This window comes from Ammodytes marinus, assembly GCF_949987685.1.
Source record: "Ammodytes marinus genome assembly, chromosome: 17".
NCBI classification, from domain to species: Eukaryota; Metazoa; Chordata; class Actinopteri; order Uranoscopiformes; family Ammodytidae; genus Ammodytes; species Ammodytes marinus.
Window position 1 is genome coordinate 23173950 of NC_137221.1, and position 72089 is coordinate 23246038.

General features: G+C 42.0%; 1 protein-coding gene across 1 annotated transcript; it reads left to right on the forward strand.

Moving 5' to 3' along the window:
- Nucleotides 1-8785: 8785 nt before the first annotated feature.
- fam135b (family with sequence similarity 135 member B) lies at nt 8786-47873 on the forward strand (the record flags this gene model as incomplete). Its single annotated transcript, XM_080045454.1, has 19 exons — nt 8786-8862; nt 12379-12458; nt 20950-21089; nt 24452-24522; nt 25298-25471; nt 27633-27759; nt 31564-31723; nt 32649-32698; nt 33239-33394; nt 37642-37715; nt 37817-37971; nt 38646-40515; nt 42283-42449; nt 42798-42889; nt 43020-43117; nt 45174-45325; nt 45994-46104; nt 46801-46914; nt 47668-47873. 19 exons carry the CDS (start codon nt 8786-8788, stop codon nt 47871-47873), a joined length of 4074 nt encoding a protein of 1357 aa, XP_079901580.1.
- Nucleotides 47874-72089: the final 24216 nt, after the last annotated feature.

Sequence of the window (72089 nt, forward strand, 5' to 3'; positions counted from 1 at the left end):
GGGGACATGGGTACGTGCAGAGACTTTTTGATTCAGTGTTTCCTAGTTTTCAGTCAGCAGCCTCTCACCTATCCCACAGAAAAGGCTAAGATCGCTTACATTATGGGGTCACTTAAGGGTAATGCACTAGCGTGGGCTTCAGCATTATGGGACAGTGATTCCCCAGCTAATGACAATTTTGACCTTTTTGTAGCAGAGATGAGGAAAGTGTTTGACCATCCAGTAGAGGGAGGGGACGCCGCCAAGCGGCTTATTTCTTTACGTCAGGGCTCCCGCAGTGTAGCTGAGTTCTCCGTTGAGTTCAGGACCTATGCAGCCAGGTCAGGCTGGAACGACAAGTCACTACGTGGGCTTTTTCTTTCCGGTCTCAGTGAGACAATCAAGGATGAGCTGGCTACTAGGGAGGAAGCTGACACTCTCGATGAAATAATTTCCCTCTCTATCCGGCTGGATAATCGCCTACGCGAGCAGCGTAGGGAGAAGGCGGGCAGCTCCGTGCCTCCGGTTTTCGCTGCTTCCTGTTCCCCACTCTTCCCTAAGACTGCCCTCTCTGCCCCCGTGACGCGTGCTGTCACTGAAGAGGAGCCCATGCAGCTGCGTCGCACACGTCTCACCCAGGCAGAGCGGCTTCATCGGATTAAGACCGGAGTGTGTCTGTACTGTGCGCTGCCCGGGCATCTCATCTCCACCTGTCCGTCACTGCCAAAAGACAGGGCTCGGCAGTGAGGCTCGGGGCCCTGCTGAGCCACGCCCCCTCCGTCCCCGATTCTCACTGTTCTCGCTCACTGCTGGATGCCACTCTCCTGTCCCTCGGGCATTCCTTTCCTGTGTCAGCCCTGGTGGATTCTGGAGCGGATGAGAACTTCATTGATGCGGGCTTCGCGTCTCAGGTTGGCATTAAATTGGAACAATTACCCTCTCCCTTAAATGCTAACGCCTTAGACGGCCGTCACCTGGCCCTTATTACCCACCGTACTAAGCCCCTTGAATTAATTGTTTCTGGCAATCACCACGAGATACTTCAGTTTCATGTCATCCTGTCTCCCCTCACTCCCCTGGTGCTGGGGTACCCCTGGCTCAAGCTTCACAATCCCCAATTTGACTGGTCTTCTGGCAAGGTGGTGAGTTGGAGCACGTTTTGTCATTCCACCTGCTTACAGTCTGCCCTGTCTCCGGCAGTGGGAGATGTTCTCTTGCCCAAGGAACCTCCCGACCTCTCCTTGGTTCCCCAAATTTATCATGACCTGGGAGAGGTATTTAGTAAGTGTCGTGCGCTCACCCTGCCTCCTCATCGCCCCTATGACTGTGCCATTGATCTCCTCCCCGGCGCCCCTTTGCCCAGTAGTCGCCTTTATAACTTGTCCCGTCCTGAGAGGGAGGCCATGGAGAAGTACATTAAGGATTCTCTTTCGGCTGGCCTCATGAGACCCTCCTCTTCTCCTGTTGGTGCAGGTTTCTTTTTTGTGGCCAAAAAGGACAAGTCACTTCGCCCATGCATTGATTTCAGGGGTCTCAATAACATTACTGTGAAGAACAAGTATGCGTTGCCCCTCATCAGTTCCGCATTCGAGCCACTGCAGGGCGCCACAGTCTTCTCCAAATTGGACCTACGTAATGCCTATCATCTGGTGCGCATCCGTGAAGGCGATGAGTGGAAGACGGCCTTTAACACCCCCCTCGGCCATTTTGAGTATCTCGTCATGCCTTTCGGCCTAACTAATGCCCCTGCTGTGTTCCAGAACCTGGTTAACGACGTCCTCCGGGACTTTCTCAACCGCTCAGTTTTTGTCTATTTAGACGACATCCTGATTTTTTCCCGCAATCAGAAGGAACACGTCCAGCATGTCCGGCAAGTTCTTCAACGGCTGTTGGAGAACAAGCTATATGTGAAGGCCGAGAAGTGTGAGTTCAGTGTCACCTCTGTATCCTTCCTGGGGTTCATCATTGAGAGCGGGCAAGTGAGGACCTGCCCCGAGAAGGTCATTGCAGTGACTGACTGGCCCATCCCCGATTCCCGCAAGAAACTGCAGCAGTTTCTGGGGTTTGCCAATTTTTACCGGAGGTTCATCCGTGACTACAGCAGGGTGGCAGCCCCTCTCACTCATCTCACCTCCCCTGCCCGCCCTTTTGCCTGGACGCCTGAAGCGGAGGCTGCCTTCTCTAGGCTTAAGGAGCTTTTTTCGTCTGCCCCCATTCTCATCCAACCGGATCCCTCCAGGCAGTTCATTGTGGAGGTTGATGCATCTGACACTGGGGTGGGGGCGGTCCTGTCCCAGCGCTCGGCCTCTGATGAGAAGATTCACCCCTGCGCTTTTTTCTCTCGCCGGCTGGTTCCTGCTGAGCGGAATTATGATGTGGGTAACAGAGAGCTGCTGGCTGTGAAACTGGCGTTGGAGGAATGGCGGCACTGGCTTGAGGGGTCAGAACAGCCGTTCGTGGTATGGACTGACCACAAGAATTTGTCTTACATCCAGACAGCCAAGCGATTGAATTCCCGCCAGGCCCGGTGGTCCCTGTTTTTTGGGCGTTTCAATTTCTCCCTCACCTACCGGCCCGGTTCCCGTAACGTCAAACCAGACGCCCTCTCCCGCCAGTTTGGCACTGTGGACACACCGGGTCCCCCTGACACCATCCTCTCTCCTTCCTGTCTCAGGGTGGCTGCGGTTACCTGGGAGATAGAGTCCCTCATCCGGGAGGCCCAAATCACTGAACCAGACCCGGGCAACGGCCCTCCTAACCGCCTCTTTGTCCCCAGTTCGGTGCGCTCCCAGGTTCTGGTGTGGGGTCACACATCGCGTTTTGCCTGTCACCCTGGCGTGGGTCGCACCCTGTCACTCCTTAAGAGGTACTTTTGGTGGCCAGCGATGGACGCTGACACCCGGGCTTTCGTGCTGGCCTGCACGGTTTGTGCTCGGGCCAAGTCCTCCCATCAACCCCCTGCCGGCCTGCTTCGCCCGCTTCCTGTTCCTGGTCGGCCCTGGTCTCACATTGGCCTGGATTTCGTCACTGGTCTTCCCCCCTCTAATGGCCATACAGTCATCCTCACAGTTGTGGATAGGTTCTCTAAGGCTGTTCATTTCATTGCCCTCCCAAAGCTCCCCTCTGCCACCGAGACTGCCCAGCTGCTCGTGCAGCATGTGTTCCGCCTCCACGGGATTCCCACGGACCTCGTCTCCGACCGCGGCCCCCAATTCATCTCCCAGGTGTGGAAAGCCTTCTGCCGTGCGCTGGGGGCCTCTGTCAGCCTGTCATCAGGGTACCAGCCGCAGACTAATGGGCAGGCGGAGAGAGCGAATCAGGATCTTGGAACCGCGCTGCGTTGTGTGGCTGCCCGCAACCCCTCTGCCTGGAGCGACCATCTCTCTTGGATCGAGTATGCCCACAACTCCATGTCCTGTGCAGCCACCGGCATGTCCCCGTTTGAATGTTCCCTGGGGTACCAACCGCCCTTGTTTCCGGCTCAGGAGGACGACATCTCCGTTCCCTCAGTACAGCACCATCTCCGCCGCTGCCGCAGGGTGTGGAAGGGCGCGCGCACCGCTCTGCTGCGCTCCGCTGAGCAGAACCGGCGCACGGCTGATCGCCACCGGGCTCCCGCTCCTGCCTATCGGGTGGGTCAGCAGGTGTGGTTGTCCTCCAAGGACCTTCCCTTACAGACTGGCTCTAAGAAGTTAACCCCTCGTTTTGTGGGGCCCTTCCCTATTGTCTCCGTCATCAACCCCTCTGCGGTCACACTCAAGCTGCCCTCAGCCATGCACGTCCACCCAACCTTCCATGTCTCTCGTCTAAAGCCAGTCTCCACCAGCCCTCTCTCCCCCCCGGCCGTTGCCCCCCCTCCTCCCCGGGTGATTGACAACCACCCAGCATACACCGTCCGGCGGTTGCTGGACATTCGGCGTCGGGGCAGAGGGCATCAGTACCTCGTGGATTGGGAGGGTTACGGTCCTGAGGAAAGGAGCTGGGTTTCGCGGGGTCTCATTCTCGACCCCTCCCTCATCCGGGATTTCCATCTGGCTCATCCAGAGAAGCTTAGGCCGCCTGGAGGCGTCCATTGAGGGGAGGGTACTGTTGTGGTCACAGCAGCCCGCTGTGTTTTCCTCGTCTGTATCTGCCACTCCCCCTGTCTGTCTCACTTCACACCTGGTCCTCATCTGCAATCACGCTCACCTGGTCTTCACCTCCAATCAACTCCCCTTCATAACCCGTGGATTCCTTGCTGTCGGCGCCGGATCGTCCAATGCGCTACCGTGGTAACTATAACGTACCTGGCTCCAGTTTAATGTTCCCTCGCTCTCGCTTACTCGTCTCTGGTTTCTTGTTGCCTGTAGCTGTTGACCACAACCTTACTTTTGTTTTTCCTCTGCCTGCAGTATCCGGACCACTCTCTCCAGCTTCCCGGTTTTGGTCTCCCCCTGGCTCCCTCACCCACTACCTGCTTCCCCTCACCATATATATAATAAACCTTTTTTTATATAAATCCTACTTCGTCTCCGTCTGCTCTTGGGTCCAGCATCGTAACCATAACAGCTTGGAACCTAGAGCGAGGCGATACCAAAAAAGCAGCCGCTACCAGGTACCAGGTACCATGAAATTGCGGTGGAAACGCCAAAAATGCGAGTTGAGTCGAGTCGAGTTGAGCTGATACCATGCGGTGGAAAAGCGCCATTAGTGAATTGAGACTCCAAAAGTATGAGAAAAAACACCCTCTCTCTTCCTGAAAAGCTGTGCTTCTCCCCATATGATGTCATAAGGGGAGAAGTCACACCCCCTCATTACCCACCTTACTTAGCACTAACTAAACCTGTTATAGACACACCCCCAGATACCCAATAATCTAACTGGCAGTTATATTGCAACCGCCAATTAGATTCAGGGCCAATCAGAGATTGCGGGGTACTTTAGCAGGTGGGGCTTCAAGAGACAAACTCTAAAAATGGAGCCTTTCAGAGTCTGAAAACTAGATATCAAATAACGGCACAGAATTCGGGCGAATTGCGGACTCCGCCACTTACACTAAAAACTACTCTATAGAAAGTTGTTAGAGAACTTCAATACATTGAAAGGCGATTATATAAGAAAGCAAAACACAGATTATTAATAGCTCTTGAATTCTATGTTCTGCAAGGTTGATGTAAAAAAAGGCTTCACAAAAGCACGAGACATTTACGATGTGTCTTTGAGAAATGTTACTATTAGTAGTCAAGAATGATCTCAAGGCCGATCGCCACAGACAGGCCTTGGAAGTTGAAGAAAAAAAAAGAAATGTGTTGAAAATAAGGTTAACCCCACGTAATCCTAGATATTGTATGGAGTGATGAGCTGTTTCATCATCGTCGACACGATCAATGCCAAACGCCGTCAAAGGAAACACAATGTCTCCTAGTAAGATGAATGGCAGCTGTATGCCTTTGAAGCCGTCAGTGTGGGTTGTTTTAGCCTGTGTCTTGCTGATTTGATTAACCTATTGACGAATATGCAGCAGAGGCTAATTATCTGTGTATTGAGCCATACACTGATTGTTTTGGTGGGAAAAGGAAGCATCTTCAAGTCCCACGTCCCAAGACTGTGAGCCTCCATTGATTCAAGCATACAGTGATTGACATTCTTATTTTTAATCTCAGAGACAGAAGCTAACATAGCTCAGACGTTGGCTTGAATTACGGAAGCAAATGAAGAGGCTTTGGCTATCTTAATCAACGCTGAATAAAATCACAAGCTGTACATACTCCAATGTTACATCAGAAGGCCTATAATTGGCTCATGCCATTCATCTGTGGTCACCGTGACACACACAAAGCCTCAGGCCTATGTGTGTGCCGACGAGTGTGTCAATGTGACACAACATGCAGAGTCAGCAAGAACAGGAAAAATGGTCCTGTCATTTCTTGTCTTTCGGGGGCCATTTGCAGCAGTGGCTATATGTACCACTTTGGAGAAGGCTGCCATGTTTTTCTGGACGGTTCGACTTTTGGCCTCCTTCAATCTGCACATGCTTTACTATGAACAAGGTCATCTCTTTGTTCTCTAGACATGATTTAGACCGCAGAGATTGAGGTTTTATTGGAGATTTACTGGCCCTTTCTTTCTCCAGACTTGGCACGATCCTTTTGATAAATCTTATCCGCATAAGTGAGTTTGAGGACAGTGTCCCCCCTGCCAAGACACCTCTCGACTCAGACTTTCTTTGCACTAATGAAATTCTGGTGTAAGGGACATTGGACCACATTCCTCTGCTCATAGGAAGTGACCAATCAAAACTGACTTCTTAAAGGCACCCTTTACCAAAGTAAAATAACCTAATCCTTCACTCCAGACAACCGAATCAGTACTACAAAGATTGTTGTGCCTGCAAAATTAAAAAAATTGCAGACATAAATAATTGATCCCTCTAATGCACAGCATTGTTTAAAGGAAGGAGGGTTATTGCCATATAGGCTGAAGCGTTCGGTGAGAGTGTGTTATTTCAGTTATTTCCAAAACTGAGTGCACACAAGGCAAAACTGTAAGGAATGGGTACAAGCCTTATTTGTAGTTGCTCTAAATCAGTAGGCAATCGTTAGCATGTGCAGGTAACTAGCTTAACAAACTACAGTAAATAAACTAGTTGTGTGGTTAGAAGTTACAATATGAAATCACCATTCACTACAACACAGCAAATGTCTAGTAGACAGATAGATAGGATAACGTTAGAGGCTCTGTCTCGCCGTATGATGGATTTGAGGAAGATTACACTCCAGCAACTTCCGTGAAGCTATCCAAGATAGCGAGTCCTAGCCTGATGAAGCCAGCCTGATCTAGCGAGCATCACATTTGTTTATCTCCTGCAGATCAGACTGGACTTCCTCCAATCTCCATGGAGAGGTGCCGGGTCAAAAAAAGAACGGACCAATGAGAGCCTGCCTTCAGACCTAAAGTGTGTCCGTTATAGTCGAAGGCAGCTTCTGTTTGGTTCATGTAGTCGTCTGTCTAGCCTTGAATATCTCACAAGCTTATTCTTCGACTTCAATGACTATGAACCAATCAGGGCTGCTTTCCAATAACGGACGGTGCTGGGCTCCTCCCCACATAGATTGACTAAAGTGCAGGCTGATCTGTGGGAGAGAAACAAATGTGAAACTCACCACATCAAGCTGGTCTCACCAGGCTCATTAAGTTAGCCTTCATCCTAAAAGGCTTTCCTCCTATTCCATTTAAAGTGAAGTTATGAGCTAAGCAGCTACACAGTTATATAGGAAATCAAGTGTCTGATCTTAAATGTTTTATTGCCATGCCCTAAATAGCATTACATTGCAATGTAAGAACAATGCTGTTTCTTTTCCCCCATGTCTGCTAAATAGATTTAGTTAGGATGCTGACTTTGTAACATTTGCCTCAATCGATCGTTTTTTTTAAGGAACATTATCACGGTCAGACATCCACCAAAGTGATGATTCCTTTTACAGGATTCTTGGTTTAAATCCATTCAGCTGTTAACATGATTTAAATGTCAGCCAGAGACGATGTTTTCATCTTTAGCTTAATAAGCTACTTAGCAACATCTATTTAAGTCTGCCAGCGATGGTTCAAGTCCAACATAAGAAGCCTGCTTTTGTATACCGCTGTCTGAATTAAGGGTTGTTTCATTGTTTCAGAGATGATATCACATTGACTTTAAATATACATCTGAGTAAAGAAAAAATATCTGGACAGGCATGGCAACAGCAACTAATGGCGCTGTGCTAAGTGAACGGTCAGTTGCTTTTATATGCTTTTCTATATTCTATACTTGATGTGTTTTAATCTTGATGTATTTCATGCCCCTGTAAAGCACTTTTAATGGCCTTGTGTCTGAATTGTGCTATAGAAATAAACTTGTCTTACCTTGCCTCACTAATAGAGTAACAAAAAGGTGTTAATGTTGTCACTTATTGTAAGCCTCTGTAGGAAGATGTTGGTATTCACATGATATCTGCAAACTGTTGCATTTTAGTTGCAGCAAAGTAACTTCTGACAGTACGCCCTATAGTCTCTACTGGCTTAAACTAGCCTGCCTAGATAAATCATCACTGCCCAAAGAAAGTGTTAGCCTACTGTGACGACTCTTTCTGTAATGACACTTGATTATGTGCGTCTTCCATCTATAGTGATGACTATCTGTGTGAGTCTTTTAAAACATTCACTGGGACACTTACCGAATATCGCCCACACGCGAGGGATTATGTTTCAAAGCATTCAATAAAGGGTTATTTGACACACTTTACGGTACACACTGTCAGTGTTTCATCTCCTTCCGGCTGGTGGCAGCTCCGTTTTACTGGGTTTCAGCTTCCACACAAGACTCTCTTTGAACGCTGCAGAGTGTGAAGTCTATTAATGTCTATGTATTGCCCTAATGCTTCCAGACATTGTGTATTTAGAGTAAAATTAGATGGTTAGTGTTGAAAAACGCTGAGCTTTGTTTGCTCCCAATGGAAATCACTTCGCATATGGGTGTGCATAAACTTCAGCGAGCCTGGGATAAGTGCTTCAGTGCTTCAATTCTGAAATACTTTATAATGGTCATTTAACTGCACAGTGATGGCGGAAACTATATTCAGAACCAAGATGTCTGTATTGTTGCAGTCTGTTCTTACACTGGACTGGATGAGTCACATCACCTCAGCAAACAGAGGGAAGAACAGTGTGAGCTTGTTATAGAAATGTCATCATGCCCTCACTTTCTCTGTGTTATTCTTGGTTATTTTGCTTGATACGTCATACTGACTGAGTGTCTTCTCTTTCCACAGGTGATGAGTGGGATTGTATCATGTCTGAAGTACAGGGAACACTGGAGTTTTCTGTAGAGTTGCACAAGTTTCACAATGTGGATCTCTTTCAAAGGGGGTAAGCATTTGTTATCTCTTGCAGAAATCACATTGCCGGAATGTTGTGATATTTGTTCATAATACAGCGGCTTCACAGCCGGCAACCGATCGGCACACTCACAGAAAATATTCACAGGAGCCACATTTTTTTATTTGTACTCAAAGCAGCTGGGCGTTTTTTTTGTTTGTTTATGCTCTTGATTCTATCTCAGCAAAAGATTTAATATAAGTTGAATTAGAAAAATTTTATTTGAAAAAATAAATACATTTTGTAATTCCCTCAGCCTTGACTGGTGGACAACAGCTGTTCAAAATGAGCGTGAACAAAAGGAACTTGTCCCATATTTCACTTCAGATAATCTTTGCCAATGTATTATGCAATCGGAGTAGTTGGAAGTTAATTGCTTTTTTTTTTAAATACATCATCCCACTAACCAATCAAAAACATTATTAAATGGGTGATGTAAAAAGCTACATCAAAATGTGTGAAATTGAAAAGAAGATATTACTCATCCTGGAATGATGAAGGAACAATGCTAATTTATCATGTTAATTAAAGTAATGTATACCCTTACACATCTGTCACTTCTGCTGGACAAAGATTACTCTATAAAACATGCTCACTCAAGTTCACTGATGGTCAACGTTAATATGAGCTGGATGTTGTTAGACAGTACCCATAATGCAATTCAATATGCTAAATTAAGATTCATTTCCATCCACATTTGTAGGACTGACCTCATGATGGTGACAAAATATACAAACAAAGCCTAAAAGTACAGCACACACGTAACACATTTTATATAATTGGCTTTAACATTTGGAAGAAAAAGGAGTGTGAATAAAATCAAAGCTGAAATCCCAAATTTCATAATTTTTCTATGACCATAAAAAATGGGCCATGTTTATCCTGCAACGATGAGGAGAGATTAAGAGCTCTCATCTGGCCGTCCCTTGATCCGCCGAGACGCCAGTTTTATCAAAATGATTTCCCCTCGCTAAAGCTTTATCACGGTAATCCCTTCAGCTGAGTGCACTAATATGTTTGTCTCTGCCCGTTGCCACGTTGCTTCAGATAGCAGCAGAGATCTGGTGTTAACCCTCAAAGACAATCGGTTCCCACTGCAAAGATGTGCAACCGTGGAATAAGAATAGTTTCGTTACAAACATCTCACCAAACAGCCATGTAATTGCTGAAAGAATCACAACTTTTGGAGCAAGCAGCTGTAGCGTACACTTCCAAGGGCCCAGTTCTACACTGATTGCTTTAAAAAAATACAGATTCAATCAGAATTGTATTGGTAATGAAGGTGACACAGTGATAAGTGTGACACATTTAGTTTACTGTAGTAGAGTCCAACATTGCTCCAGATGAATCAAATCAGAAACCCAGGTACATTTTCTTAAAGGTCACATATTATGTTAATTTTTAGATTCAAAATTGCAATTTGGATTTCTACCAGAGACTGTTTTCAAGGTGTATAGTTTCCAAAAGAAATATATATATTTCTCACAGTGCCATTGCTGAATCAGCCTGTGTCTGAAACACTCTGTTTCAAACCTGTCTCTTTAAGCCCCGCCTTCCAAAAAGCCCAGTCAGTGCTCTGATTGGGCCTGATTCTGCTGGTTTCAATCTACCTGCCAGTTTATTTCAGGGGTGAATGTGGGTGTGCTTACCAAGGTAGGTTGGTAATGAGGGGGGTGTGACTTCTCCCCTTATGATGTCATAATTGGAGAGAATGACTCGGGTTTTTGAACACAGATTTTCAGAAAGGTGTAGGTGGAGAAAAGAGAGAGGGTAGTTTATTCTACTGCGGGAGTCTCATGGAGTGACCCATATTAATGCTGATTTTTTTTTTTTTAAATTGCATTTAGCAAAGAACGTAATAGGTGACCATTGATGTAATATATGTCTTCATCCAAACAAATTGTACTCTACTTATTGTCCACGGTCGCTCATCATCTACACACCAAGAACTATGTTTGATTACATCTCTCACATACAGTATACATGATAACATACTACAGTTTATTGAAATTTAAACATTTATGACACACAACTATAAATCCCTGTTGTAAGAGGAAGTGCATTAGTTTCTCACCAGTCAGTTGGCCCCTATTTCATTCGGTAAACAAACATCCCTTATTTATTCATTGACCTTCAAAACCTTTTCCGTGCTCCTATCTGTCGAGCCTCCACCTTTGAGAGCGCTGTCGCGAAAAATACACTGATGTGATGACTGTGTTTCACAGCCAGCCACGCTGCGCTCTCTCATATTGCCGATGTGTCCCCGGAGAGCAGAGATGGGCTTTTACACAAAGCTGCGTTCACTTGAACTGTCAAAGTGACCTTTTTCCAACACATTTTGAATTGCTGCCTATAGTCAAGAATGTCATATAAATGTTCCTCGCGTCAGTAAGACTCTGATGCTGATATTCTATTTTCTTTCTCGATGAATCCAGACACTTTTGAAGCTGTCATAACATCATGTAGCAAACGGGACCAATGCATTTTCATACTTACCTTAGAAAATGTACAATTGCTGTCCCATTCTATCACCAGCGCTCATCTGATACTTTGAACAGAGGTGCATTATTATGTCTTTTCCATTATTAATAGCCCATCACCCTTTTAATAATTTAGCTACATTTGCACAATTCATGGCCGACTTTGTTTAACATGTTCACATGTTAAAGTCTCGTGCATGTCGAGAGCACTTCTGAAGCTTGGAATCCGAATGCATCTGAATGGGCTTGTCAACATTTGTACACACAACCAGAGCATCCTGTATCCCATCTCAACATATTACCATGATGGTTAATTAGAGGTTAGGCCACACGGGCAAAAAGGCAACAGCACTGACCCAGGTCATGTCAACAATGATTTAATATTTGTTAATGATACATTTTCCTAATGTCATGAATAAAGGTCACATAGGTTATTTTAGGTTAAGTAAGGTGTTTGTAGGGAACTGTGACATGCTATATACATCAGATATTGCACTACCTTTTTGTTGTGGCCCTTTTCTACCAATAGTTAACAGTTAAGGGTATTTAAGAAGCCACGGAAGTTACATCAAAGAATATCGAATAGATTTTTCCAAGCGTTTCCAACTCAGCAACTAAGATTTTTTGGCTAAGAAAAATAGCAAAATGCATTGACATATGCATTGTAGAAACACTACGTTTTAAATATTGCGAACATGTATTCTGATTCAGCATTCTGACCCTGAGGGGTTGAAATGCAGCGGGAATTAATTAACTCGAGCAAGCACCATCATTTGTTCCGCTAGCGTACACATGAAATGATGCTGTCAAGAGCAGTCATCAGTGAATAGATATCCGACCACAGCAGGTGACCCAGACAAATGTAAGCGTAACATTTAAAAATATCTGTGAAATGCTTTGGTATGAAGCAAGTGAAGAATAGTGAACACCATGTATTTATGTTTTAAGCCACCAGACCACTACAGTGCGTACATGCCTTTAGTCCAGTTCGTTAATGAGTCCACTATCTTTGTATCCTCTGCCCCAGGTTCTATCAGGTACGAGCAGGGTTGAAGGTCTCACCCCGAGTGCCCCACAGAGTGATAGCAACGACACAAGACAATACAGGTAAGAGGAAGGGATTTTAACGTCCTCAAACACTTGCACATCATATTTTTGTTAGGCATCTGACAGACTCTGCCTGCACATAAGCTTCCAATTTGCTAAATTGGTTCTCAGTAATCGTAATCTGTTACCGTTTTTGGCGGATGAACCCTTCGGGCTGACACATTTGTTCTGCTAACTGCCAGCTCAAGTATGTCTTGAGTCTATAAGGATTTTAAGGTTTTACTGGCCCAGAATAAGTCATATTTAGTCAAGAATGGATGAGTATAAAGCTGGCTCTCTAGGCATAGCATCATTTCGGGCTTCTTTGGTGGTCATGAAGAGTTCTGGTAATTTATTTGTATCTCTTCATGGTTGTTTTTTATACATTTTTAAGCACCGTTCTCCCTTATTTACAGTATTCAACATGTCTCTGTGGTGCTCTAGCATCTATGTAATCGTATTGCTATCTACCAGTAGCCCCCCCCCCCCCCCCCTGCCCTGTGGACCCTGGGGCCTCTGCCAGTAGGCTTGTTTAGTCATCCATCCATGTATTCAGTTATGTATGACGTATAAAAAGCTATATTGTACTCAACTAGCTATGATATGCTAAGCTTCAACTTCCGAAGATGTTTATATTTAAAAAAAAAAACACCCCTAATTTGAAACCAGCAAACAAAATATACTCGTAGTAATACATCCTGCATACCTGTGCATACATCATAATATGTTCGGGTTAAAGCCAAATCAAGTACATTTCCATCGCACAGTATCTGTTATCACTGACAGGCCAATGGAGGAATTTTAATCATGCAGTACGTCACTATTGGACTCAACTATGTATAATTCATGTTTGAGCAGGTCTTGCGTCTGTCTGGTCCATCATAGTGGTCCAGACACAATGTACCACAGGTCGACCGAGTGTGAGAAAATCTCACTAGACACCGGGGGAATTCAATGACATGCATTGAGAGCTGTTTTATGCTCGCCTTTGAAGTCTGTGTGAAAAAAAACAGTAATCCTCCTAGTGTGTTTGTGTTAAAGTACATGTTAGTGCTGGGACTGCTCTTATTCAGGGCTTTTCCCGGAACTAGTAAGCATAGTGTAGTTTTACGGTATCATGTGGATGTGGAATATAGCGTTTTTTTCTAGAACCTTCTCTGGATTGTAGTCGTCTCAGAGATTCACTTGGCTGTATATTTCTGACATCCTCGGATTCAAAAGAGTTTCAATTAGGGAGATGGCTCAGGATTTTCCAAACATTAAGAATTCCACGGATGGCATGAAGGAGAGAATTTTTTTTTTTTAATCTGCTTATTTGCTTGAACTGGATTTACCTCAGAATGCAACAGTATATGTTCATTTAGTTGTTGATAAAAGCCGGTGAATAAAAAGTACCAATCAAGATTCAGCATACTAAGGGTGTATTCACACTGGGAAAGTCCGCTAGTGCACTTGCTTTGGTCCAGACCAAATAGAGTTTTGATTTTTTTTGTTTGGTGTGGTCCACTTTCATATTGCCCCTTTTGCAAGTGAACCAGCATTACGAAGCAAAACCACACGTGATCTGAGGTCATTCATTCATTGGACAGACATTCTGGGGTGGAGAGAAACAGGAAGCACGAAGTTTAAACTGCGAAATATATATCATTGATATAATATGGGGCTAAAAATAATAAAAGGGCCTACATCTAACCTATAAATAAAGAGGAAAAACATCAAATTATTGTTGTTTCATATGGTCATAATGTGTAGCCTTATGTCAATGCCACGTTATGTGGCTTGTAGCCTACGATGTGAAACATCATTTTTACTGTATTTTTGGTGCTGGATGCGCGTCACGCGAGAAGAATAGGCTCAAGCTGACACTCAGTTGATTAAGCTGTGTATCAGCTGGGTCGGCGCAGTTCAGCTCCAAACTGACACGGGGATAGTATTGACGGTCCCGTACATGGGAAGCAAAATAAAAACACACACTTCTTGCGCAGCGTGAACCTGTTGGCACTGTGCGAGAGACGCTCCCCTCTCCTTCATCTGATCGCTGAACACATTCAGCATTTATATTGTTCTGGGCTCCCGGTCAAACCACAACTAATCTTCCTAATAATGGTGACAACAACACTTTCCCATAATGTGAAGCTGACGGCTATTTATTAAAAAAGAAAAGAAAGAAAATGCACAGTGCCTCCTGCATTTGGGTCGGATCGAGTCCGAACAAATTCACACCACAAACGAACTGCAGCAGAGTGCGTTTGGAAACGCATCGAGACTACCTCTTCAGCTGGGTCTCGGAGCGTTTGTTTGGTCCGCACCCGAGTGCGATTGCTGTATTCACACCTGCCTGAAAGATGCGCACCGAAGGCAGAAGTGCATCTGAGTTCGTTTCAACCGAACTAAACACGGCATGTGTGAATACACCCTTAAAGTCAACCATATACTCTTAACACACATTAGGTCTGTATGGTTAGATTTTTGCCCTTGGTGAAACCATTAATATTGGAATTCCTGTGCTCCGGGCGGAGCGTTTTCCTTTCGTCTTATAATGAGGGTTTACAGTAAGACTGAATTTGAAAGAGACAGACTTATTAAAGCGGTGCAGCATTGCGCAAAATAGAAGAGCTAACCTATAATTCCTTACTTCAAAGGACACTGTATTCCTCTGTAGTGGAAACATTGAAGTTGTACAATGTATTGCATCAAGTCTTTTGATAAAATGTTAACCAGGAACAACATATGCAACCAATTATAGGTACATATATAGCATAGTACCTCATGTGTGTTTCACATCCTCCAATTCATTAATAAAATAAGATAAGATTAAATAAAACAATTGTGTTTTGATCCCACAGTGGGGAGATGTGCAGTGTTATGGCAGTGAGGGGGGCGGGGGGGTAGAACAATAGCAAGGGGAATACAAAACATGTAATAGACAAACAGACAAGCATCAGGATACTAATTAACTGAACACACAATGCACACAGTTCAGCTTCACATTTCTTGTCCACTTTTGTATTCCTAGGCTGTGACACAGTGTTTCTGAAGCTATCCAAGTGTTTAAATCTGTATCTCTGGCAAAGCTGGAAGCCGCTTCACTGGCAATACTGATTTGCAGTAATAATGGCTATTTTTAGCTTGACATGACCGGAGTGCCGTGTGTGTATGTGTGTTTGTGTGTGTTTGTGTTTGTGTTTGTGTTAGGTGGCAAGGACATGGCTGATTGTGAAGACGTTTTGTCTCAGTCTGAGATGTGACAGTGATTCATGGCGCATCAAGTGTTTTTCTGCACAAACACAGCCACGGGAAGAACCAGCAGGGAACACATTATTCCCCCATATATCTCATTGCTTTGTGTACGGAGAGAAATCCTAAATAGCCAAAACATAATCGATTGCAATGGGAAATGATAAAAATAGCAGCTCATTATAGTCTCCCTCTCAATGGTCTATTTTTAGCTTGCTAAATCCTGCAGGTGCAGCCCTGCATGATATCAGGCAAGGAGAAGGAGCTAGGGCATAGTGCAGCTAGTTAAGCTGGAGGAAGCTTAAACCTGCTGTGTGTAGAATTTTGGGATTTTTTTCATAGCAGACTTGGTAGAAAAAAATTATAATATCCATAAGCACGTTTAATTTAGTGCATAATAGCCGAAAAATAAATGTAGATCATTATTTTCCCCCTTAGAAAGGGTCTCTTATATCTCCATATTTCTCCATACCATGGACCAAGGCCAGGGCGCCGCCATTTTGAAAGCGTCATGGTTGGAATGTCATCAGGTGCATTGTTTAGAATTTAGAATTGTTCTTGTCCTTGAAGGCCACTGTAGCTTCTATTCGAAAGGGGCGGGGTTACCCAGGGAGCGTTGCATTCTAGAACTTTCTAGAACTTTCTTGATGGTGTCATATTACACACTGCACCTTTAAGTGAAACACAGACACACTGGCTGAACTAGATTAAATCTAGACCATTTGAATCTGCTTCAATGATTGTAATGTGCTGTACAGCTGACCTCGAGTGAGTCAACAGTACAAGCAAACATCCAGGAAGATTTTTTTTTAACATTTCTTACAATTTGTCACATTCATTCTCTTATTAAATACCACTTAGGTAAATTCATTTTCTGAGATATACACTCAACATAGTGTAGCATTCATCTTCTCAAGAGACAGATAGTGCTTTCATTATCTGGTGGAGACCAACATAACTCTAATAGGGGAGTTCATTTTGGTCTTAGGTCATCTGCAACATTTCTCCCATTAAATAATTATGTTGAAACATGTCTCCCTGAAGTGTAAACAGTTAACGCCGTTCACAAGAAGCTTCTCCAAATAAAAAGCTATAACGCAAGTACAGCTACAGATGTGTTATTAGGAATATACTTTGAACACAGCAAACCCCTTGCTGTTTTCCATATGCTAAGCTAGACTTAGCTCGGTTGCAGCTCTGATCTTCTTTTGTCACGCAAGCAAAGCAGGAAAATAAGCCTTTCCAAAAATGCTGAAGTATTCTTTAGAGATGCACGCATAGCAGTATACTGTTAATACATTACACACACCTTCCGCTGCCTCCTGTTTTCAATATTCATTTCTATATTTCTCTAGTCTGCGCCATGCAGTTGTTACAATCCTTTATCCACACTGTAGACAGACACAGTAAGACAATGCAACACTACAGCCTTTATCTGAACCACTGACTGCAATCCTATATTTTGTTAACAGTCAGTAGTGGCACATAGGAAACACTGCAGCAGCAGTAGGCTACATAACAGGGAATACCATATCTATATTTTAATTACAAGGCTGCGGCCAACCCCTCCACCCTACCACCCCCTCCCCCCTTATTTGCAGCTCCTTGAACAAGGTCATGAATTTAAGCCTCTCCTCTTCACAGGCCTGAGTCCAGTGCAGAGAAATGCAGCAGACCAGCGGACGACAATGCGTTCATCATACTCAGCAGAGGAAATAATCCCTTTTTACTGTGTTCTCTCCGTCAATTTGTACGTTTGACATTTCAATGTTCGTGCCCCTCAGACAAATGAGACGTGTGTGTAACGGGTTGTGCCACACACACACACACTCAACTGAAGCATTTAATGACTGCGATTTGTGCACGTTGACACTGGGACTTTTTTAAGTCACAATGTTAACTGGGGTGAATTAGATGGCAGTTTAAGAAGTCTTCTAGTACGTATAGTCGTGGGATGACACACTCCTCCATATTAGTTTCACAAGGAGAAATTTGACGGTGTGGGTTTTGCCTGTTTTTGCTGTGAGACACACACACACAAACACACACAGACGAACACGCACACACACACACACACACACACACACACACACACACACACACACACACACACACACACTAACACTGACTCTCACACACAGCAGATGTAGAGTACCCAGAGGCTGTAAGAAGATTATTTCCAGCACACACTCACTGTGGCTAAAGCTTAAGGGCATTTCAGCAGTTTTTTTTTTCATGTGCAGGATGTGATAAATCCCACCAAAAGGCTGTGAGAACGACAGTATATCAAATAGCAGAGCTGGGCGGGTTTAATGTATTTCCGTTGGTATTACTCACTGTAAGACATACAAAAAATAGAGATCTCAAATCACATTTATATCCAACAAGAAGAGAAGCATGGATATAATATAAAGAGGAATATAAAGTGTTGTCACAAATAGCAGCTAATGGTGTTGGGCATGCTTCGGTGTCAAGCAGATGAGGTGAACTTTGCAAAGTTGTCAGTTACTTTGTGTGGCTTTGTTTGACGTAAAGGGAGGGGCCATTTCTATCCAGGAGAAGGAAAATATCCCTGAATAGCTGTTTGTCAAGTGTATCTGTCCTCCAGGCAATAGTATAGAAATCATCAAAAGAGGTCACCATGGGCAACAAGATTTGCTTTCTAGTATTTGGGTTATTCCTGAAATGAAAACACTTATGTTCAATTACTGGTGACAACTATTAACTTCCCTGAAAACACTCTAAGTAAGAAAACTATAAGTTATATCTGTATAATGATGATGGATTGGATTTATATAGCGCTTTTCAAGGCACTCAAAGCACTTTACAGGGTTCCAGGTTCCATTCATTCACACACAGTCAAACTGGTGGTGGTAAACTACGATAGTAGCCACAGCTGCCCTGGGGCAGACTGACGGAAGCATGGCTGCCATTCAGCGCCTACGGCCCCTCTGACCACCACCTCAAACATACAGCAAGGAGGGTGAAGTGTCCTGCCCAAGGACACAACAACCATGACACAGGTGGCAGAGCGGGGATCGAACCGCCAACCCTTGGATCATTGGCCAACCCGCTCTATCACCTGAGACACGCTTTAGACCAGCTGACATGTGATCATGCAGACAGAAACATTCTAATCAAACTGGTTGTTAGCCAGCCATAATACAGATTGATGCATTAAACACACAGAATCCCTGAAGGCCTTTCCTGTATACTCTGGTGACTCTCTTTCTATCCAATCTGAAGGCAGCAGCAGGTATCTGTTCCATCTGCAGTCTTTAAGTGGAGCGGTGTTGTGCACTGTCAAGCCACAATTACACACAGCGAGATCTGCTGGTTAGATTTGAAGCTACCGGCATGCAAACTGTTGTAAACCCATAACCACAGAAAAAACGTGTAGTTTTGAATAATTGATCTATACAGTTTCTAAAACAATTCCCACAATTCCGAGAACAATTTTGAATCACTTCTCCAGTCCAAAGCATGGAGTAGCCAGTAGGGGATGTAGCATGGTGTGAATTAACAAGCTGCACACATCATGTTTTCTTTAAGTCCGACCAAAGGGACGCCTCGGGCTCCGCGATAATAACCGAGGTGTAAGCAGATGTGTTGTTTTTGACATGCAATATGATGTGACAGAGATTGCAAGGGTTCCGTTTTCGTTAAGGTGTGTGCCAGGAAACAAGGGCTGTTATTTCAAAAACAAATATGCCTAGTTGACTGTATGTGTATCATTACCACGATCTTGCTTATGTCACAATACTGAGATGAGGCATATGTATTCATCTTTTTTTTTCTGGTCATTTAAGTGATACTGCCATTTCGATAAGAACAAACATACAGTATTCCTTGTAAAATGGAGAGTTGAATTTGTTGGCAATTAAACACACTCGTTTATTTTGGTCCAGTCTTACTTGGACTGGTAAGAACTGTCACTTACTGAATGTTGGCTAATATTAACGACCATTGGATAGAAATTAGTGTATGACTGACATTTGTCTTTAATTCACTGGGACTATATTTAACATTAACCTGTAACTGCCTCTTGTGGCCACAGAAGCAATATTCTCCTTAATCAAACATATTTTTATATTCCAGACAATTTCACCTCTCCTCCACCTTACTTGGATGTCTCTAGACAATGGGCGAGACAAACCCAAACAAACACAAGGAGACGTGTTAAAAACAAAATCTTCAAAGGAAGTCACACTCCGTCTGACAGTGAGAAGACAGCGCTGACACAGAGGTTCAACTTTCTCTCTCTCTCTCTCTCTCTCTTTTGCATATACAGCAGACATATATACCAGAGGGATTAGGTCACCTCTGTCAAACATCCACCAAAGTCTTTGGCAACAGTCATGCTCCCACACATTCGTCTTGCTGGCTGGGGTGTCGCTTGATGTTGTGAATGCATTATCAGGAGGAGGCCCGCGGGAGAGAGGGAGAGAGACAGACAGACAGAGAGAGAGAGAGAGAGAGAGAGAGAGAGAGAGAGAGAGAGAGAGAGAGAAAAGAGCACAGCCTCAGCAGGGGGTTGGGGGGGTTCAAAGACCGCTCACAGCTCACAGCTGGGCAGCTAGCAGCTCTGCCTCTGTGACTGCAGCACTGCCAGGGAGAATATGTCAGTAGCAAAGAGTAAACAGCCATCATGTTGAGCATATAAAGAAGGGCATGATATGCATTATGCATATGATTATAATGCAGAAATGTGTTGGCTAATTTCTCTGCATGAATATCTTTCTGTGCTTGCAATGGTGAGATAGATGATTTAGATAGTCCTAACCATGCATTACCTATGTTTTACACATTTTGTTTCACTAATGATACATAATTAGTACATTGTTAGTACACCGAAAATAGAACACAACTTTTAGTAGGCCTACATTAATCAAGTCAACATTAGAGTACATGAACATAAGTTGGATAAGACCTGAGCTAGTACGGCGATATTTATAATCTCAAATCTGGACACGTTCACAAATCATTTAGCACATGTTTCCGGATCGGAATACACTCACTCAAATCTCTCATCGATCACAGGAAACCTTTGCAAATGTCAGATGACAAATTCATAAGACTCATAATCCATTTTCAAAGTCTGTGTACGCAGACACATCTGAACTCATACTGCAAACATCGGCTGACGCATAAGCCAAATGAAAGGCTTAAATCTTCATGGTTATTAAAAAAACATGTGGTTTTGTACGTGTGTGTGTGTGTGTGTGTACGTGTGTGTGTGTGTGTGTGTGTGTGTGTGTGTGTGTGTTCCCATCAGGAGAATGCAGCTTCAGCACTGCGGGGGTTTACGACGGCACCGTGTTCAGCCGGATATTTCAGATCCTCTACAGGAACGAGGAGATCACAGTGAACGACTGCATGAGCTTCACAGTCCACCTGCTGCTGGACGGAGAAAGGGTGAGTCATGACGGGTGACATTTTGCTGTACACACATGTACACACACACACACACACATACACACATACACAGACACACACACGCACGCAGGAAAGCATACACACACACACACACACACACACACAAACACATGCACATAGGTTTTGTATAACTCATGTTGTGGAGACATCACATAGACCTACATTAATTTCCTGGAGACTTTCCCTAGTCATAACCTTTACTTGCCTAGCCCTTACCCTTACCCTAACCCTAATCCTAACCTAAACATAAGTTACAGTTACCTACCTTTACCTTAAAGCAAATCTTCTCCTTAAATTGTGATTATTACGTTACGGGGACTTCCATTTTGTCCCCAAAAGGAAGGTATGTCCCCACAATATCACTGTGTAAACAGATAAATGTCTCCACAACATGAGTAATACATCCACAAACTCACACAAACTCACACACACACACACACACACACACACACACACACACACACACACACACACGCACGCACGCACACACGCACGCACGCACACACACACACACACACACACAGGCAGGAGATTAGGGTAAGCCATTTGTCCGCTAACATTGTATCAGTAGCCCAGCTGCAAATGGCATGGTGGATAATGTCTGTGAAAGCAGGTGTATACTGATTCAATTAAATAGCCTTTAATTTGTGCGTTTTATCACCCACTGTCCCCTCCTACACAGGTTCACTGGAAACCGCTGTGCTCTCTCGCCATCTGATACAGACGAAAAAATATGCATTTTTATTGCAGAGAGTTTAATGCCAGCTGAGAAGCAGAAATATAACATAAGTAATGAAGAAGCCATATCATCAGGATGAATAGGGGGAATACTGCTCTGGCATTTGGTAAAAGTAGCTTGAAATGTCAGTGATTGTGCTGAATCTGTTGTCAAACATTAAGCAGACTTAACGGGTGACTTTGCACATGATGCTAAAGGGTCATATTAGCCATGCTGGCAGTGTTGTAGTGAAGAAAAAGGTCCTTATTTCCCTCTGTAATGCAGTAGAAATTCAAGTATAAAGTAGCATTAAAGGTCAGTGATTCTGGACAAGGCTTGATCTATTAACGGGTATGTAAACAAAGGGACTCGGACCCGACCCTCCATAGCTAGCAACAATGCTATTGATAGGTTATAATACAGGGAGCATGTGTTTGTAGTGGTACTGTAGCAAGTGATACAATAAGCTGGTCAACATTTTTAAATAGGTGTTGAAGCCAAATAGGCTACTTACCAAAGCCAAAGTATAAGATGCTGAGTAGCCTAACCTTGATTGATAGCATTGTTGCTAGAAGTGTGTCAGAGCCCCTTTGTTTATAAAGCAGTTTACAAAGCCTAGGCTGTGTATTTACACCAGATTTTTCTCAGCGCACACACAGTATACGGACAGAGCTGATCGCGAGGAGATTTAACCAAAAGTGATTTTGACAGCAAGCATCCTCTAGAATAGCTGACTCCACCTTTAAATACTCAAAACGTATGCATACTTCAAAGAATAGGATTACAAGCATCTCAAGATTGTACTCAGGTGCAGTAGCCTATGTGAGTGTGCTGGTTCTACCTGCATGCTATAGCTGACATCAAACTGACAAACAGTATGAGGGGTTATTGAGTTGAACACACCTTGCCTGTTGGAGTTAATGTGTTCTAATTCACCATCAAATGTAAATTGCCCGTGCCCCCCAGACGGCCCTGTGTTGAGCCCAAATGATCCGGCGTGTAAACCTGCGAGACAGTTATTGATGTGCTGTCCTTTACCGTTTCACTCTGGGGCGCGACCCTGAAAATCCACTCTGCCTGCCTGCCTTTGCTCGCCACCGGAGCTCAAATTGATCGGGGCTGACAGCGACGAGACAGGCCTGAGGCTGCTGGGATGTGCGTGTTTTGGGGTGTGTGTGTGTGTGTGGGGGGGTTAAGATGGCCTCGCCCGAAGCTAATCATCCATATGATAGCCATAGCAACACGGCGCCGACATTACTCTGACATGTGTCCCTGGCCCATAGACGCCTGGTGAAGGATCAGTCAGAATCTAGATGTATTCGCTCTCACATAACTCTGCGTATGCTTTTCCTCATTTTAGAAGATAAAAGTTCAAAGTTAGACATTTGTGTGGAGGTGTGCAGACAGAGGGAGCCTTAAGGAGTATCAGGTTTCAGCTGTAAGCTCTCCCCGAAGGCTCTGGGCTCATTAACCTTTCCGGAGGTTATCTGGTGCTCGCAGCTTCAGATAGCACAGCCAAAAATAGCCTCTTCATTTCCCCTGTGCACACCACCCACATGTAGGCTATGCTCAATCAATCAGAAACATCAATATTGGACAGAGGTGCAAAGATGTGTGTGTTTGCTGTACTGTCTGTATCTGTGTGTGTGTGTGTGTGTGTGTGTGTGTGTGTGTGTCTGTCTGTCTGTCTGTCTGTCTGTCTGTCTGTCTGTCTGTCTGTCTGTCTGTCTGTCTGTCTGTCTGTCTGTGTGTGTGTGTGTGTGTGTGTGTGTGTGTGTATGTGTGCGTGCGTGTGTAATTAGCAACACTGCACCCACGTCTTCAAAAGACTCCATTCGCGTCAATGCCTTTGTAGTGTGCACTGTTAATTGAACTAAGGCGCTTCTTTATTTCCATAAGCCATGCCAGTCCACGGCCCTTTGAACACGAGAGTGATTCACTTCTGTTCAACACGAATAAGGATAAATAAATGCAGGAACACATTTGATAGAACATACAGAGTGAGAACGTAAACACTTCATTTCAAAGGCCTCTGCAGTGACCAAATCTGCATCAGATTCATCGCCAAATACACGGTAAATGTACTAACGTAACGATAAGATATTCTCTACATGAAATGCAAATTTGCCTTTCTGGCAAGCTTTCGAAACAGACAGGAAAAGGCCAGCTGAAATGCATTAAAGTACATCTTCAAAGCAGCAGAGTGTGGCACTTTATGATGTCGTTCTACAGTATTTAGTATATGGCCACAGCAGTGAGCTCAAATTACTTCCTGTCCCCTATTTGGGCTTGACTTTAGCCAGATGGCAGCAGCATGGAATGATGGGTAAAGGTGACGGGGCGGGTTCATTATAGGCCTTATTCGCCTTTTTTTGATTCTGGACTATAGTCATTTAGGATCGCTGTTACTTCCATATATGCTCACTGAATGGATAGGTGAGTATACAAAGTGTGTCAATCATATGCTGTGGCCTTCACGCTGAACGGCCGTCAACTCAATTCAACTCCTTGTACACTGCCACCCTTTAAACACCAACACTTACCTGACAATCCATATGGAAAGGAAATAAGTTGCGAAAGAAGAATGTTAAGGGCTATTAAGAACTGGACTAATGTTTTGCAGGTGGACGAAGCGTTGAGCGAGGTGGACTTTCAGTTGAAGCTGGATCTTCATTTCACCGACAATGAGCAACAGTAGGTCTTTTTCAGCAGTTTGAGGGATGTGTTTGTGTGTCTTTGAGAGAGAGAGAGAGAGAGAGAGAGCGAGAGAGAGAGAGAGAGAGAGAGAGAGGGAGAGAGAATGCTTGATTTTCCACTTGTGCAGTTTTTATGCAAGAGTGAGAATGCTGCATACTAGGCAGGGGCCACTATGTCCTTTTTTTTTTTTTGCACGTGACCTGACCACAATGTCTGTGCTAGCAGTACATGATCGCTGTGGTTTGCCTGTTTGCATGGGACAAATGGAAAAGTGGTTATGGGAGATTTACAATTTAGCATACATGGCAAAAGGTGTGATTTGTGTTGAGGCACTGCTCCGCCAAACAGCTGCACATTAATGAAGAGTAGTTTGTGTTGTGTGTTTGTACCTGGCATTTACCGTTTAAAAAAAAAAGCAAATACCTGTGTGATTATTATTCAGTAGTAGGCCACTCACTTGTCCTCGTGAACTTGGACTGAATTCTGGAGCTCCAGTGGATATTAAAAGCACTCCATTTAATATCTCTTTCCACTCTTTCATAACTGCCGACAATAAGTCATAATCGTAGTCATACTAGTACATTGGTGAGCAGCAGCCGGAGCAATATATTCACAGTATGTCAATGGTAGCTTGTACAAATCCCTTAAAGATAACATATGTTCCTTCCTTCTTTAAAGGTGTAGACATTCCTTTTAGAACGTGGCATTAAATCTTCACTTCAGTGTGTAATGTTTACCTCTTTTATTTCCAACCTTAAAATTGTCCTTCAAGGCTAGCGGAGATAGCGACCGTGCCGTTGATCAGCAGTCGGACCCTCAGCCTCCACTTCCACCCACAGAGGGGGCTTCACCATCACGTGCCCGTCATGTTCGACTACTTCCACCTGTCCGTCATCTCCGTCTCCACACACGCTTCACTGGTTGCCTTACATCAGCCGCTCATCAGGTAAAAGTCAATGCAAACCATACTGTATTTTTTCGCACGGGAACCTTGGACCTTGATTTCACACAAAGCAGGAGTATGTCACTTCTACAATATGATGCAATAGTAACTCAATTAAGTCAGGTGGAGTCAGTGATTCTGGAGAAGATTTCTCGTCAAAATCTAACTCCTCGCGATCCCCGTATACTGTGCGTGCTGAAAAGGCTCTTTTAAACTGGTATGTAAAGAAAGGATATGTAAAGGGAAGCACACCTAGCTATAGCATCATGCCCCGTTTACAGAGCTAAGGCTGTGTATTAACGTTGGATGTTTTTTTTTATATAACACACAGATAACGGATAGGTAGCGAATCGTGCGGATATATTTACTGATTTGACAAAAAAGTGATTTTGACAACAAGCATTACAGAAACGCTGACTCCACCTTTAAGCTTTTGTTAGCTGTAAAGCAAACAGATTTTATCAGCTGTTGTTGGCCAGCAAATTAAGATAATGTCAGCTCCAGCAGGTGGTTGAAAATGCTGTGGCTGGCTTGTTATTTAATGTTTCCACTGACTCAATTTAAAATGAGAAACCTGTAAAAAGGGTTTTACCGTATATATAAACGCGAGTGCCACATACATATTATTCTGCTAGAAAAAGAGGTGTAAGCCACATGATTGATTGATGATCCATGTAAACGAAATGGAAGTAAAGAACATGCATTGTGCTTCTGTGGCAGTGTAGAGTAGCCTAAGTCATAGCTATGATGAGGATGAATAACAAGTAAGACTGTTGTTACTTTGTAACAACACTGAGCCAAACAGTGTTATGTTACAAAAAAATAACAGTCCTGGCTTACATATGCGTTAGTACTCGATGTTTCAAGGAAATGTCAAATCTAACATGAGGACAAACCTATGTGTTTAGCCAATGTAAGTTAATGTTGGCTAGGGTTCCAGGGGTATACATTTTCTCCAATAAGGAGAGGACAAGCCCCTAACGTTAGCCTACCAAGTCAAATAGTAGCATCCATGATTGTTGGGAGCATATCCACATTCCCAGGGCACAATGTTCTCAGACTCAATGAGATAATATGGCAGGGGCAAAACTAGTTCCACATGCCCAGGTACAGTCCCTAGAAGGAGGTAGACTGAAAAAGGCATAGGCTATACTATTTAAATACACAGAGTGTGGATTTTCAACTGAATGGGATAGAGATATCGAGATGGATCAATCAGGTTAAGTTAACACATCATGTGTATCATCATGATCATGAATATCCATTTAGTGATGATGACGAAATATAAAGTGAAAAAAACAAATATGATTATTAATTAAACATCCCATTTGGTGCCATATCCATCTGGGAACATTGAACCCTGGGTACATTGGGATGACCCCACCATAACTCACAGACTGTGTGGAAAAATATTACACAGTGGATGTGCTTTTGCTTCTTTTTGGTCTTGGGAGTTAGCCAAACATGCTAGGCTCTAGCTCAAGACACGCTATAGGCACACTGTTTAGTTCAACTCTTACAGTATGTTTGCTGTTGTGTGTTTGGTCTGGGGATGGCTAACACACTCTAAGTTCCAGAGAGAAAAACTTTAATGCAAACGTATCCAGAATATCAAGATCAGATCGAAAAGGACTCAAGTGATTGAACTGCTGGCACCGACCGTTCCTCCTTTGTGTTTGGCAGTCGCAATTACAAGTGTATCCATTAGCCGCGTGAATAGATAGCTTCCCAAACACTTATCTGATGAATTCAGCTGCCAATATCATAAAGTCGACGTTTAGCCACGCATTACAAAGATTACTGCAGCACTTGCTTGATTGATTGGAATGGTAGCAGCTCCAGTTTCTCAGCTTAAACACACACACGCATGCACGCACGCACACACACACACATACACACAGACACGCACATACTTGTCTTTACCATATTGCGCGGAACCCTGACCAGAACCTCCATTGTTGTGACCAATAATGACTGGCCTTTCTGACACACACACACACGCACACGCACACACACACACACACACACACACACACACACACACACACACACACACACACACACACACACACACACACACACACACACACACACACACACACACACACACACACACACACACACACACACACACACTCATGGTTTGTCCCTGCTCTCTCTGCAGCTTTGCACGTACGGGGAAGGGCTCCTGGCTGGGGAAAGGCTCGCCAGAGAGCACGAGTGACCCATCTGCCATGTCTGTGGAGAACCTCGTGTTCGGCGCTGGCTACTGCAAGCCTGTCATCTCGGAGGTATGTTACCCTACAGCAGTTCAGTGACGTTCAAGATACAAAGTCACAGACAATGAAAGCCTATTTTGTCTCAAAAAGATGAAAACAAGCCAGTGTTGTCCCCACTTTGCTGCATACTTCTACTTTTTTCTAAAGTCAAGTAGCCAAGTGTCAAGCTGTGACGTCAACTTGATCTCGGGCTTATAGGGACAGATGGATTTGGTCGATTTGTTTTGGCATGTCATATCCACAAGCAATAAGATTCAGCCCAAGAGCCATGGCAGAGATTCATTCCGATCTGCATTACTGATCCCGGACCAGCCTTAGCCTGAGAAGCGCTCATTTGTTGCGGCTCCGTGGAGTCTTATGGCTTAAAGACCGACAGAGATTATTACTGTGCTCCACTGTGGCTTTTTCATAATATCTGATTAACCCACCTGCCCAGGCATGTACCGGAGGCTCCAGGCTTAGCATCTGGAAAGGATAGCAGCTCGCTCTCACTGGAAATGATGGTGTAGTCGTGTCGCCTCCCTCTCATACCTACAGTGTATGAACAGTTAAGATGAAAGAAATGATTATCCAATTACTTTCATCAGAATTTATTAATAATGATTATATATGTCTTGCTTTACAGGAATACTTTATTGCATTACCCTTGAGTCACCTATCAGCATACAGTTACAGTGCTTTCAGTGCAGTAGGTGTAACATCTGGTTGTCACGCTTATTGTTAAAGGTGCTACGAGGAACTTTTTTATATTTCTGAAACAGTCTTATTTTTCCTTTGGTGATCATAAATGACATGTAACAGCAAACAAGTCCATCAGTGCAAAGAATGCTATTTTGATATTGAGCCTGTCTCACTCATGGTCTCACTGCCGGTACACACCAGAGCGACAGATGGGTGAATGTTTATGCACCTACAATGGCGGAGCAGGTAAAAATCCTTCCCAATGTCTGTTTTGATGGTTTTTATCATGTTGTATCACACTTACTTATCTGAGATGGTGCTAGATAACTCGCTGTTTGAAGACCGCAGTAATGCATTAATGTGTTGACGTAGGGACGAGGGAGGGGACTGCTAACTACAGTCACTGACAGGAAGTTAGCTAAACTGACCATTCCGCTTACTGAACCTTTAAGATGTTTCCTCAAGTGTTGATCACATTTTAAGTTAAATAATTTTTCCATGGCTTTGTTTTCAAAATTTGGGCAATACTTTGGCTTTGAAGATATTTCCAACTTCCATACTGCATACTAGTATACTAAGTCGGAGGAATACTTCGCCTTTTTTTGTTGCCAGTGCCAAGACATGATACAGAGTGTGATGGATTTGTTTCGACACATCACCCGGAAGCAACAGGATTCATCCCAAGAGCTAATAGCATACGAAGTTAAAGGACTACTTCGTAATTTTTTTTTCTTAGAAATACAGTACAATCACACACTTATACTCTATGTGTTTCCAACAAGTACTTTCCCAGTAAAACCACACATTTACATTTTTAGATATCACTTTTTTTCTGTCTGATGTTAATGAATTAATCTTTTTCTTCATGTTTGGCCGAGCTATGCTTTTGTAGATTTCATTTCCCCCACCTTTCCTAGAGTAACTCATTCTTAATGAAGCAACATAACTTAATTAAAAATAATCTCTTATTGTTTGGTTTCCTGTTGTGTTTGACAATAATTCCAACTTTTAATCATTCGTACAACCATCCATTCCATTTTTACCATCCTTTGTGTAATATGCCTCTCTCAGGTCCCTGTGGACGTCACAGTCTAGGCTACACTGTAAATCTTAATGAGCCCTTCCTCCCCCCTCCCCTCCCTCTCCCCCTCTTCTTCCTCCTGGTTTTTACTCTCACCCCTGGCTGGGCGCTTTTATAAGCTCTGCGTTTAGCCAGGCGGGGGGGTTTCCTTTGATCACAGTAATGAGTTGTGCTAGCAAGCGCCACGTAGCACGTCTAGCTGCAGGTGAAATCTGCACACAACGCCACCTCCTCCATCACCTTTATTTATTTAGAGCTTTTGACCCGCGGCTAGACCACGTTTTTAGAACTTTGCCCCGTTAACACCAAGAGTTACGTTTGTTATTTCTCCTATAAGTCAATTCACTGAGAATCTGTGTTGTTTCTGCTAAATATAAAAAAAAAAAGTTCCTGAAGAGATGAATTAATAAATCATGTCAAATGAAAGCATCAGTGTTTATGCCGTAGATCTATGCAGAAAAGGCGCAATTTGGTCAATAGAAATTCCCTAGAATACAGGAAAGGAAATGTTTGGCGCTCCAAAAGTTCTGTTGGAGGACCCCCATATTTCCCCACCTCAATGTTGACACCAAACCCCAAACAGCAGCAAACAAAAGCAAGGTGACTTAGAACTCGGCATTGTCAGCGCAGATAGAATATAGTCCTAGGATAATGACTAGTTCATAGTGAAAAATAACTATTTTTCTCTGCTCCTTGGCTGGCAGACTGATCCAGGCAGGCCTTCAATAAGGGCCAAAAAGGAATTATGAAAGTAAACATACAGATGTTCCTTCCTGGTTGGGCTAAACTGCACTGCCACAATTACAGAGCGCACGCAGGTGTGATGATAGGGCCGGAGACTCCACTCGCTCGGGGCAAATTACAACACATCCCCAGATACTGCTGGGGCACACGCCTTTTTCAAAGACCAGCAGAGCCGCACTGCCGCTTTCCAAAAAACATCCCAGTCATGGGTGGTAGTCGCAGGGTTAACAGACAGTTTGCAGGTCAGGGGACCATAGGACAAAGGCAGTATCTGGTCACGTTCAAGGCCCCCTGGCTCCGTAGAGTGACAGCTGATGGGTATGCAATGAGAGTTGTTTGGGTAGAAAGGCCATTAGCTCTTGAGGAGGATAAATGAGACCCATAGCGGAATTGGTAGATGTTGTTAGAGAGCCATCTACTGGAAACTTGGTCCATTTTACTGCTTATGTTTGAGCAACAGAAATAGTTTTTATTTAATGTTCCATGCAATCAAGTTGCTTTTTTTTTTTGCTTTGCACCTCACTTGGCCTAGTTGAATGTTTTATTCTATGTTTTAAGCTCAACAAATGAAGAACATATCAATAAATCCACTGTATCAACCTTCTGAATATTTCTTTAAATGGTTATGGAAGTTTAGTTGATGTACTGTGAGTGCTTTACATGTATACTTCTGGTTAAGAGGATTGCAAGAAAACAAATGCTGAGATAATGGCCGTTATTGATGGTTGTATAGGAGAAATATACATACACGAACAGACCAGGTTGAGTCAAATAAACACTGATATGTACATGTTGGACCTTTTATTTATACTAATATGAAACTAGACATTATATCGAAGCAGAATAGAAGAACAATCTCAAAATGGACCTGTGCTTGAAAAAAGCTATGTTTTTTTCTATACACAGCATTTCATTTTGACCATTGCTTGTGTCTTCTCAGCCCCAGACAAACGGAGACGCCTTGGACTCACCTTCCCATTGCTTGTGAACTTTTATTGGCGGTAATAGAGATGCGTTACATCCTCATTACGCCACACACACACATATTGATCTGCTTTAACAGCTCAAAGCAAGCTGTGTTTCGGGGCCATTTTGTTTTTTAAGTCCTATTTAAACTCCCAAATAAAGATCTAATTCATTTCTGATCAGAGGCAAGCTTCCTTTGAAAAAAACAAAACAAGGTCAGCGACACGCCTATACAACTGTTGCAGTGGCGGCTATAAAGTTCAAGTATGTGTACACGGCCGTTATTAAGGTGAGCATTGACCTACATAGCAGCTGACATTTTGGCTATGTCTCCCTCTCTGTAGGGAAGCTTTTATGTGGCCAGTGAGAACTGCCTGCAGAGAGCTCATACGTGGCACCGGAGGCTCTGTCGCCTCCTGTTGGCCGCACACAGAGGCCTGCACACGTACTGGACCGCACTGATGAAAGAGATCCCACAGCTCCAGCACACTCCACTAGACTCAGGTGAGCACATGTATTCATAATGTTACCAAACATGTTATTTCACTGATGACTGCTGATGCATTGTCCGTAAGAAACGATGTGTTGCGATGACACTGCAGGGGAATAGGGGAAACATTTTTCAAATATAAATGAGATGTCATCATGAAACTTTGCCAGTTGATCGCTTTCATTAAACAGTTAAAAAATGTTCTTCAGAAAGGTTCAAATCTTTATTTTATTTTTAAAACAAGTTATGTGTCTTAGGTTTTTTATATAAAAAAAAAATACTATGTACAGGTCTTAAAAATGCATTGTTAGCATGTTTTTAAGAACATGTATCATAAATCACACAGTTACCAACATGAACACATATGAAAAGTTTAGTTGATGTAAGTGCTTTAAAAGTTAAGCATTTTTGTTCATACTAATAAGAAAATCAGGTCAGATTTGAACCCGCACACTGCAACAAGGATTGAGCCTTTATGGTGCACGCTCTACCCACTACACCACACAGTGGCAGATATCTAACTAGTTACTGTCAAACAATTGATTGGAAAAGTGAAAAGTATAATAGTATAAACTGCATCTGAAATGAAGTCGATACATGTATAAGTAGTAAGTACTACATAGAACATTGATATACTCAAGTTAAGTGCCTCAAAATTCTACTGTACTTGAGGAAATGGACTTTCCACTTTCCACTACTTACACTATTGGATTTGATGTACTTTAATAATGCATTTTATTGAAGTGTGTTCGTGATCATTCTGTTGTACTTTTAGTCTTAAATCCCAAAGATGATTGTTTTTTTTGTACATACTTGTTTTATTCAAGGTTTTGAAACCTTAGTGCTAATTAGTATTAAAAAAGATTTTGAAGTTAAAATGAACATCTTTCTGTTATTAAATGTACAGCGCTAAGTTATGCGAATGACTTCTTTTCACAGACGTGCTGCCTTTAGAAGAAACTCTAAATCAGCTCACAACAGAGTTACAGGTATGTCCATTCGACAAACTGCATCCACATATTAAAGAGACACGTGTTATTATGATTTTGATTCTGACTTTAGTGTTGCATCCACACTGTTATGATTCCTCTGTTGTTGTTTGTTCCTACTAAGGTATTTATTTTTGAAAATTGGTCTCATCATTAACACATGCACACAATGAAAATTATGTAATGGCCTAATACAGATGTCTATGGCTAAATCATTTTCATTTTCTCTTGGCTCTCTAACCAAAGCAAATGAAGAAAAGCTGCAGAAAATAAACTATCAGGGCATTCAAGTGTTAAAACTAGTCTTTATATATATGGACTGCTGTGTTGGTGCAGAGAACAGCATGGGTTCATTGATTGGTTGATAGATTTCTACAATGATCCATAATACATGCAACTTACGCTAAATATAAATATGTTAGATAAGTTGTCAAGGTTAGAATGATGCAAAACATACATTTTAGGAGGACTATGAATGAATTCAGTTTGCACTTATAAAAACACATTTTTTTTCATGATGTCCAACTGTGTCCACCTCAGCTGCAGGAAGGTGCTGAGAAGGTAGCAGAGCAGATCAGCCGCGACGTGAGCCAGCTCTGCTCCCAGCTGGCGGCTCTGTGGAGCAGCTTCCTCGAGGCCGCGGTGCTCAACCCACACATCCTGTCCTACCTGGCCCAGGAGCACCACACACTCAGGGTGAGGGGGCCACACTCACACCAAAAGCATTATAGCTTATCGTTAGCCTCATAGCATAATTGCTTAAATCATATTTACTCTACTGTACTTTTACTCTACATCTACTCTATTCTACATCTACTTTTCGTTTGCCTAATAGCATAATTGCCTATGTCATATTTTAAGGGTTATAGAGTAAGGTAAAGTAGATGTAGAGTAGATGTAGAATAGAGTAGATGTAGAGTAAAAGTAGAGTAGAGTAAATGTGATTTAGGCAATTATGCTATGAGGCTACTGTTATGCAATGCTCAGACACTTTTTGTTTTCTTAATAAGGCGAGACACGGCAGGTGAATAGGGTCACATAAGTTATGGATATTATCATAAAACCTTGCCAGTTGATTACTTACAGATAAACAATAATTGTTTGTAATAGGGGAAGGTGGGGTGATTTGTGCATTTTGGAAGTTGCAAAACCCCTTGTTTCTAGAAAACCGTGGAAGAAATTGGAAATGTGACCACATATTTAAGAAGAGCCGTCCATTTGACTCATCCTGTAAAGAAGGGAGACACAAGGAATAAGATATAAGCACGTTTAAGCTCAAAAAACTGTGTTTTGCCTTTCAAAGTAAAATTTCCATGATCAAGGTTTTTTGATTATTGTGTCTGAACAATTATAGACACGTTTGAAAACATTTGACACATGTTTTAGTGCTTTGGTATGCTACACTTTGAGTCTATATAGTTAGCACAATGTCAACCCTAAATTGCTGCATCATGCCTATTATCCAAAATTCTGGGGATGGGGTGATTTGTGCGCAAGGGCCTGGGTGAGTTATAAGTAAGTAAGTAAGTAAAATGTATTTATAAAAGCACATTTATGACAGTTTGCACTGTCCAAAGTGCTGTACATAGTGCATTCAGTAGGTAAACAATGAAGGTACAATAACAATAACCAAAATAAAAGACGTAAAGCCCATACATCCACATAAACACAGATAGTAGTGCAGAGGTAAGATAGTTAATGGGGAGGAAACACCAGGGTGTACATATGGGTTTTGAGCCTTGATTTAAAGGCAGAAATGTAGGGGGAATCACATTTGTCAGGTGGCAGTTGTTTCCACAAGCACGGAGCAACTAGTGCAAAGTACATTTCTGAGAGTTGTGCCAGTGGCATGGCTGTATACGCTGGTCACCAAAAGAAAGTGATTGTCTACAGTAGCTCAGAAGAGAGTGACATCTCAATTCCACTTAACGACACCACTGATGAGAGTTCAGATGGCCAGAAAGATGATGATGGTGACTTTGTCATAGTGACACAATGACGCACAAATCACCCCACGTAGTGGGGTGATTTGTGCGACAAGACAACTTTTTTTCCGAAAGCTATATTTCTTAAACAGTTTATTCCAGATCCAAAGTTTTTATTGCCAGGGATGCACAACATCCTGAAATATATGTACATATTTGAGTTGGAGACATAACTGTCAAGGCCTCACTTTAAAATCAATTTGAGTAAAAAGTTGCACAAATCACCCCACCTTCCCCTACGTCTTTTTTTTTTGGCAATATCTAATTCATTATGTGTACATTTGCATCTGTTTAAAAACCAACTATCTAAGGATGTTGGATAAAGCCAGACTTTAAATCTTTATTATGTTTTTATGTCAAAAGCTTTTACAGAGCAGATTTTGGATACAGACTTTTGTTTCCTTTCATAAGTCAAAAGATATTATGCATAGTAGGGCTGCACGATATTGCCCAAAATGATTATCACGATTATTTTGGTCAATATTGATATCACGATATTTTACCACGATTATTCAGTAATTGTAGTGAGTAAAATATTTTTATTGGATTGTCACGTAAACATAACAGCGCTTTCATATCCATGTGATCGGCTATGCAATATTACTGATAATGTACATATATTTGCATAAATATAATAAATATTTACCTGAAGTCAATGCATTTCCACAAAGAAAATATAAATCAAAATATTGCACCAAAACTTTACTCAAAATCAAATCAACAGAGCACTGCTTTAACTTTTCCTTGTGCTACATTTCTGTTGAATAACACATCTTTGTTTCCTCACCTGACCTCATTGCATCTCCTAAAAGCAAAAATATAAAATATTTTACTCCATTCATTGTACCTGCATGATGGATGTGTATAAAACTTGATTTTGAACTAAATAAAATTTTGCCCACAATGTATAACTAAAATAAGTATATTATGAGCTGCGCCCTGTCAAAATAAATCACAACCTATATGGCTCTACTATGTCGGAATTTAATTTGAAAGGACGGAGACGGGAAGTGGCAGGTAACACTCAGCAACACGTTAGTTAAATGTTGCTGCCTCTCATGCCTTTACTCCCAACGCGAGGTTTCATCTTCGCTTCAGGTCGTGTGTACGCTGAGGCACTGACTGTATGGAGTTATTAGCAACCCTGGGAGCTTGTCTAATAACTGGAATAGTCATTGCAAACCCACTAGGTTCTTATGTAATGAAAACGTAGTTCAATACGCCAGCAAATAGGAACGACCAAGGATACGAACTAGCAACGGTGGAATAGTCTACTCGCCCAGCTAGACTGCTTCAGCTGACTGAAGGCTCCGGCTCAGCTGTTAGCCACAGAGCTACTGTTTTGCTAACACAACTCAAGACTCGCACACTGTACAAACAGTAAATGTAATTGGCCAACATGCTTAACCAGAGCTCCATCTAGCTAACAAAGTATTATTCCCCAAAATCTATAACAATTCACGGAGAAAATGACTGCCGAACATTTACATGGCGGGCTGCAGCCTGAAGCAAAACGTACTCACGTCGTCTTGCTGGAGTCCTGTCGGACATTAACCATGACTCCTGTGTTCCCTGCTCTCCTGATACATGCAAAGACGTGTTGAAAAAGTATTCCATTGTTTTCTGAACGAGTAGCCCTGTTTGTGGACGTCTATCCATCAAAACTATGACGTAGGTCCTTAGGTGACCCGTTCGCTATACATTATACTCTTGACAGCGGTCTGTCTGGCTGGATAACAGACCTGGCAAAGTGTCATGTAATAATGGGTTATAAATCCGGTCCCACACAAAAAAAGAGACTAACAAGGGGATGTATGTGATTTCACAAGCGCAGATGTCTGCTCTCGCTCGCGCGATAAGCAGCAGCAGCTTGCTTCTTCGCGCGGCTCTTGGAGTGCTTTCTGTCTATGGTCTATGCGGGCAGAAAATTGTTCACACTTTGGGGGCGGAGCCACTGGACTTTGATTGACAGCTCTCGGGGAACCTGGGGTTGCCAGGTTGGAGCATGAACAGGCACATGATCAGCGAGTGGTTTGGGGAGGGATTGATTTGCTTCGCAGCTGAGCACACATTTAAAATATCGCACATTCATGTACACGTCATCGTGGGAAGCCAATATCGTCATCGCGATGAAAATTCGATATATTGTGCAGCCCTAATGCATAGGTCTTAAAAACGAATTTTCGGCATGTTTTTATGAAAGTAAATCGTAAATCAGACGATTAACAACATATGAAAAAATCCTACTGTGATAACCTTCAGAATAGTGGTAAAAAGATGATTGTGGAAAGTTCAGTTGATGCTTTGAAGATGAGATTTTTGATTCAGAGTATCGAAAAAACAAATGTTAAAAAATAATGGACGTTACAGATGGTTGCATAGGAGAAATATTCAGACACAAAAAGGAATTACAGTAGCAAAAAGATTACTTGCTATCTGAAATATCAGTAGCTAAAACCCAACTGAGCAAGCTAATATAATTTCAAGTGCAATTTCCTATCTAATCACTGGGCTGTTTAATATGAATACGTGCTTCACAGTGGAGCAGCTCTCAAGGCTCTTAAACGGCACTGTTGGGTCTCAGTTTGCTTTGCTATTAGACTACGTAGAGGGAATTCTGACTCGCCTCTACACACCACGGGAGTTTATATTTCAATTATCACTCGCTCTGTAATTGTTGTGGGGTGAAAATACAAACGAAAATATTGTTTCTGCTGATTTGCAGTCACAGTTGGATGCATTTCTAATTGGGGCTGGAGAAGGAGAAAGCTCTTCCATCAAGCTTGCATCATAGCCTGGGAGAAGGGATTTGAATCTCTATTTGTGTTCGGACCGTTGAATGTTTGACTCAAACTTGACTGACTGTTTTTATTATTGTGTGCTGTAATGCCATCAAAAAATAAGTGTGAGGCTCCACCAAAGTGACTTTTTAATTTGTCTGTTTCTGGATGACACCAGGTCAGGAGGTTCTCCGAGGCGTACTTCTTCACGGAACACTCCAAAGAGATATCTCTGACTTTCCAAGAGGAACTGTAAGTGGTCAGCCTTGTCAGGAAAAAAAAGTAAGAATACATCTTATCAATGGAGAAAAGTTCTACTATTATTTGTTTTGTTCTGCTGAATTGTTCTGCAGAATCAACAGACACGGCCAGATAGCTTCAGACGTGCGAAGCTCAGACTACCTGACCAAGATGCCTCCTTTACCTGTTGAGTGCCTGGACATTGACGGAGACTGGAACAGCCTGCCCATCATCTTTGAGGACAGATATGTGGAGTCTCCTCAGACAGGTCATACAAACGTGGCATTGTAACAATGCCGCATTTGCACTTCATTATGTTATAGCACCTGTATTATGTAATATTCTGCTGCATTTTGTAATAGACAGCCTGAATGCAATTGTAATACAGCAATTTATTATATATTTTTGCATAATGCGTTAGTTATTACAAAATGCAGGGTGACACTTTTATTAAAAGGCAAATATAATAATATGGGGCATTATGTTACAAACAAACAGCACTAATATCTTCATTCATTTTTTGTAACATGGTAATGTTTATTGTATGCATTCTAGCATGAATAGTGACTTATAATTCATTTGATAACCATTGCATTTGTTCAGCAGATTAGTTTTAGCTTCTTTTGGTCAATAAGGGTCACTGTAATGTTACATAACCCCCCATTTTGTGATAACTATCCCCTTATTTAATAATGACATACACACATGTCAATCATACAAATATTAATACATATTGCTTTCAGGCTGTTTATGACAAAATGCATCAGATTATTACATTATGCAGGGGTGTACAAAAAATGTATTACATTTTGACATTTTCATACACAATGCGTTGTTACATTGAAAATATCAAATATCAAATGTTTATAATATAGTAATATGATTCTGGCTTTTCAAGAAAAAAAATGTACTCTAAAACTGACATGTGTTTTGTCTTCCCAGATTGGTCGTCCGATGTGCCAACCACGGATCCTGCCCGCAGTCCTGCCAACGGGATCTTTGAACCCAACCAGGGAGCCAGATCACCAGCACTACACCAGGATCCCTCAGACAGTGACGACTGCATGGACCTGCCCACATATGTCTCGCTCATGGCAGAGCAGAGTAGGAACGGCTCCAACTCCAGAAGAAGCCATCTCCCTATACCTACTATTGCCAGTGCTGAAACATCTCGAGAAAACTTGAAGGATCCAGATGATAAACAAGGCCATGTTAAGGCTAGCTGTGTTAAGCCTTGTGATGTGGATCCATATGGAGTCCAAGCAGACCTGATTGTCTCCTCAAACCATAATCCCCTCATTGACTCTAATAACAGCAGCGATATGTCTCCTGCTCATCGTGTAACAGAAAATACTATCCAACTGTGTGATCCTGCAAACGACAGCGACGTACGTGAAAATGAAAACAATGAAGAGGAGTCTGATATTGCCATGCCATTAAATCATTCCATGGACGATGACATAGAAGATGTTCCTCCCATCGGCCTACCTACAACCTATGCACATCCGGTCATATCTCCCTTTCCTGGCGATCTCAGAAAAGACATGGGTCACCACCGCGGAGGCCTTGCAGGCTCCAAGATCATGAAGCGCTCTTCCTCGGTTATATCCGACTCGGGCATCGAGAGCGAGCCCAGTTCGGTTGCGGCGTGGCCCGCTTTGAGAGTCCGACCTCCTCTGGCCTTCTCCAGCGAACGGGAAATCCCACAGCAGACAGTGTGTCGCCATCGTACGGTCCACCGCAGCTCTCTGGAAGGCCTACAGATGGAGAGCAACGGCAGCCTTCCAAGTGGAGGCATACAGGCCTCGCTAACTTCCATAAGCTCCCTGCCCTATGAAGACGACCAGCAGCAAAGGCGGCTCAACAAACTGACCAAATCGGTCTCTGCACCACAGATAAGCAGCCCGGAAGACATAAATGAGACAAATGCCAAAAGCTTAGTGAAACAGCAGGATTCATTTAAGATCAACTGCTCTTCTCTGATCAGCAACCTGGATTCGGAGCAATCGGAATCATCTCTATTGGACCCAAGTTTAACGTCAAGTCTCGGTCACATTCTCAAGGAGAATATTAGCTCTGAAGAGTCGAAGCCTTCACAGCCAGAGTTAAGCGGTGTTTCTGAAGTCTTGCTTTTACAAGACTCTGTCCAAAGCCCTAATAAAGTGAAGGATATTGGCAGCCGGGGGGGAGCAAGCGGCGCCGCGGTGGAGGACGTTCATCTCGTGGAAACGGAAGCAGCAGTGCCCCGCAGCTGTGGAAGCAAACCATGTGTGTGTAAAAGTGCAGCGGATCGGGAGAGAATTAACACCAGAGATGAGTGCCAAAGTTTCTGTCAGACCGATATGCTTAGGCTTGAGGACCAGGAGTGTCCCGATCCCTCTCGAACTCATCTTGAGCCTTTTGGGGTTCAAAACCCCAATGATACACCCAACAATACCAACACCACAAAGAGGCCTAGTAACCTTACCTTGATGGCCAATGATGTCACATTATCCGTTGGCCTCAATGGGATATCAGCCAATGGGAAAGAGCCTTTGGACTCCCAGACTCCCAAACCCTCGAAGATCCCCAACTCAGGGCTGGCCTTTGTGAACAAGACGATGGTGGAGGTGGTGAACATGTCAGTGTCCTGTGCCCCGACCTGCCTGCCATTTTCTTCTGCTTTAAGAGACTCCCCATCGATCAGCGGGATGTCCGCTCGACAGGCGACCTCGCCTATTACCCATCAGCCCCTGGGCTCCTTTGGTATCATCTCCTCGTCTTCGCTCAATCCCCTGAACATGGACGAAGAGACGAATGAGCGGATGCTTAAGTGAGTTCATGTTTGGGCTAAACTGAGTCTTACCAAAGAAGAAATTGTGATGTAGGTGTTTTAAAAGGTCCCCTTGTCATGAGAAAAGGTATATCAACATGAATATGGTTCCTCAGTGTGTCTAGAGATTCCCAGATTATGAGAAAAAAAACAACTCACTCTCTCTTTCTCTCCAACTTCTGAAAACCCCAGTCAAGCTCCCGCTCAATGTATCTTAGAAATATCGGCAGAGTTTAAAGAGACACATACTAAAACGGAGCATTTCAGACAGAAGCCGAAAAGAGGAGATTCAGCAATGGCACTGTGAGAAATATATGAAGGGTTTTTGGACACTCCACCATGAAAACAGTTTGTTGCAGAAACCCAAATTACAATGTTGAACATAAAAGTTTGCATAGTATGTGACCATGTTAAACCTCATCTTAAAATGACTACAAAATGACTAAATCAAACTTCCCGCAGCGTCTAGAAAAAAAATCTGTCGTCTGTCTGTGCATGAGCAGGCAGTGCCATTTTATCTCTATCTACAGATAGATAGACAGAGACACTGACTATCAGCCAGACAGCAGCCTGGCCCACAACACAGACAAGAGCCAAGGGCTGCGAAATGCAACCCACATTAGCTTTCTAGTTAGCATTAGCTTCTTTCCAGCAGGCAGAATGCCATTTTATCTGTTTGACAGAGACAGACATTGACACTGACTTACAGCCAAACTGCAGCAGACTACACATTGAAAACCGGGCCACAGACGTTGAACTGCAAACCTTAATTTGCATCCTTGCTGATGTATTTTTCTTATCTCCAAGCACATATCCCTTTTCTTGCACCTTAGCTTGCTGAACAGACAACCTATCCAACCTCAGTCAGGGGAACAGTGCCAATGAGCAGACTAGATCAAATTCAGTCATATGTAGTACTTAACAGCTCAAATCTATCTGCAAATGTAGTCCTTATAAGCTACAGTTAATAATACAATTGTCCCATCAGTTTAAATAGGCCTTAAGAACATACACAGGACCAATCCACTTAAAGGCTCGTAGGATAAAATAGCAGTCCTTTGACTTGTCCTCCTTCAGTTGAAAATCACCTTTTTTATGACAGTATTTCAGTTGGACATTAAGGCCGCGTTCAAGAATGTTCACATGTATTAGTTATTTGTGTTCAGGCAGGTGAGAATCATTTTGGAGCCAGAGGGTATGCAGAGATGGCTGTTGACACCTGGTGCATAACACTGGCAGTTACTCAGTTATTTTTGGAAAGGTTCGGCATAACAAAATGAAGTGAGGGCAAACCTGCAGTCAGGACAAGGTGAACTGCCTGAGTTTGAATCCCATCAAATACAAATCCATGACGATTAGCTGAAAGTACAGGAGCTGGAAACAGATTGGTTTTCACTCCTACGCTGCTAAAATCTGAAGCCTGGCGGGATGACAGGGAACTTAAACTGAAACGAGCTACTTGTATAGCTGGTGTGTGTGTGTGTGTGTGTGTGTGTGTGTGTGTGTGTGTGTGTGTGTGTGTGTGTGTGTGTGTGTGTGTGTGCGTGCATGATTCTTGCCTTATTTTTGCCTTGGAGCTGGGTGGGGGACCACGTTTCATTTTGCTGTGTTCGTTGTGATTCTGTTTATCTATTTATATATATCGACATTTTAAAATTATACATTTTATTTGCTCAGTACGAGTAAGTTATTTTTCAATGTATTGCTAACATACATATCATAATCCCCTGGGATTGTATTTGAATGTCAATGTTCCCTTCTCTCTAGCTTCTACAAAGCCAAAGAGGAGCTGTTCAAAGAGTTGAGCTTCCAGGCCAACCTGTACAGCGACCTTCCTCTACTGGCCTCAGACCTGCCCTACTTCCCCCCCGAGGAGGACGATGAGGAGTTTGATGACGGCATACACCTAGTGGTGTGTGTCCACGGGCTGGATGGTAAGGCTTTATATACAGCTCAGTATTCTGCTCCCCACTGCGGTCCATTTCCACTGCTAGAACATAATGGCTATTGAACTGACGCATCCAAACAAACTGCACTGTAGGCTTCATCCTTTTTTATTTTTTTTTAAGTTCCTTATTATTGTTGTAAATGTAATGAAGTCTCCGAGAGTATGTCCTACAAACTTACAGTATCACATTGCACTATGTGGACTGTGAATATTAATCCCTTAAAACACATTGGAGGTGTCTCTTTAAAGATGAATGGGGCACTCTTCATAAGAGCTGAGCCAAAAAGAAAAAAAAAACTGTGTGCATAATAATTTCCCTATATTTCGCTTCCAGGAAACAGTGCGGACCTTCGGCTGGTGAAGACTTTTATCGAGTTAGGACTGCCAGGCTCCAGACTGGACTTCCTCATGTCTGAAAGGAACCAGGTATACTGTGCATTAGTGATGGGTTGGGTGATGGGATATATTGATAGAATGCATGGTCACATTTTCTATGAGGCGCTTTAAGGTCATTTGCTTTAAGGTATACTTGCTGACGGCTGTGTTTCTCTTGCAGACCGACACGTTTGCAGATTTCGACACCATGACGGACAGGTTGCTGGATGAGATCATTCAGCATATCCAGCTGTATAATCTCACCATAGGCAGGATAAGGTATGTCACTCCAATTTTGATACCGTGCAACTCACACATTACTGGCAACTTTCGTTTATGATGGATTGTTTGAGGCAATGTCAGGACAGGGGCAACCACTGTACAATTGAGAGATGTTTGTCTATTCATATCATAACATGTCTGCTTTCATAAATAAAAGATCCACAATCTACATTCAGGTTTTTAGTTTACAAAATCATGTCTAAATGTTTGCATAAAACTCCTGTTTAACCATCTTTAAAGGCCATTATCTCAACATCAGTTTTTTTTTCCAATACTTCTAAAGCACTCACATCACCTCAACTTTCCACAATCATTCTTAACACGTTCGGATGCAAATGTATGCATGGGCCCTTTATTTACGTTTACATTTTATTGTCAAATTTGCATATTTATTCAAACATTTCTGAAATAAATTATAATACAAAAAAATTATTGTTTTAATGTAAGTAATCAAAGGGCAAAGTTTCACGGTGATATCTATAAATTAAACATGTACCCTATTCACCTGCAGTGTCTCGCCTGAAGCAGTATTTTCTTTGGCCAGTAGATGGCAGCAGAGACTGCACATTGATACTATGACTCAGGGTGACAGCACTTTAACACATTGAGAATCACTGTTTAATGATAATATATAGACTGTACAAACTAAAAAGTGATAAGAGGCACAGAATGGATGAAAAGCTCTTATCGTACGGTGCCAATAAGTTTGTGACTTTCACATGATGGACTGTACTCCTTACGAGCAGTGTGTTGCCTAATCCCGATCAAATTAAGCAATCCATCTTCCCTCTTAATTGCCCTCAGTGTGCCCATTTATTTTTCTTTGTAAGAGTTTCTACCCAAGTTCGTCAACTTTCTTATACTGTGGCGCATTCTCTGGAGAGAACTTATAAAAGACAGAAGCAATGTACTGCCACAACGGCATCTGGCTCTCTCCACATTACATCTATATTCAGTAAGGTAGGAGACAGATGAGTAGGAGCACACATGGTGATAAGGGCTTCTGGGTAGAGCTGTAACATTACCGTAATTAAACTAAGTAACAGGCAAAGCTTACCATGAACCTAATATATCCCGGTGGGGGGCAAGACACTTTTCATTTGTACGGTACGTCCTCTTTGTTATTGCCATAAAGTTGTCATTGCCCTTGAGAATGTAAACATTGAACAAGTTAAGGTGAATAGGGTAGAATAGTGTAACATGTAGATGTCGTCAGTTGATTTATTACATTAAAATCATATTTTTTTTGTACTACAATTTTTAGAAATGGTCGAATAAATACGAACATTTGGCAATATCTCTAAGTAATAATGATCAAATGTGCATCTCTTTAAAAAACACATATATAGATGTTGGATAAAGCCAGAGTTAAAAAAAAATGTCCATGTAATTTTTACAAGATATGAGTGTCCAGAGTTTTTACAGAACAGTTTTGGATACAGCCTTTTAAATTTTCTAAATCAGAAAATTCCATGTACAGGTCTGATTAAATATGCAATTCTAGACATATCTTTAAGAACAAAACATATCATAAATCAGCCAATTAACAACATATTAAATAATTGTGTGATAACCTTCAGAATAGTGCTGAGAATGATTATAGTTTAGTTTAGTTGATGCAAGTACTTTTGTAGTTGAGATTTTTGGTTCAGAGTATTACAACAAAAATTTAACGTTGAGATAATGGCCATTAAAGATGGTTGTATAAGAGAAATATAAAGATGCAAACAGACAATATTTAGTCAAATAAACACCTAATGTACATTTGGGACCCTTTATTTTTACTAGTATGATAAAAGACATGTTATGGATTCAAAACGAATACATTTTCTGTGCTTGTTAATATTGGAGCGGAAATCTCCAAATATAGCCTCCGTTGGGAACTTTCTTCCTACTCACAGAAGGGGGTGAATATAATAAGATACTGTGCAGCGTCATTCTGTAGGTCAGAAGCATTGGAGGCACTGTTTTCCAGCTATTGTTTTCCAGCCGCCCACTCAAGTTGCAAGTTTTATCTCCCTCAAAGTTGTTTGTCTTTGGGCCAAAAAAACAGCTTCATCGGCCACTCTCTGGGGAACGTCATCATCCGCTCGGTGCTGACGAGGCCTCGTTTCCGCTGCTACCTGCCCAAACTGCACACTTTCCTCTCGCTGTCGGGCCCGCACTTGGGGACGCTGTACAACAACAGCACGTTGGTCAGCACAGGTGAGCGGGGGGGGGATGCACGCTTCAAATGTGCTGCAAATGACAATAGTTGTGCAGCGCTGCATTTCCATTGCTTTGTGCTCCTCGTCAGCTGCATCTATAGTCTTTCGTATAAGAAAATCGTACACACTAGGGTTCGTACCCGGAGTGTGTGGAACGTTTGGAAAATGCTTGATTTTAAAAAGGTGGAGTCAGCAAGTCTGGAGATCGCTTTGTTGACATTATCACTTCTTCAAAATCAGTAATCTGCTACCTGTCTTACTGTGTGCGCACTGAAACAATTTGAGTGTTAAAACACAGCCTAGAGCCTCTGTAAACCGTCATGTTGCTATTGCTACGGTGGGCCCCTTTGCTTACATATCAGTCCACAGAGCCTTGGCTATGTATTAAGTATTAATGTATGAAGTTTTCTTTTCATAAATACCCATCCATTTTACTGATGGGCAATGTTTAAAAGCATAAGCATATCCATATACAATATCCTGTATATTCTAAGCGTTAGGGTCCTTGAAGAAAGTTGAAATTGTATCTATGAAGTGCTGGAAAAGTGCTTGAATGTTACTCTTCAAAAAGCTGTATGAAGCGTGCACACTGCTCTGCATTATGCTGGCTGTTCCAAAAAAGCAGAGGATTTTTCTTCTGATTGCGTTGGTGTTTTTTATGCTTAGGTCTGTGGTTAATGCAGAAGCTGAAGAAATCGGGATCCTTGCTGCAGCTCACCTTCAGAGATCACGTCGATCCACGGAAAACATTCCTCTATCTCCTGAGTCAGAAACCAGGTAGGCCTTCTTCTGTCTGAACGCACAGACATTTGAAACAGTAGACGAGTATATTGACTGCCTCACTTGTACTTGAAAGACAGCCTATTCAAATATTCATGAAAATGTTGTCATCCGGTCTTTTTTTTTTGTCACGTCGTCTTCTGTTTGTGTCTGCTCGCTAACACTCTGACTCAAACCCCCCTGCCAGTGAGCTGTGAGCAGGGCTTGTGAGAGAGGCCTCCCCACTGTGTAAGAGTGGAACAAAAGCAGTCGTTTGTCACACAGGCTTGAAGAAGATAAGCCTGGAAAACGCTTTTTATTTTTGGCCACTCAAGCTCCGTGGCAGGCAGGCTGACAAAATGATCCAAACCCTGTCATTGGAAACCCAGCCAGTGCACTCTCTTAAAAAGCACCCGCTGACAGGAGACTTGAGAGCAAAAAAAAAAAAAAAAAAAAGGGCAGTTTTCTTATCCCATCAAGCCTGTCATTGTACTTTGTGATCGTACTTTGGGTTTTACAACCAATTCACTCCTTTCCTCTGTCACACATGCAAGCGTGCATACACACACACACATGCAGACACACACACACACACACACGCATACACACGCACACACACGCACACACGGTCAAGCACATACACACACACACACACACACACACACACACACACACTGTAGTCTCATTGACTTGTTTTGTTTTTATTTTTTTCAGGCCTCCAGTTTTTCAAGAACGTGGTGTTGGTGGCGTCTCCACAGGACCGCTACGTTCCCTTCCACTCTGCCAGAATAGAGATGTGCAAAACTGCCCTTAAAGACAGGACAACAGGTCTGATGTGCTTGCATGGTTGCTACAACATATTATCTTCTCTTTTATGAATTAATATTGTATTTCTTTCAATATTCTGGAACAACAATCCCACTTGTTCTTTCCTAATAGCAATGCGAGTACCAATCAAATATCTTCATACATCACTTCGTCTAATTGATTGGGATTATTTAAAGTGACAGTACTTTTCTTTTTTTAAGGGAAAAGAGATTGCTCCCTTTATAAATGTAAACGTTATATTCATAAGCAATGAAACACATCTGTCATGAGTATTGCAGCTTTTGTTACTGTTGTACTTCTGTTTCAGCATATACCATTATCCTGTTATGCCACAGAGGCTGTTCAGTGTAACAATATTTTTTGAATACGGCATAAATGGATACACATAAAAAAGTTTAAGAAACGTGTGGTCAATTTTGTAACAGTATTGACATAGAAACCATTTAATGTAGATTGGTGGGAGTCATTTTCTTGTCATTTGTGTTGTGAGTTAGATATGAAGATTGATACCACTCCCATGTCTGTTCGGTTAATATAAGACTACTGTAATGCCAGCAGCTGATTACCTTAGCTTAGCTTAGCATAATGACTTGGGGAAACCTTTCAAGCCTGGATCAGTGACCACACATAATGAACACATTCTATTTTGTTTGTTGTATCTGTGTACAAATGTGTGGGATCTATGCTGGGGATTACTGTATAATGTATCATCATGTACGTGGGGTTGACTTCTCCCTCATTTTTGCACTGTAGGGCCCGTCTACACTGAGATGATCAAGAACGTCCTGCAGCCGCTAGTGGAGGCTAAAGAGTGCCGGCTCATCCGCCAGAATGTGTTCCACGCTCTGCCTAACACAGCCAACACGCTGATCGGTCGTGCTGCCCACATTGCTGTCTTGGATTCTGAGCTTTTCCTGGAGAAGTTCTTCTTAGTGGCCGGACTCAACTACTTCAAATAAAGGTGCTAGTAGCTTACTGCAGGCTTACCGGACAAGAACCATTTGGTGGCTGATGGAGCTGCTTTTGGGAGGATATCGTCCTTACCTTTGTACAGTATATTCAATGTATATAATCCCTGGTATTCAACAGGCAAGACCTGTACATCCCATTTGTTTAGAGTTGTAAGACACAGCGGTTATTAAAGCTATAGTGTGTAACTTCTGCTGACCCCCCGTGAGGAATTCTGAGGAATTACAACAGTATTGTCTGCACATCAAGGTGAGGTAAGCCGTCGGTGGTCACGCACGGATTTTTATTAATTCTGCAGTACGTGCAGGTGATTTCTTAGCAGTAGAATCAACAACTGAAACACATCGTGGGGCGCTTCTTGAGCTCCTGCGCCAGTGTCAGGGGGGCGACACCAGTTTGTAAACGAAATAAATACAGAGAGAGTTTTGTTGAGCTGAAGAGCTTGGGCTTTTTCAACTTTGTGTCAACTCATTTGGCTTGACATTCATTCATATGCAAAAGTTACGCACTATAGCTTTAAAAGACCATTGGCGTTGAGACCCTTTAAATTGCAAACTGAGAAGAGGTCTGAGTTTGACATGTAGCCATGCAAAACCAAACATCTATGAGAGGATTGATTTGAGATGTTTTGTTGGCCTTATGAACCTTCCAGCCAGAACACTAACAGATGTTAACGTTCCCTTTAGACCTGCTGGGTGGAATTATTCATTAAGGTTTGATAGTCTTAAACTATCCTTAGAACCGAGGCAATATATGCACAGCATTTATCCCCTTGATTGTACATGAAGTATTTTGTTGTACAAAACATAGATGTTCCTTTATACAGAAATGAATATATTGTTTAAATTATTTATTTTTTATCACCTTATGTGTCTACAGTGTAAGTAACCCATCTAAATGTGACCTACTGTGTGTTGTTATCATCAAATATAGGAAATGAAAAGTATCTAAGTTTATAAAGTATACACTGGTGGCAACAAGTGTAAGCCTATACCCCATGTAGCCTCCAATTCAGTATAGTGACAAAATCTGCTTTTTCATACATTTACTTATGTTTACATGTAGGCCTACATCAATTTAAACCTAACCTAGCTATTGACCCTGATTAGCTTAGCATAAGGCTACAGTATAAATTAGCTACAATAGCCTAGAGTTGATACCAAATAGGCCTATACATATGGGTACCTGCTGTGTTAAAGCCTTTACTGTGTAATTGATTGTTTGCAGTGGTTTATTTAAAGGTCGACTGACAACATTTATGAATTGATAATTTGGCCCTTGATTCAGACATAAGTTAGCCGATTTTATCAACCGTACCTAGCTAACTAATGTTAGCTTCATGATGAAAATGCTTTCTGCAGCTGACTTCACTACTAGTTATTTAGGCCTAGCTCATGGTAAAATTCTGACTGAATTTTTTTTTTACAAAATAACCCTGTTTGGCTGATTAGCTTACATTGAATTTTCAAGCAGTGTGATTGAAATTAAAGTTACTCCCCAAATGACATAGTCTTTACATAGGATGTTGTGGAATTGAGTTCACAGGGGCTGTAACCATTTTTTTAACGGCTTACATCAGGGGTTAATTGTTTAGTTTTTTTCTGGAACACTGGATGTGTTTGTGTTATAATACCAAACCCACTGCCACTGTCATTTTCTATAAACCGAGTTCAATACGATGCCTGACGATAGCAGACACTGTCTCATGTTCCTGAAAATATACAATGTCATATTCCGATCATCTCATCAGCTAATCTTAAATAAACCTTTGAGTTTTCGAGAGATGTCGTTTCCCAGCATACACTGGTTCCTCATCACTGTGCTGTCCATCAACTGATGTTTACATTTTGACTGTTATCATAGTGGTGGCGACAAGCGTCTCATATCTGGCGGTGGCCGTGCATCCGCTGCATATGTTATTATGTACATACAGAGAGCTGTTTAACCTTTGCACTGGTTTGATGGCAAGTGCACTTTATTGACAACCTTGAATCAACCTCCCCTAAGCTTTTGCAAGATCCAAACAGTTTGCTCTATACATGCACTTGTTTCTTGAAATCTTGAAGGTCGCATCCGGCACTTGTTAAAAAAGTGACCGCGGCTATCTGTCTCGGCCTTTCAAGCATTGTAAAGGGGGGATACAAAAGGAGGACATCGCAAAGTGCTTTTTTTCTGTTCCGGAGCTGTTGCTGTAAACAGAGTGTCACCGTGATTGACTCTAATCAAATGGGTACAGCTTCTTCTTCTAAAAAAAGGCCACTAAGCAAAGGCTGTGTAAGCAATCTGTATGGGGCTGCCATGCATCATGCATCATTTCTGAAACAACAAAAGCATACTTTATATGGATGAGGCTTTAGCTTGTTTGCGTTTAGGGGCCATGTGTGTTTACCCAATGGGCTCGGCGGGGAATCGATGGAGGGAACCATTGTTTGTACTATTGAGATTGGCACCTTCAAGGGCAAATCCAGGAGTGACATTGTTTCACGAGATGGATGGCTGTCCTGTAAAAAGGTTCCACTTGAAGGCGCGGTAGATTGGACCAGAAGTTATTGTATTTACATCACACTGAAATCTATTCTATAGGGCAACGTATTTATTTCTGTTTTTTTTGTTGTTATGACTAAATATGTCTGTAAAGTTATGCTGCTGTAATGATTGAGAGAGAATTCATAGGGCGATCCATAAAATCCAATAGATCCTTGCAAGTGCTGTCAACCTTCAAAACTAGCTGACTTGAACCTTTTTGTATTTGATTGCCCTTTAACTGAGAGTCCGTGTTCGTGTGCAGTGTGAGTGTGTGTGTGTGTGCCGTGTGTATGTGTGTCTAAAAGGAGATGTGTCATCATTGTCTGCTCGCTGTGGGGAACATCCATCATGTGTTTGAGCTGAATGTAAAAAAAGAAAACAGAAAAAGTTTGACTTCACTGTGAGGAAAATGTACTCATTTCATTCTGCAGTTCTTTTGCTGAATGTATATCATGTAAAGTACGGTAAAATACTTCTTCATCTGTGCCAATACTACTCTGATATTTTTCTATGTCGCTGACTGTACTGTATGTAATCCTTCGTAGCTTGTGTCCTATGTAAAAATATAAATACAGATACATATATATATATAGCATAGTATTATTATAACAGATATGATGTGACAATAAAAATGTTTCCTTTTGCATTAATATGTTGTGCCCTGACTCTCAATTTCCTGTCTGCAATGGAGGTATTCGGTGCAAAAAAATAACATACCGTTCATATTTTCTTTTACATTATTTGGATACACTTCGCATATTCATGTAGTTACTATGGTCCATTCATTGTTGTTCTTTTCTTTTTGTATGTGACTTGTTGAAAAATATTCAATATCACCAGACCTATCCTTTAAAATAAGGTCTGCTATCAGTGTCCATTAAAACCAAGACAAAAACCCAAGTTAAACCTACTGCTATTGTCTTGTACATGTATTACACATGTATACTGTATTCATCTATTCTGCCGCGGGGATACTGCATTACACTTTCTCAGTTATAAATCAACCTATTCTATTTACTTTTTCAAAAGACCGATGCAGACCCACTGTACTGTGTGTGTGTGTGTGTGTGTGTGTGTGTGTGTGTGTGTGTGTGTGTGTGTGTGTGTGTGTGTGTGTGTGTGTGTCACCCCACAGGCTGTCAGTCTCTGAGTGGTGCTTGTGCTGTGTGCAGAGACATGTGGCTGTTTCCCTGTACTCTCTGTACCACGCAAGGTCCGCAGAGGCACATTTGTCACGGCCTTTAACTTCCTGTCTGTGTATATATTCTATTAACGAGGCCCCGCTGTGGGACAACAATGGCTCATCGTTTGTGTGTGTTTGTCCGTCCGGGTTGACACGCGCAGTAAACTAATCATAGCAGCAATCCCCCACTGACGCGGCCATTTCAACTGCATCAATTTATGACTTGTGGGCTTTGGGATGTACCCCCGGAGCTATAAATCCAGGCACACAACAACAATCCATACTCAATTTGATTTTTTCAGGGTGTTCCCTTCTCATTCCACCGTCCATTTGTCACTTGAATGTTGAACTCACGATCCAACCGAGGCTAGTTGAAGTCCCCAAACTTGCTTCTTTCTTTCTTTTTTCTAAAGCAAGGCAAGTTTGTTTTTATAAAGCACAACACACAAGGTAATTCAAAGTGCTTTACAGGGGGCATAACAAATGCATTAAACATTTAAGACATAAGAGACAACAAAACAAATAGTGAAAACAGGGAGACAAAATGTTATTTCTTTTAAGAAATTGCAATCAACCCTGAACCTAAAGACATCACTAGTCTACATCAACGATCAACTGATGCTACAGTGCTACGTTCGCACATGTAGTAATGCATTCTGTTTACTGCAAGTTAACAGCAATTGGTCGGTCACATTCACTTATCGTCAAACACACACAAAATCACGGCAAATAAAAGCAACGCTCTTGTTTACAGCTCTGCTCTCGTGCAAACACCCCCCCCCCCCTCCTCTCACCAGAGACCTATCTATTTCACTCTGCATGTGTCGCTCCTCCTCGGAAGGAAAAATAATTTTGTCATTATATCCATCACTCGTGGAGTTGATAGAAGAGCGGTGTTTCGTTTCCTTTGTTTGCCCTTTTGCGAAGGAGGGGAAAGCATTGGTCCCAGAGTGATACTTTGGGCCAGGCGTCGTCAATAAGCCGTGGTGGCGCCGCTGGGAGTAATTATTGCTGCACGAAGCTGTCGGCGCTGGAAGGTAATACGATCTCACATGGTCTCATTATCTGTGGTGACACTGATGAGCAGCATTTCACACCTGAATATCGGGGAAGAGAGTCAGAGCAGAACTTGGACTTTCAGCACTGCTTTGAAGGATGTCTTGTCATGTGGAGTAACACTTTCTGCAGGGGGCAACCCACATTTTTTACGGATCAAATATTAAAGGGTCACATATTATGCCTATTTTCAGGTTCAAAATTGTAATTTGTCTTTCTACAAGGAACCTGTTTACACAGCGCCATTGCTGAATCTCCTCTCTTTAGCCTCTGTCTGAAACGCTCCGTTTCTCTGTGAGCCCCGCCTTCCCAAAGAGCCCAATCTGCTCTGATTGGCCCAGGATCAAACTGCAGGTTTGAAACCAACTGCCGGATTCACAGGGATCTGGTATTAATTATTATTCACATTTAACCTACCATACAATCCTGTTGGGTCAAAAGATCTAGAAAGTTCAACAATGGAGGAGCGGGAAGATGAATGAACCAACAGCTGGGTCAAAATAACCCAACCAGATATTCCGCTGCCAATTAGCCCCATACCATTGCCCATTTACCCAGCATAACAACCCCGCAGTGGGTTTAAAGTGCCCCAAGCAACCCATCATTTTGACCCAGCATAAATAACCCAGCAATGTGTTTAGAAAAACAGCACTTTCTTCTGCAGTACTCTTCCCATAATACATAAAGTCCTTTCATTATATCCTCTGTGACTGGTTAATGTCCCAATCATTCAAATTCCCCACCCACAGTTACTCAGCAGGCTCTCTCTTATAAATCTGAAACCAAGAATTCTCTGTTGAAATCCCTTTCTGATATTTTCTCAGACATGACATGAAGCTCCGAACGAGCCCCAGAAGACGGTTGATACAACACATCCATCTTAAAGACATCCATCTCCTTAAAACTGAACATTTCCGCTATCACTGATTCACACTGAACTCCACAATTCTGTTCTAATTTTTTTTCTGCAAATTCAGGAGACGTCACATCTTCCGTCAGTCATTTGTAGTCATTTTACGGACATGTACGGCACCTCCATATTTTTAAATGATATAACCCCTTGCATTGCATTTTGCTCACCTGCTTGTCCGCATTGGAAGATGGAAAAATGTCACTATTCCACAGTCCGCTATTCAACCAGGACTGATACATATACCCTCTGTGCAATACACCTGTCACCTTTATGTGCAAAGATCTCACTTAGATTATGTACATTACCCTCTTTATATTCTTTTATCTTTTTACATTTATCTTTATATTTTTTAAATTACTGTAATGTCTCACTGCTGATCTGACCAGTATTTATTGTATTGTTGACCCTGTAACCTACATATGACTAATACAGTCGTAAGAAATCAGTCAAGCAATGGCTAGTGGCTATCTTTCATGTAACTACACATTCATATAACAGCATGTTCAGATATAAGTTCTCTCCCAATTTCAATTATTTCTCCCATTATTTTTCTCGACTTGCCAGGGCCAGTAACTGTTATGTAGACTGTCTCCAGCAGATGGTGCTACCACTCTCTGTCCACGCCTGTATAGGTGACACATAGTCTGCAGTTATTAAAAGGTTTTAGCAATGAAGCATTTTGACAGTAATATGAGAGAAAAAAAAAACTGTTACTCAATGCCCTTTAAATGGTGATACATTGTCTCATTGTGTTTAGGTAGATTTTGGAGCCAGATTGATGAGCTGCAGAACAATATACGTGTGTGTGTGTGTGTGTGTGTGTGTGTGTGTGTGTGTGTGTGTGTGCGTGCGCGCATGGGAGTGTGTGTGTGTGTGTGTGTGTGTGTGATTGTGCGTGTGTGTGTGTATGTATGTGCGTGCATGGGAGTGTGTGTGTGTGTGTGTGATTGTGTGTCTGTGTGTGTGTGATTGTGTGTGTGTGTGTGTGTGTGTCTGGCTCACAGGTATCTTTATCTGCTGCCAGAGAGCTGATGTAAGCCTATAGGTCAAGCACATCACTAATGAGCAGAGCAGTGTGTGAGAGACCCGGTACATTGCAGAGCTATGGGCTACACTATTGATCCGCAGGAGGCATTTAACATTTACTGTAGCATCCGTGCTGGCAGTGAAGTGTCAAGATGCCTCCTCGCCTACTCAGCGAGTGGTTAGAGGACAAGGGGAAAAAACTTCCCGATTAACAACAGTGAGAATCAAAGGCCTTAAAAGAAGAAAAAAATACAATACAATCCATTCATCAATCAAGCCCGAGAGAGTCTTTCAATTTTCAACCTTTCCTCAAGGTGACCGTGCAACCTTTTTTTTTTTTTGTTCTGGTGCTATGGATAATAGCTTCCAAAAAGCCATTCCAGACAACACCCGCCAATTTGGTTGCATCGCAGGGTGAACACACTTCACCAGTCACATCCATATCATTTCCCGGCTGTGGTGGGCTGTAACTGTAGAGGTCAGTGAATCCCGAAACCAGATATATAGTGCTGGATCCGCAGGGGGATGACAGGCAGTCAAGTAGAAAAGAGAGAGAGAGAGAGAGAGAGAGAGAGAGAGAGAGAGAGAGAGAGAGAGATGCTTAAACGGAGGGAACGAGGGGAAATAAATGGTTAATATTATCAAACAATGTCATTTATAAGAAATATTTCAACATGTTTGAAAAAAATATGCTTATTTGCTTTCTTTTGAATGTTAAATTGAGAAGATTGATATCTAATTTTGTGTATGAATGCTAAACCCAGGACATGCTTAACGTGTTGAGCATAACAATTTGGAGGGAATATGGTGTTATTGGTAAAACTAGTGGTGGCTGGTATTACATCTACCATCTCTACCATTGTGTCTTTGAGCAAGCCACTTAACCCTGAACTGCTCCATGGGGGCTACACTGTGGCTGCGCTCTGACCCCCTCTGGAGTGTGGTAACTTGAGAGGGGATATGCGAAAAGACACATTTCAACCTATACAGAGACATGTGAAACAGCAATCTTTGATTAAAGAGGAGTCAATTCTTAACAAACATTAGTGTATCTGTCTGTACATGTCTAGCTGAGGCCTCGTTTAGCCTTGCTTGATGCAGAGGGAAGAAGAAAATAATATAATATGCATACCAACACCTCTGAAGCTCACCAATGACTATGTGGTGCATTATGTTTTTTTTTAGTTAACTATTTATTAACTCCTTACGATCTGCTACCTGTCTGTACTGTATGCACAAGTAGCTGATGGTGAGCATACATATTTATGACTGATATTGACAAAAAGTGTTCTGGATTACAATGACTGAGTATGCCTCAGTCATTGTAATAGCATGTAGGCCTCATTATATTATTTCAGTTTTTTTAAATTCTAATTTAGCTTCACATGCCTTTCTTTGGTGACTAGATGTTCATGCATCATTGTATCCTCTCATAACCATCCTTGTAATATGTACATTCTATAATGACATATCATCGGAACTTGACCTTCACATTTCTCCATTATAGCTTGCTGCATTGTTAATGATGCGTTTATTTCCTACCCGGCAGAGCTACCATATGTCCTCAGAGACACAGAACAAGCGGCATCATTTGGAGTCTTGAGGGGATTTTTAAAAGCTTGTTTGGTTAAACCTGCAGTGTGTAGAATTTTGGGTTTTATTTCCTAGCAGATTTTGTAGAAACTAATTATAATAACCAGAAGTATGTTTAATTTAGTGCATAATTGCTGAAAAAAAAAATGTAATTATTTTTTTCCCTTAGAAAGGGTCTCATATATGTCCATATTTCTGCATATTTTGGACCAAGGCCTTGTCACCGCCATGTTGGAAGTGTCATAGTTGGAATGTCATCAGGTGCATTGTTTAAAATTTAGAATTGTTCTTGTCCTTGAAGGCCACTGTAGCTTCTGTTATTATTCAAAAGGGGTGGGGTTACCCAGGGAGCGTTGCATTCTAGAACTTTCTAGAATTTACTTGATGATGTCATATTACACCCTGCACCTTTAATGGCTGTAAAACAAAATGTGAAAAAAATTTAAATAAGAATATTCATTTGATATTTGAAAAAGTAGTTGCAGGTTATTCTTAAATCCCCGGAATGAATAAGGATGCACATGAGACACATATTTTTTTTTAACGCCCAAGAATGAGGAAATGAATTCATACTGGTGGAGAATCAGCATCTTACCAAAAAAAAACTGCCGGATGGCAAAAGATAAAGGCAGATCTGGCACGAAGGTTTTATAAAATAAAAAAAATCTAAAGTAATCTCCCTGTAATCCCAAGAGATCCCAGCATACAAAGAAATGGTAATCCTATGTAATGATAGATGATCCTCTGCAAAGGTCTACTGGCTATCATGCAAAAGAAAAGGATGTGAAAGATCGGTGAAAGAGGATATACTGCGCGCTGTAAGAAAATATCCATATGGGCTTTACGTCTGGACTCTCAAGTAAGCCATCAGGAATATCGCCCTTCAACGATATAATATGCTGCATTAGCAAAAAAAAAAACACTAACATGGGGGGGGGGGGGGGGGGAGATATTGTGTCTTGATATGTTCTGAATCCATTTCATTTTTTAACGACAGATTAACCTCGATCCCTGCATATATCTCGGGATTATCCACTCAGTGACAAGTGCATATGGTGTGCTTTTTTTCTGAAATGCATCCAGACCCGACATCACAGCCACATGTATTCAAACACATTCATGCAAACTCCCCCCCACCCCAACCCCCCCCCCCCCCACACACACACACACACACCCCTCTCAATCAGCATCTGCCTCCTGATCTAGAGCAGTGCGGCGCTGGGACTCTCGGGGAATCGACAACTCCGTCTTTAGATGGTAGGGGCCTGCTCTGATCCTCTTCTGAACATTACAAGACTTTCTCCGAGGCATCAGAATCAGATGCTTTTTTTTCTTGCACGACATTTGTCCTCCAGATACATTCTTGTTTACTTCTTGCGCGTCTTGCTGCGGTCCCAGGCGGGCTCAGTCTTGCTGCAAAGTTGTAAACTTCTTAGCCACCCTCATAAGGAGCTGGAGCAGTCCTTGTAGCACCGTAGGCCGGCCCTCGGGCATGCAGCAAATGCTTGTGAAGAGATACAGGTAAAAAGGCAACGCTGAAATGAAGGTTTAGGTTGAGACATGTAGAACTATATCCATCAGGAGAGTTACTAATGCGGAGAATTCCAAGAGAGCTCCCTGACAAGTTCAAACTTGAAAGTGCAAACTAAAACTCCTGGGCCACTGTCTGTTTATACATAAATGATGATGGGTTGAAAGCAGAGAGATCTAATGTTGATGAGAGTCCATCTTTTTTTCTGGACACACAACTTCATACTCACTGTCAAAGTTTAGATTCGCAACTGCCTGAGATGAGAGAAGAAGTAAGCTTGACACCAGACTTCTTATCTGGTATGGCCATCACAGACAGTGTCTTTTTTCATCCTTTACTTTGTGATTGAGGCTGATTAGGCATATGTAACATTCATTAAACTATGTGTTTAAGGCAGGTTCACAAGGCAGGTTCACAAACACCCTTGATAGAAATGCTTATTTCTTCCTTCTCTCTCTCTCTCTCTCTCTCTCCTTTTGACACATAACAGGGATGTTGACAGTGGGGGAAGGAAGGGTGGAGATGGATGGGGGACAGATGGGGGAGGGTGGCAGTAATAGCTCTACCAGAGATTGTGTATAGCTGTGCCAGGCTTGCAGGAGCTTTTAATAAGACACGGTACACAAATTTGCTCATCTTTGTCCATGCCTCCCCTCCCCATAATCTACAGATATTTAGCTGAACATATGCAGGTAAATAATGAAGCATCAAACGTCTAATTCAAAGTTAATTAGCAGATTGGTATAGATGAAGGTCATCCACACACAAGACTTTCGCTTGCCTCACAGTTTCATTAAGAGAGCAACTAGGACCCATCAATTCCAAACATGTAGCCTCCCCTGCTAATTCAGTTAATTGGCAATTTGATTAAATTTCAGAGAAGAATTGAGGGAGTTGGCCATTCATCCTTTTCATTTTTACAGAGATATAGTTTTCTCTCCACAGACTATGAAGGAGAAGTCTATTAATAAAAAAGTAATGTAATTCCAAAGCTCATTTTTAAAGCTACTGAGCCGTTTAATCACCGGCAGATGTGGATACTCCGTAAAGATAGTCAAGACAAAAGATTCTTCTACCAGGGACTGCCGTTGGTTGTCCTTTTTTTTTGGTAGCACATTTTGAAGTCGACCTAGAGCGGCACAATTTGCATTGTTGGCATTAAATGCTTTGCAAGAGTCAAAATGGAGATATTGGCTCCAGTGCTGATGACTTTTTCAAACACGAAAAAGTCCGGCTCGTTGGACAGACACCCAGCAGGATTTCTAGCACAGAGAGCGCATAGACCGCTTTATGAATTTGAAAGGGAAAGGAGGAAAAAATTATGCTAACGTAAAGCGGTGTTGGCCTACCATCGACGTGGGCCTCATTCTAGCTTCACAAGACCCCTGGCAGAGAAAAGGCAACCTGCTGGAATTGCTATTGGGGGGTGCCCGCATTACACACGCTTGCATAGGACATGGACAAGAAGGCCTGTTGCGACCACTCTCTGTTTCATTATCATTTTGAACACAGAGCACAGTCGGTGGATGTGAGGTAACTCGGATTTTGGAGAAAAAAAACGGGATAGCAAGAGGAGACATACAGTGTGAAACCGTGTGAGGTGAATTAATGAGGCGCAGGTGATGAAAAGATTGCAAAGGAACTGGCAAATACAAGGAGGCCCCGACAAAAGAACAGTCAGCTGTTGGTTTTAATTGGAAGGAGGCCTCGTCTCATTTCTGTAGAAGTGTTACCAGCGGCTTTGATGTCGGGGGTATCTCACTGTCAGCATTACATTTTTAATGGTGACCAGGTATAAGACAAAGACGGATAACATAAAATAAATGAGCACGGTTTGTTCGGGCAGAGTGGACCTTATGCAAGATTTGCAACAGCGATGGGGGATCAATGATGATGCATTTTTCATGGTCCAACAGTGGGAGGATTGTCAGAAACCTGTACTACTTACTGCATAGCTGAACTTCAGTGGTGATGGCTGAACACACACACAGGCTGCTACCTGTTGCTGCAAGGTCGATACAACACAGCAGCAACGCATCACAGGTGGCGCAATGCTTTCCGCACGGTCAGTTTTTTAAATATATTTTTATATCAATTATTGTCTGCAAAAGTATTGAATTTTAGCGCAAAGTAGGGTGGGTAGGAGGGGGGGACTCTGCAAATAAACACAACACCACATATTCTAGTGGGGCAGAAGTGATCATTCAGTGCGTTTCCATGGCACAGCTATAGATTGGATTACGACATATACCGAACTAGACACTCGAACGGACCGTGTTACTTGTCTGAGTATACATGGCCCTTCAGTAATCGGATAAATGTCCGATGCATGGCTGTCTCCACTATGCTAGGTGGCGCTGTAGCCCTTTCAACAAGTGGTTAAGAGCCACGTCTGGTTCCCTTCCGGCAATAATTTTTATATATATATATATAAATTAGGCCTATTATATATATAAATATTTGTTTATATTTATATTTGTATATACTATCTATGCAATAACCCTACTATTTTTTTTACGTTGTCTCCTTCCACTTCCTTGTGAAATCCTCTGCAGGGATTCTCGAGCAGGCGCAGAAACAAACTCCGATATGCGATGTCCGATCCCTGTATACATGCAGAGAGAATGCCGACTATGAACGAGTTATCTAGGTGTTCTTATCCGACTTCTCTTGTTCGTTATTGTGCCGATTTGTGTGCGAAGTAGATCGGATAAAGGTGTTTACATGCAGTTTAAAAGTCCTGTTGAAGTCTTATTCGTTTAGTTACCCGATTATGAGTCTGCATGTAAACGCACTGACTGAGAGGGATTATTTTTGTGCGACTTTAAAATGAATTCTGTCATTTAAATGTTGCATAGTCTGCCTTTACTGTGAGATCAAAGTTTGTTAAAACTTTTCAAGGCTAGGGAAGTAATTTTTATGTGACTGATCACCCTGATGTAAAGTCTATGGGCTGAGTGGGAATACAAAAGCATGGCCAGCATGAGACACTTTAATACACAAATGCTCTGGGCATGCAAACAAACGCAGCTGCTACAAATATTATTTGGGTTCATGCGCTTGGCAGGCAATTTATTTATTTTGTATATATCAGTTTGAGTCTTGTATTCACTGTTTAACATACCTCCACGGTTGTGTTAAATGGCTCTCTGCTAGCAGTTTACAATGATGGGTTCAGAGTGCTACATTGTTAGTTCTGATGTGCTGGGTGTGTGCAGGAAATAGCCCTATAAGCTGTACATGGTGTTTATTTTGCCAACATGGGAGAAAAACTTTGAAAGAAAGACAGAACCAGACAACTGACACATGTTGGCCAGGCTCATTCAGCTTAATGTACGGGCTTCCAACTTTAGCCAAAATGATGGATCTCCAGACAGACAAACTAATGCTAAACAGCACTGTACTTCCTCTGAGTGGTAACAGCCATTCCTTCAAAAAGTTTGAAAACTGTCATCAACATGAGGGGCGGTGGGGAAGCATGATGGTGATGAGTACTGTCGGGATATAAAAGACTTGAAAAGTGGCCAAGCTGGCAACCAAACAGTTGGGAGTCTTGTGAAGCTAATATTGTAGCAGCATTATTCACATTTACTGCGGCTGCAATGTGATCTACTGTGATGACCAAAATCAATCCGGTGTGGGGGGGGCGGGCCGTCTCCCTCCCACTGGGGAATACTACGCTGAAGTGAACTGAAATAGGGCTTACTCCCCCTGTCTTTCTGTCTCCTTCCAGGACCAACATGTGCAAACAAACACACACACACACAGACACAGACACACACACACACACACACACACACACACACACACACACACACACACACACACACACACACACACACACACACACACACACACACACACACACACACACACACACACACACACACACACACACACACACACCAACTGTCAAGGGAGAGGAGAGATTTCGGCAAGCTCCAAAATGTACACAGTTCGCCAATCAAACAGCACCTGTTCAGTAATGATAGATCAACACTGCGAGGAGAATGAGAGAGCATATTTAATTAGATGTTTACACGAGGAATAACTTCAACCATATGGATTAGATTATTGGTCCATATGCACTTCGACAGCACTTCATCTGGACGCCTTAGTTAGTTGCCGAAGTATGCTCTCCAAAAAAACTCATCAAATCCTGCAGAAAAGAAATCAAAGCTACTTGAAAACCATAAGAGCTACCATATTCCTCTTCAAAAAAACAAAGACTGGGGACATGAAACACATCTTTTAAAAACCCTGCAAACGACGGCAACAAAAACAGTGAATTATGGCTCATTTATAGTTCTGCACTACAATGAGAATTGGGTTAAATATGATAAATAAGAAATCTGGTCAGGAAAATGAACTATTAAGTAACCACAATACTAACACATAACTATGTAGTAAACATAGTTTCAGAAATGTATGTTTATGGAATGGTTTTATGTATGTTATGTGTTTGGGGGCCCCGGGGGAAAAATTAGCGAAAATTATCGGACATATTGGTCGCTGTTCACACTTTTTTTTTAAATTCATACGTCTTTGTCTTTTAAAGTGATTATATTCCTAACCATAAACACGTTGTTTTCAATGTAATATTTAGTTTGAATTTCCATTGGTCCTGCCACCTGTTAAATTGGTTAATAATAGCAATGTACTCACCAAGTTAACTGCATTCAGAGCACTGCAATATTACTATTAAAAAGGGTTGAACATGGCAAGAAACTAGAGCATTCAGATCATTAGAACGTTTTTTTTAAGAAGTATAATCAAAAGTGATTGCATCTGTGTAAGACCACTAAGAATCACTTATTGTTGCTCAAAAAAGTTGTTGCCTGGGTGATTAAAACAGATCAAAGTAAATTGAAAACATCAGTTCTGTGGAATCTGTGATACATGTTTTACAAAGGGTCAATTTGGGAATTCATTTGATAGTTTGCCTTTGTTCTCTCTTCCAAGTAAGTTTGGGGATGGCCAAACTATGATATCCTCTTTTGTCATACATCGTACACACTGAGCTATTACCTGAACAATATACTGTATGGATTAAAGGGACAGTTCAGTATCATTGACGTGGGGTTGTATGAGTAACTTATGCATAGTGTGTTACCTTATGAAGATGGTGGTCAGCGCAGTCAGTATAAGGCGTTTGGGAGTGACGCTCTAGCAGAAGTCAGCGTTGTACTGTTGCAGTAGTAGCCTGGTCCTACCAGACCATCGTACTTCATTTCATTTGTACAGAGGGCCTGGAATCGCTCAATTGACAAACGTTTACTCACTTAAAGGCGGGGGTCTGTTGAAGTTTAAAACTATTGGATCTGCCCAGTGACGTATGTCAAGCACTGGCTTCTGAGCCACTCCCTCTGTTCGCTGATTGGACAGTCAAACGTACTGCGGGCCCAGACTGACAACTGAAGGGAAATTAAAACTGAGCGAATGTAGGTAGGCGGGCGGTGCCAGGCTACTGTTGCAGTGGGTACCAGCAGAAAAAAAATGTGTTCACCATGTATAGAAGTGCCTACCTAAAGAATACATATCCATTCAATCGTATTCTAAATGTAGGATGTTGTCAGTGTCATAGTTTGTCGCCAGACAGCTGTTTTTTTTGCACTTTTTTTCAAGCATAGTTGGGGCCATGTATTACACCGCCAACATGTACCGTCGCATCACTCCCATGAGCTGTTCGACTCAAAGCCAGAGCCAAACTTGACACGTAGGCCTGAAACAAGGCTTCAAGATTAGATAGTAATGAAGGATCCAGTGAAAGGCAAATTGTTTCCTTGGCGTTCAGGGTCCCACGTGTGTGCAAAAATAAAATGAGAAAAGTGCAGCCTATAATTTAAATTTTGTAAAGTTATGAACATACTTACCTTTTCTTAACAACTGCTGCGAGACACCGGATGTCTTCATTATGAACTGCGTGACTCACAGTTTAGCTACCACTCCATTAATCAATCCAATCACCAGAGAGAGTGGTTCCTATAGCATTACCTTAATATTACATCCGCTTCATTGTCCACTGCAAAAACCTCAGAAATAACATGTCATTAAAAAAATACAATCCTGCAACATTTAATTAAGTCATTAAATCATAAAAATAGGATTTTGGATGAATTCATTTTACAAAGCCCATGTGAAGCCGTATGTACATGGAAGTGCAGCGGTGAATTGTGGGACGCATCAGGCTTTGGTTCAACAGGTAAAGACTATGGATGACCCCCCCCCCCCCACCCCCCCATGGCCTGAGCGGTGCAGTAAACAAAAAAATCCTATTAGGTCTTGATAAATGATTGTCTTTCTGTGACAACGCTCTTCCATGGCTCTCCCTGCGTGCCTCTTAATTACGTTCCGTGTGCCCCCGCTGAATTTAAAGAGGTAAATAATGATAGGATTTTTTTATTACGATTCATCAACTTTGCCTTTTTCCGCTGCCGTTCGGAGTCAGAGAGTGGCCCCGAGTCATCAGCTCTCATTAAGTAATGAATAGTGATTGGTATGAAATTACTTCACCCCACTCTGCCTGCCTGTCCATTAGTCCGTTAATCAACAGCATATGACTTGCCAGGCGGCACAGAGTCCTCTTGCAAACAAATCGCCTCTAGCCCTCCATCCCTCCATCCCCCATCCCCTAAAATACAATTCCCTAATTTGCATAATGAGGGCCAAGGAGGGCAATGTTTGCTCATAATCGAAATGCATTTATTCACACAGGAAGCTATCCTGTTGCACCCGCTTAATTCACACCTGCTCTCGTTTGTGTAATCAAAGCCAGGGTGCAGGTGGGAGCGCAGGCCTAGTTACGTGCTCTCATCACCGGGCACCACAGCCTCTGAACTGACAAAATGAAAATAAGTTTTTATAATTCAGAAAGCTTCACAAGACTGGGGAAGTACAAGAGGATCAGCCAGTAATGGATTTCAAACCATGCAAGTGTACGTTGTGTTTAAAGGGGAGACACACTGCAGGTGGAAACTTTGATTTTTCAAGTACTGGTTGATTTTGAGATGTATGGCTCCACAACATGTCTTTTTTCATACTAATAGAACTAAAATGTCCAAAATTTACATTTTTGGTGTTTTTGTAATGAACCTTGTCTGTTTGAATCTGTATAGGCCTATTTCTCCGATACAATCATCTTGAACGGACTTTATCTCAACATTTTTTGAATACATATAATCTACTACATCAACCAAACTTTCGAAAAACATTCTTAGCACTCTTCTGAAGGTTTTTAAAGAAGGATTTGTTCATAATGTTGTTAATTGTCTGATTTATGATATATTTTGTTCTTAAAAATAGGACACATGCATCATACAGCTACATCAGATATATTTTTTTATTTATACAATTAAAAGAAGGATGTATCCAACATCTGTTCTGTTTGACTTTGGATACTAATATGTGGTACAAATGAAATAAAGATTTGAAATCTGGCTTTATCCAGAATCTAGACTTTGGTTTTTAAATGAGATGAAATGAGATGCCAATGTACGCATAATGAGTTAGATATTGCCAAATGTGTAAATGTATTCAAACTTTAATATAAGAAATCCACTTGTAAAGTTTGATGATGATTTCTACAAGAAAAACAATGTTTAACCTATAAACTCATATGTAGTGTCCCATGTTAATTATTGCGTGTAGGTCATCATATAAGCAGGTGGACGTTTATCTTGAAGGAACCTTTCCTTCTATGTTTAGATCTTGAGAGTTCTCTTCTCCAGGTCTTCTTGCCCAGCATTTCATCCTCATCATACAAATATAGATTGTTCAGTATTGTTTGGAGCTACACAGTGATAATCCAAATCGACACAGGCAGTATTATCTGACGCTGATGCCTTAAAGTGGGGACTACTTAACGCTGCTCTAATCAATATTTAGATTTTAAGTGGCTATATTTAATGTGAAAGGGGTCGCTCCAAATGACAAACCCTTATTGAATTATCACCCGGCTATGCACTTACGCTCTGTGAACCTTCGCTGTATTCCCAGTTGAACCTAACTGTATTTCAAGCAGTGTTCTGCAAGGTAAATATCTGCCCTCGTAGTAGATTTTGACTTTGTCCTGTGTATGAAACCAACATGGATCATCTCATTGTGATCAAGACTCATTGTGAAATACTGATATAACCTTGTGGCTTTACAAACCGTTTGAAAACTTCAACACAATGAGGCTGAGATGGTTGCTTTAGTAAAGGTAAACGTCAGAAGAGCAGTGGGAGATTAACTGGCTGACCCTTGATCCATGTTTGACAGTTCATAGTGCGGGCTCTGTGTAACTGGTGGGATGGTTAGGTCTTTGTGGAGCAAATCATATGAATCAGGAGGTGGAGTCAGCGATTCTGGAGAACGTTTGTTGACAAAATAATTAGTTTTTCGAAATCAGCGAAAACCTCCTCGCGATCATACCTGTCAGTACTGAGTGTGCACTGGAAAAAAAAGCAGGTGTTCATACACAGCCTAAGCTGGAAGGTTAACAAAGGGGGCACACCGTAACTAGCAACTTGCACGTTTACAGAGCCCAGGCTGTATATTTACACAACTTTCTTTCAGCGCACACACGGTATGCACAGGTCGCGAACCATGAGAAGATATTCACTGATTTTAGAAGAAAAGTTCATCGCTGACTCCATTTTTAAATGCTTATTTTTGCACAACCACTGCACAAACAATGACAGAATGGTTGTGCTGTGCATACACTACAAACGTTGGCCCCATCACAAATGCCTTACAGTACCTGCTCGAATGTATCATATTCCTCATTGAAACATGTATATTTGCAATCAAAAGAAGCTTTAAGAATACCACATGAATAGTAAATGGTGCGTGGTTGTGGGTGGATGTGTCCAGGTCAGTCTTGGTATAAATAACTGGGTCGTCCATTCTTTTATCACAGCACCGTTTGCCATGGCACGCTACAGATCCCAGGTGCTACACCTGATTAGCATCTTGCTATGCTCCTCCCAGTGGTCGCTTGTCAATCAGGCAGTGTGTTCAGTCTAGTGTTATGTCTCTTTGATTTACTGTAAGACTTGGTGTAGGCAGTTCCTCTACTGTCCAGTCATGTTAGCTTCTGCTGCTCAGGCTACTGGATTTTGTCATTATTTATACGCAGGAATATGTTTGGCGATTTTGCTACCATAACATGTCTCCTTTCATACTTGCAATTAAAGGGCCAGAATGCACATTTAGGTTTTCATTTTACTCAACTGTAAAATGTCTGTTTGCATCTGTGTATTTATCCTATTCAACCATCTTTAACAGCCCTTATCTCAACATTAGTTCTGAACCTTAAACACACCTTCTAAAGCACGTACATCAACTAAACTTTCCATAATCATTCTTAGCACTATTTTTACTTGTTTGATTGTTCATACTGTATGTTAATTATCTGGTTTATGAGACGTATTGGTTTTGAATTTGCATATTTATTAAAACATTTCTGAAAAATATTTAATACAAAATAGATGTTGTTTCAAAGTCAGCAAATCAACTGGCAAAGTTTCACAATGCTAGAAATACAAGTTGAAAATGTTTGCCCAATTTACCTGTTGTGGTCCGGACTCAAATGGTTTGGCCTCCTTGTGTATAGCAAACACAGCAGTCGTAGCAGCTCACTCACACGATGGGGCTCACCTCCTCCAATGTGACGGATCACATCGGGAAAAAAGTGTGAATGTGAATATGCGCTGGCCTAACAAGGAGACCTTGCTAAAGCGGCATAGCATTCTATATGATGAAATGGGAGAAAACAATCCCCCTTATCCATCTCTGTCGGATAAAACAAGCAGCCTAATAGAAGGGATAAGGTCAGCGCCAAATGTCAACCGTGTTTACCCTCCGGGGGCTAGACGGATCGGCCGGTATTCATCATACAACAGGTTCCCCCATTACTGAAACATTCCCTCATCCAAATTTTTTTTTTCTTTAAATGCTGGATTAATTGTGTGAAAAGGAAAAAGGAAAATAAAAGAGATGGAGATGGAAGAAAAGTCCAGCGCTTGTCTTTTCCAAGCTAAACGCTACACGCTGTTTAGGGACAGTAAAGGTCATCCACTCATGAATGATGACACTAGTGCATTGCTTACAAAGCAGGGATTTTCCCTGTGATCGCTCAAGGCATTCGTGAGCACAAGCCAGCGCGTGTCTTCGTGTGTGCATGCGTGTGTGTGTGTGTGTTTGTGTGTGACTGAAAAATAGAGAAAATACTATTGATTGTGGCGCTGCTGGCTGTTATCCACAAAAGAAAATTGGGGAACTATGAGCAGCTAAGTGAGATGGATTCTCCTCTTTCTCCTCCGCCGTTAAGAGAACCTCCAGTCCATAGTGCGCCAGAAGAACATTCCTCCACAGTATTTACAGTCCATCTGCCGTGCATTGGAAATCATGAGGACCAAATTGCTTCACAACAAATCCTGAGTGATATAGATTCATGGCCGGGGGGGGGTGACCTTAAATTCACTTTGCGTCGCCGTGTAATTCCTGCGCTCCATTACATGTATAATGGAAGGTGAGTGTTTAAAAAAAGAGTGCCGGGACGATTTATTATTCCCTATACGAGGGCCCCAAACTGTTGGTGAGATCGATAGAACAAGAGTTAGGAGGAGGGCTAGTGGTGCAATGTGTCATCATTTTAATGAAATATAGATTTGGGACTATTTAAACAGTCTTTGCTAGCGCCCGGTGCAAAGTTGACCACTTTTTCACTGCTAAACAAAGCCATCCATTTAACGGGCTGAAGAAATCGATCGCGGGGCTGTGACCAATATGTACCTTTCAAATGTGGGTACAGTTACATTGAGGAGTAGCTAATAAATCAAAAGCAAAAGGGTCCCGCAATCTTTTATAGGCACTGCATCGATGTAGAAAGCTCGGCGGCTCTCGGCAGAGTCTCCAGCACACACTTTCATCATAAGAGCACCGTAAGAACAATACAGAGTAGACAAATAAGTCCCTGTCCTCCTCGCTATACCTGCAAATTATGTGCAGGTATGCGCAGTATTGTCTTGGACACTCTAAATCTACTGTGTTATTATGGTGTAATCACAACTCGGCAGTGCCGGCAGAGAAGTACTTAAATCATGTACTTAAACCCCCTTCCCAGTGACGCTGCTCATTTCAAATCAAAACTCAAGACCTACTTATTTAGAAAGGCTTTGAATAAACAGTAGCGCTGTGACATTTTCCTCCTGATTTTATGTGAGCTTTTCTGATTTTACTCTAAGTTACGTTATGTTGTGTCCTTGTTCTGAAGCACTTTGGATGCCTGCTGGTTGCTGTATAAGGCTATATAGGTCTGCAGTACATGTTTTTTTTTTTTCGAACAACACACACCCGAGAAAGTGAACACACAAACAAAAGACAAAATAAAATAAATAACTAACATGGCGTACTCTACTGAACAGTTTTATAAGGATTGTTTTAAACTATAGGTAAATGTTAAGCAATACAAAAGTCAATAAGGTGTCATGAAGGTCGCTTCAGCGCTGCTATATGGTCAAGGAAAGGCTGTCATATCTGTTTAAATTTTTCTGCTTTCCCTGGAATCTCATAACAGATTTTCTCCATATATGGAGTACTAAAGAACTCCATGAGCCACATATCAAAGCAGGGGGCTATCTACTTATTCCAAACCTTAAGAATAATTTTAGCGATAGGCTATATCTATGTTGACTGATAGATGATTATTAGTGTTTGAGTAATTTACATTCAATACAGTTAATAGCCTGTTGTTGTAACACTGAACTGCCGTTGGTCATTGAAATGCAGTCACCATATTGCTGACATGTTTTGCTGCCTTTAGTAAATAATCGTTTAATGTGCCACTGTGTGGTGCTACGAGCGTCAAATAGCCAATTGCATAGCTTTTCTTGCAAATCTGTGTCTGAGAGCTAAAGCCTATGTCAGCTATTGTGTTCATTCCATCAATACATTCATAGTTCATGAAACAGTAAATTGCTATTTTTCCTTTTTAAGCAGTAACTTGGTGTAAAATCACAGTATGGCTAGATACAATACAACATATGTCAATTGATTCCTATCAGCAAATAACACAAAATAAAAATTGTTAGTGTTTTTATTTTGGTATCTTTTAATATGCTTGTCCCAGTTAGCTGTAACGTGTTGCTACTTGTTAACATGAAATAGCTTCGTATCTCCTTAGCCTCTCTTTGCTACTGTTAATCAAACAAACGGTATATATACTGTGTATGTTATCAAGTCAAAAGAGTGAAATCCAACAAATTACTCAAAAGCATCAGTGAATAGGCATATTTGCCTAAGTATTGTCTGATGAATGAATAAAGGAGATGTTGCTTGCAAGGATGTTAAATATTGGGATACATCCTTCACAATTTGAAATGTACAGGGGCGTTCACAGAAGAACATTATAGAGAAATGTATAGTGTTCAGTGTATTGCATTTGAGTGCATTTTATTTGACAACACTCAAAGTCAGTCAGCTGACACACAGTCAGATCCAAGCCATTCATCATGGGCTTTTAAGAAAAAAAAACTCTTACTCAAATGGATTCAAAAGAACAACCAGAGTAAAAAGCATGGAGAATTATATAAATCAACCATCGTAGGGTGTGCCACATTTGCAACATGTCCAATGAATGGCACAGCAAGACTCAGTGTCAGGTTTTTATGAAAAATGATCAAGCATGGCATTGTTTTAGAAGGGCCAATTTATTAATAATAATAGGCTGCTGAATACGAGCAGAGAGAGAGAGAGAGATAAGTGCACGTGATGCGTTGCGGTGTAGTGATTATGAATTTTTAAAAACAAGCGGAGATGTGTTATCTAGACACGATGTAATTTAACCCTGCGTGATGTGTTTGTTTTAGTGGTGAAGCCCTGCATTTAGCAAAGAGATCAGGGGACTAAAGCTCTTTTCATCAAGTGGTGCTCCCGCTATACGAGAGGGTCCCTGTCTCTGAGAGCCGCGCTAATGGCCACTTTTAAAGCAACCCAAGTGACCCTTTAAAAGTGTGGGCGATGTTAAAGTGGAATAAATGGTTCCGTAAAAGCCTGTTAGGATGTTTTGTCATCCGTTCTTGAAAAGTATCTTGCACAACATGTATTTTTCTTTGTCACTTTTTGGTCGCATGGATACGAGAGCATGACCCCCATACTTTTATTTCAAGGCTTTCAAAATGACTATTCAATGTGAGCCTGGCCGCACTGCATCTCTCTTCTTCTTCTTCTTTTTTTTCATTTTGCATAAAATTGACAACCGTCCGGGGATGCCTTTTGGAAAATTGCCTGGCGCTGAATAAGTGATAAAGAGACGAGGCTACTGTCAGTTGTAATAATGTGGCTGCTTTAAATGCATTGGCATCATTGTGGCGCATAATTGCAGAGGCAGGGGGATGCCATGTGTCTCTATGGTGTATGGTGTAATGCCACTGTGCTTGGGCTCTGCTCATAAGTGATGTACCTCATTTCAGGTGGTCGGCTATCACATTAGTATCTCTTTATCAAACACACGTGCTGTGGATAGCTGTTCACAATACAACGTCAAAGCCATTCATAGAAATGTTACTGAGGACGAGAGAGTTAGACCGATGAAAGTTGAGAATCATGCAGAGTTGAGCCTGATGAAGAGAGAAAGAGAAACTCATTTGGAAACAGCCTTTCCTCTATCACAACTGTCAGGACAAGCTTTGCACTCTATGCCCCAATGTGGCACAAATTTAAAGGTCATATATTATGCAATTTTTTCAGCTTCAAAATTGTTATTCAAGGTTCCTATTGACACTGTCTTCATGCTGTAGTCGTGTAAAAAAACAGCAAACTCGTTTCACCCTCTGTCTGAAACACTCTGTTTTAGAGCCCGTCACTTTGAGCCACACCTTCCAAAAAGCCCAATCTGCTCTGATTGGCCCTGAATTGAATCGGTTTGAAGATAACCAGTTAGATTCAGGGATATCTGACTTCATCTATCTCTAAATGAAGAGATACACTGAGATGATTCAAATGACAGCTTTGTTTCCTAGAGCACCAACCCTCATTACCAATAGTAGTAATAATTTATTATTGGGCACTATTCATTTAAAAAATATACAGTAGCTCTCCAGTGTTTAGGTGGCTGTGGCTATGTGGTTAGATCAGGTTGACACCTCGATCCCCGCATTATGACACATGTCCAAGTGTCCCTAGCCAAGACACCCTAATTGCTCCCAATGGTTAGCTGCTGCCATTAGTGCATGTGTGTGTGTGTGTGTGTGTGTGTGTGTGTGTGTGATTGGGTGAAAAGTGCTGTATAAGTGCAGTCCATTTACCATTTAATAAGCATTGCTGTCTTGCTTGGCAGCTAATGGTGTTCGCTATTTTAGTCTTGTCTTTCACTGAAATATTTAAAAGAAATATGA